Source organism: Talpa occidentalis, unplaced genomic scaffold, assembly GCF_014898055.3.
Source record: "Talpa occidentalis isolate TD23 unplaced genomic scaffold, MPIMG_talOcc4v2.1 talOcc4.13, whole genome shotgun sequence".
Lineage (NCBI taxonomy): Eukaryota > Metazoa > Chordata > Mammalia > Eulipotyphla > Talpidae > Talpa > Talpa occidentalis.
In genome coordinates, this window is record NW_023601322.1 from 21,363,909 (window position 1) to 21,435,617 (window position 71,709).

Here is a 71,709-nt window from a genome sequence, read left to right on the forward strand (position 1 = left end):
CAATTTGCTTTGCAGGTGAGGATCTGGAGATGCTTAGAACAGCTGAGGGGGTCTGCTAGTGGTCGCTGGCCAGCCTGGCACACACGTGGAGTGTTTCCTGCTCTCAATAAAACCAGATTAGAACACTTTGGTGGAAAATGCATGCAAAGTGGTATTTTAATAGTTCCATGTCATCACTTAGAGGTGCAGGGCTGCTGAGTGAGCTGTGAGCATAAGCAGCCTCCTGGTGAAATTCCTGGACGCTTACGCTTCAGCGTGTCGTAACTGCACGGTCATTAACATGCAGCCTGAGACCTTCTCGGCCTCCAGGTGTGAGCACAGACTCCAAGGGGACCCCTGGGATGTGACTCATCCTGCTTTGGTACGTGGGGCCTCTTGTTTCCAGGGAGAAGTGTTCCGTTTTTCTGGAGAAGTTACACGCTCTGCAAGAGAAAGAGGCAGCCCAGTGCTCTTGGGCTGGTAGGAGATAGTCGGGCTCCCAAGGGTGATGGAGAAAAAAATATATAAATGTATATATTTATTAAAACCAGCTTTTTCTAAATGATGGATTTGGGGTTCAATATAATTCTTTCCTCAAAGCTGCATTTATAGAGGGGCTGCCCCTCCACCCCTATGTCTCCTTCCCCATCTTGTGTCCTCATCCCATGAAGCTAACCCAGGAGTCTGTGAGATGGGGGTCCCACTCAGGGACTATGGTTCTATAAGAAGCTCACCCCCTCCTCTGGGGTGGGATGAGGAGACGGGCCACATGGCTTCCCACAATGCGGTCCTGGGTTTAAGAGCTCAGTGCTCCAACGAGCATGCTTAAATGACAAGAGTTACTGGCCATTCAAGAGGTGCTGGATTTGTACTTTTGGGGTACAAAACTAAAAGGCTACCCCCTAAAAAGTGAGATGGGTTATTAACAACCTGAATTTCAATTCAAACAGAAAATAAGGACCATAGTCATTTTTGTGTAATTCTTTTTGTAAGTCAATCAAACCCTCTTCCGATCCCTTTAACTCACATCCTCATTTCTCTTAAAACTCATGCTCAGCTGTGGAAAACCCCTTCCCTGAGCAAGGCATGAACAATGCAGGTGAGCCCCATTTTCAGAACACCTGGATACCAGCATGCAAACTTAACAGTTTAATGAGACTATGTTTACGAATATTAAAAATGGAAACAGTGGTTGAACATATGATTCGAAAGTTGAAAAATATCAGATTTCGTAAGATATCAAAGATTTCTTAGGATATTTCCAGAAATATTTCTGCTATATAACTGTAGGAACCTTGGCATTTCCATGGAATTTAGCCTCCTGACCTCAGGTTGGAGGCCACCTTCCCACGGCTCAAAGGTAAACCTCCATGGAACATCACCATTTTCTGCCTCTGCTCCAGGTAACCCCTCTGTGTTTTAGCTAACTAAAATAATGACTTGTTGGTATGCTGATGTCGTCAGTTTATAGGAGAGAAAGAAGAATCAACATTTCTGATGCAGAGGGGCCCACAGAATCCCTTCCTGTCATGGAACCAACAAGACGAGGCTGAGTGTGGGGCTGGAGGGGGTGGGAGGTCACCAGCAGAGCCAGGCTGGGTCAACCTCCAGTCTGGTGCATTTCCTGACATGACGCTTGCTCTGAGTTGAATGACCACGTCACCAATCTCTGTTCCCTTCCTGGTGAGTTCTCTTCAGGGTGGTGGCTTATTTTGCAGAAGTTTCCTTAAAGGAAGTTTTTACGGAGTGAGCTACGGGAATAAAGTCTGAACTATCAAATAATTGTATCTGTGCTAAGTGTGTATCTCAGAACAGAGAGGCTCCTAAATTGTGACTACACACATATTTCCCTGTGCTTTGGAATGAGGGGGTGTAGGCTTGCTTGGGGGGGTAGAATCACAGAGAGGACAGAAGCTGGGGTGGAGTGACCTTCAGCCTGGGCACCTGGACAGTCTGCTGAAGACTGAGTTTATAGTGGCGTGTTTTGGAAAAGACAACTTAGGAGACATCGTAAGCCTGGTACTTTGTTAGAATCGACGCTCTTCTGTTTTTCTCCTGGGACAGGTAGTAGACACGGTTGGCCTCCGGGTAGGTGACTTTGCTGAGTGGGAGCCTGTAGATGGCGGGGTTGTTGGTCGACAGGAGCAGGAAGGTGAGAGCCGAGAGGCAGAAGGGCCAGGTGCAGGGAGGCAGTCCGAACTGAGGAGAGGGCATACAAGAAAAGCCTTGGTTACATGGGACACACGTGCTTGTTTCGCCAGCCCCTGCCATCACCTCCAGCGGGGGTGGGTAGAGAGGGCAGACTACGTGCGCGTTGATTAGATTACTAACTGATGACCCACGAGAGGGAATCACACCGCGGTGTCAATCTGCCTTGTAACAGGTGACGCGCCTTCTTCGGAAGGCAGCTGTGGGAACCTTACATAACATGCCTTTATCTCGAAACCACCTTTGTCTTGGGGTGTCTGGCCAGGCTATTCCTCTAATTTTAGCAATCCCAGCCTTCTCCCACAGCCCTGGAGAAAGAATGGCTTTGGCAGCCATTTTGTAGCTCCAGACCCCTTTTCTGTCTGGTCAGCCAAGACGGACTAGGGATGGGCACCTGACTCAAAAGCAGTTGACCTGGGACTAGACTCGCTCCCTTGAGAATCTGAACTAAGGGGCAGAGACGGTGTCCGGAGGCCCCTGGCCTGAAAGGACCAGGGCGGCAGCCAGTGCCGGGTGACCCTATGGCGGCTGTGTGCGCCCGAAGAAACCCCCAGACAGACTCAGGGACACAGGGCAGACGCGGAGAGAGGAGACGAGACATTCGGTCCAGGGATCTGGAGCGGGGTGTAGCTTCCTCTCTTCTCAAGGGCAATCCGAGCCCCACCTCCTCTCTCACAATGCTCACTGGTTTTTATTCCTGTAGATGTCCTGAGACCGTTGAACACCCCTTCCCACCCGTCCTTTGAGGTAAACTGAGTGGGTGTTTCACTAACAAAGACTCAGCAAACCCAGCTATGAGGCAGACCGAATCACACCTCCTCTCCCGTCATCATTCTATCACAAGCAGTAAAATAACCCCAGGTGACAGCACAGCGGGAGCAGTGCCCGCAGGAAGAGTCATCTTGCAAACCCTAGGAGCAGGAGCAAAGTCTCATGTTGCTCCCCTTCGCAGTACCGTATCTGAGGAAGGCATGTGGCCCATATTTATTTGCTGAACAGTTGGGTGAAAGCCTGTGGGCTTCAAAGGTGGCTCTGTGGGCTGGGCCTGGGGCTGTGAGAGCTGTGGCTGGTGATGAATACAATGTGCTCACTGTGTATTCTGGGAAGCCACCCCTCCGAGTCCCAAAGTGGGGAGGATGTGGGGCGGGAGCTCCACAAACCCAGGCCCAGGGCTCAGCTCACATCTCCCTGTCATGGTCCTGTCATCTTCCCAAGACCTGTTTTCTCGATAGTGAAATGGAGACAATGATGTTTATGCAGAGAGCTGGTGCCTTGCGCTACGTCCTCAATACATGGTCCTCAGTATGTGATGTTGCCGTCAGGCAGAGGGTGGCATTCCCGAGGACCTGGCACTGCACACATGCCCGTGACAAAGTGGCCCCTTCATGCTCTCTTCTGTGGACAATGGTCTCGTAGGTGTCAATCAGCATTTTTATATCGCGTCCCTTGAGAAGATTGGAAGTTCCTTTGGAGTAAGTTAATGACCTGCGCTTTTTGTATCCCTGAGAGTAGTGAGTGCTGTGTCTTAAATGAAGCAGGCATGCAGCAAGTAAACTTGTTTTTGTTTTGAAAAATGTCTGACCTGTAACTTCTCTGTGCATGGAGGACAGGCCAGTCACCTTGCAAATCCTAGGAGCAGGAACCAGTCTCATGTTACACCCCTTCCCAGCACCGTGTCTGAGGAAGGCTTGTGGCCGGTATTCATTTGCTGGACAGCTGGACGAAAGGTGGGTGCCAGCAGAGATGGGAGAGCACGGTCAGGCAGGTGCTCAGAGGGTATGCCCTCTGTCCACATGTGTGATCGTGGCTATTGTGCCCCATGTACGGAAACCCTTAATATCCCCCAGGGTGGGGTTTCCCTGCCTTAGGGTTTCATTCATTCAGTATTTTTTGAGCACCTGCTATGTGATGGACACTGGAATAATTTAAAAACATAACCCACATCCTGTTCTGAAGGAGCCCAGGAGATGAAGGTGGTAGAGGACCTGATGTGTCACTGCACATCAACTGTAGCAGATGCACGTAATAGGGAAGGCTCATTTCATTGCTTAGAAAATTCCTGCCTATGTTTAGTCCATACCACCCCATTTCACTACGGGTGAAGGAGGCAGTTATCCAGGTGTGAGTAAAATGCCCACCCCCAGCTCTACCTGCAGGAACAGGTTTTTTCTGTTTACCTATGTGAGATGCGTCCTGGACCCCTTAACTAAGAAGGGGAGACGTGGGCTGCAGGCTGAGTCCTCTGAAAAGGGTTTGGGCCCCTCCCAGTGGGGGCTGGCCTGGCCACACAGCACCTTCTGACCTCAAATGCCACCATACACTGGGGCTCAGACAAGGAAGGGGCCTCAGACTGCCACTGCACCCACTGCCACAAGCTCAGTCTTCTTTTGGGCTTGGCACGGCCTCCAGTCCCCTTCTTCCCAGCAGCCTCCCCTGTGAGCCTGACTCTGTGCTTGTTGCTATGTGAGCAACAACACTGGCCCACAAGCTAGTGGGGCAGACAGCCGTCAACATACAAAAATGAAATAATACAGATTTAAAACATTCCTAGATGATGATACAGCAGAAGGGATTTGTTTACAAGATAATGCTCGTCCAATTGTCCTCCAAGGAACTCCATTAGCCCACTGACACTGGGATCCAATTCACTAGCGGCTGATATTTCAGCTTTTGAGGTCTAGCACTTCTGTCTAGAGTTGTGTGGCTTGAGGGAAGAGGGGTGAATCAGGGAAGGCTTCCTGGAGGAGGGGATTACACTGGTTTGGGGAACCATGACAACAATGGTTGGTGGGCGTTTCAGCTCACGTTCACTCACCACAGAGAACATGTTAGCCAGGGCAGCACCCAGGTAGGCCGAGAACAGTGCTGGAAAAGAAACAAGTGAAAGTCCAATGGCTAACAGAGCCTGAGCTTAGTCGATATACCCTCTCCCCAGACATTTTATGCCTCAAATGCCACCTCTCAGATGAAAACAAAACCACTTGAGTTATGTTTCCACTGCTTGGCAGCTTTGAAAAGTGTTAAATTCCATGCAAATGCCGGCACGGCTAAGACTGCAGATGAACTTTGTTAAGAGGGCCAGGAATGAGCTGTTAGGGGTCCCTGGGGTCCCGCCACCTTGCATTCTAGCAAAGGAACATTTAGCAGTATAAACCATAAATGAAAATTTTACTGTACAGCTACGGTGAGTGAGCCTCAGAACCCACAGCAAGTTATTAATATAATATGGGTTTCCAGGGAAGAGCAGCACCCTGAAAGCTCCAGGGAGATCAAGTCTGACCACTGCCTCACCACCCCCCAGGCTCTGTGTGCGGAGGACTTGGCGGGGCTGGCCGCCAGGAAGAGCCAGGTGCTGGCAGAAGGTGAGGCCCTGGGAAAATGGGCTTTGCTTCTGAATTCTGATTTTCCACAAGAAGCATCCTGGGGTCCCTAGGAGAGTTACTGGGGGCCCAGCAGGTAGCAATCCTGCCCGCCTCGCCTCCTTCAGCATTCCTACATCGGGGCTATTCCTTTCTCCTTTCACAGATGAGGAAGCTGAGGCCCGGGGAGGGTGAACCCCAAGCGGTTGTGTCTTTCAGCGGGATAATCCCTAGTGTTTGGGGTAGGCCCTCAGGTGGGAGGGTGGAGGAGACGAAGGTGTGATTACCTGAAGAGGGGTGTGGGCACACAATCTTACTGTGTCACCCCAGATGGCTAAATTCTCTGGGGGGGAGGACAGAACTTACTGGTGCTCCCCACGTGTGAGATGCCACTTCTTAACAGGCTTGAGACAAACTGAAGGGGGTGCTCCCGCCCAGGGCCATAGAACTATGTCAAGGTTATCACATACATTTTTAGTTTAAAAAAAAAAAAACTAAAAAGGAATAAGTTTGTATAGATAATGTATACAGAGTCTAAGATGCTGGAATGAAAACTCTGTCAAATCTCCTGGTTGAAGGAGTTTTATTTGACGCCCTGTCCATATAACATTAAGAAATAAGTTTTCAAGGATGAGAATATATGTATATATACACATACATATATTGTATTGTAACAAGTTGTTACACTCATCTTATTTATTGGGGTTCTCAACAGATCTCCAACCAAGGTCTTACTGAAGGTACTTAAGGTTAATTACTGTAACTGATGCAAATCACCCCATTCTCATTAGCATTAGAGTCTCTGGGTTGATTAGCTCCAATCACCCTTCAGGGAAAGCGGCACCCACAGGAGACAGCCAGGGACAAAGAGCAAATAACCACCTGAGAAATCTGTCTCCAGGTGGTTCTGCACTGTGCTCAGTTAAAACAGTTTCAAATGTATAAAACAACCAGGCAACGCAATTTTAAAGACAAATTCTCTTAGTAAACCAGCTTCCCATTTATCTGCGGAGGAAGGCGGAATGATCAGAGACAGACACAGGCCTCTTCTGGGGTGGGAGGAGCTCCTTGGGGTACCTACCGCAGGCCATGGCGAGCAGGTGCGTCTGCCAGTTGATGACGTAGAACATGCCTCCGATGGCGATGCAGGCCAGCGCGCTGTTGTAGCCACACAGCCCCAAGTAGATGGAGTGAAAGGGCGTGGCGATGGTGAGCGCTGGGAGAGAAGGCAGACGGCAGGGCTGAGTTTCGGGTCTCACAGGACTCACCAGTTGGTCTGAAACCCACCACAGTCCTCAAAGTCCTCTTAGGTCTTTTTTATTTTTAAGAAGTGGGGTACCAGCCGGAGTCACAGGGGGTGAGAAGATTCACCAGAGAGCGGGGAGCAGAACAGGCAGATGTAAGAAATATACTGTTGAAGGGAGCAGCGGGCGAGACAAGAGAGGTCTGCCACACCATGTGGGTATCTCCCTGGCTGGCCGAGAATGGAACTCCTGCTGCAAAGTCTGCGGACAGCCTCACAGCACGTGCTCAACACCCTGCGCCACTAGGGAGGCCCATCCTCTTAGGTGTTTATAAAAAAAGAACTGATTTTATTCAGTGACAAAAAATCTAAAGGCAACAAATGGGCATGAGCCACTTGACTATTAGAGGTTTAACAGTCATGGGCAGGAGAGACTGACTATGGACTCTGGGACAGGGGAAAGGTGGGTGGATTAGGACAGAAGTGACAATTGTATGCGATAGGATAGAACTGGACTTTCAGAGGTGAACTTAATGTAGTATGGACACCTTGATTTTTTTTAAAAAAGATTTATTTATTTATACAAGCACTGGGTACAGTCAGAAGCGCAGGAGGGTGAGAGAATTCACCAGAGCCAGAGTGGGGAGCAGAGCAGGCAGAAGGACCGAAGTACACTGCTGAGGGGAGCAGCGGGCGGCAGGAGAGGTCTGCGCACCATGTGGGACCCTCCTCTGGTGGCCGGGGAGCAGCCGGGGATCGAACTGGTGCTGCAGAGGCTGCGGGCAGCTTCACAACCCAGCGCTCAACCGCTGCGCCACCAGGGGAAGCCCGACACTTTCATTTTTTGATGATGCACACATGGAACTTAAATGTTACAATGCACTGTTACTTTAATAATAATAACAATAACAATAATAATAATAATAATAATAATAAAGTCCAGAGAAGGTCCTTTCACTACTACAAAAGGGAACTCTCCTTCTTCATTGAAATCTTAATGTTCCCTAATGGAGAACAAATTCTTATCATGAGAAATAAGACTTAAAAAGAAACTCTTCTCTGGGCCTCCCTGGTGGCGCAGCGGGTTGAGTGCAGAGCTGCGAAGCTGTCCACAGCCTCTGCAGCATTGGTTAGATTCCTGGCCGGCCAGGGAGAATCCTACATTGCGAGGCAGACCTCTCCTGCCACGTCCACTGCTCTCCTCAGCAGTGTATTTCATCAGTCTGCATGTTCTGTTCCCTGCTCTGGCTCTGGTGAATTCTCTCACCCTCCCGCGCTTCTGACTGTACCCAGTGCTTGTATAAATAAATAAATACATTTTTTTTTTTTTAAAAAACCCTCTTCTCAAACTCTAAATTCATACTAAGGTGTAAATGACTAACACTAAAGCCTTTCTTGAGGCCAGTTTTTTGCTCAGGGGCGCATAAGGACACTGGCACCAAAAATGGAAAAACATGATACAATGGAAGGAGGAGATGTTTACAGGGACAAGCATGTGGAACATTGAAGAACAGGTCATCATTTCCTTTGGAGCTGGCCCCAGGCACTAACTTCCTTATGATCCATCAATCAGGGGAAAGGGAGGACACCAACCTGCGAGCATGCCTATGGTGGATCCAATCACAGCGTGCAAGCAAATAAGAGGTGAAGAAACGAACAAAGCTATGATGAAGATGCCGCCAGTCCAGGGATTATCACAGCCAAACACTTGGCCAATGCCGACAGGGATGGCTCTCAAAAGCTGTGGGGGCAACAGGTCACAGGCCATTATAGCAGTCCCCTCTGAAAGTTTGCTTTCTGTGGTTTCTGTTACCCACAGATACTGGTCAGAAAAGATTTTGTACAATAAGATAGGAGCAGGCAGAGGGAGAGACCACAGTCACGTAACATTCTTATAGTATGTAGTTGTAATTGTTCCATTTTATAATTGTTATTGTTAATCTCTTACTGTGTCTAAATTTATAAATTAAATTTTATCTTTGGTGTGCATGTGCAGGAAAAAAAAACAGTATATATAGGCTTTGATCCTATCCTGGGTTCCAGGCATCCACTGGTGGGGGGGTCTTCAGACTTATCCCCTGAGGATAAGGGTGTCTAATGCCCTTAGTCGGCTAAGCAGGGCCACTTGAAGCTTGGCTAGAAATGTTTGGGTGCCAAATCCTTCACATTAGCATTTTGCAGGGGGTTTCCAATGTAGCTTTACTCAAATTTTAAGCTGACTCTAAAGAACACTCATTTTTTGGTTTAATCTTAGAAAACTAAGGGGTTAGGATGAGTTTCTTTTAAGCAGAAAAATGAGTGTAAGGTACTAAATCCCCAGAGAAGAGAAACTGAGATCTTTTCAAATGAGGGTAGTATTCATTAGAAAATAATAAATATCTAGAGGGCTTGTCGGTCTAGCGGGTTGACCCTTGGGCTGGGTCTCCTGTCACCCCAGCACAGGGTGCAGGACTCAACTACCACCAGGGGCTGTTTTCTACAGAGGCGGTGGCCTGGACAGTCTCATGCCCCACTGGCCACACTCTCTGGGGGGCTCTCCAGTGACCACGAGAGCAGAGAAGCCTGTGGGGACTCAACATTATCAGAGTTTAAACCCTTTCTCCGTCATGTTTCCCCTAAACTCAGGGCTCTAACTACAATGGTCAAAGATAAGATACACGAGTCATTGCCACCCCCCATTCAGCCTGCCGGAAGCTATTCCTTAAAAACCACCCAAATTGGAGTCTTCTTTCCTGAAACTCTGAGATTTTAAAGTATTTGTACAGGAGTCTCCAATCCTTTCCTTCACTTTTACAAACCCCCTAGACATCTTTTCAATGGAAAAGGTGGCATGGCGAATACAAAATACCTTAAACTGGCCTTCATCTCCCTTAGCCTAAGCTCCACCACGAGAGCAGCAGGAGAGGACAGCTGTGGAGCCGGGTTGCCAACAGGGGGCCCTTTCTGACCTCTGGCCCGTGGAGCTCCTGCCATGCACCCAAGAGCCCCTCAGGGAAGGGGCCCGCACGGGTTTCTCTCCCTAAGCGGGATGCGCCCGGGGCCAGAGCGGAGCTCTTCCTCCTGTGGCGGCTGCTGCTGACCTCGAGTTGCTGCTGAGAGAAACCAGGAGGCATTATTTCTTGCTGAGCCCAAGAGCTTTGTGGTTAGATGATGACTTGCCCATAACGAAGTTTCTGTGATTAACCTGTGGCATCATCTGGTGTAACGGAAAACAGGAGGGCCTGGGCGAAACGTGTGCACGGAGATAAGGGGGCTGGCGGGCACCCCTCCAAGCTGGCTCCACTCTAAGCTGTTGTTGATGATCTTGGCAGGCCTCCAGAGGCCAGCAACGCACACAGAATATTTGTAAAAAGCCCAAAAAGCTCTGTTACACGTATTTCTAGTGGAGGAACACCATGCTCTCAGGTGTGAGCTTGCCCCCAAGAATAAACTGGGGGAGCGAAGGGACAGGGAGTCACGTTCATTCATTCAATACATGTGATTTCAGCCTATAGCTGGATGTCTTCAATGACTCCATGACATTGAATGAGAGAGGACACAACAGAAATGGGATTAAAACTGGAACAAAGCATCAAAAACACTATAAAAGATAGAACCCAGGCCTAGAAGTCAGACAATGAAGTTTTGGTCTTGCCTTTGCTCTCCACAGTGTGTGTCCTCAGGTGGGTCTCTAACCTGGCCAGGTTCTGCCTCTGTGCTGTGACAGGTGGGACCCGAAATGACCCTTTCAGCTCTTAGAAGAGCAAAGAAGGTACCGTGTATGAGTGCCCCCACTGCGTAACTGCTACTAGCTATTCCTGGTGGGCCTTTCTGATGTTCAAAATAAGCATGCGCCATGGCAGCCGGGCCTCGGACAGACGCTGCCCCTCTGCCTTCCATGACACCTACCAAGGGCACCTGGACCTCAGACCAGGTGATATTGGGCACGGAGGCGGCAGGCTGCAGCAGTGTCGTGGGGAAGAAGAGGTTGTAGTGGCCTGTGGCTGCCAGGTACAGGGTCACGGCGATGTTGAAGGGTAGCGTGAAGACGGGGAGGTCCCACTTGCTGAAGATGGTGCCCAGAGCACTGGAGAGGATGGGGCTGATGGCAGAAGCACAAGAGAACCGTGCCAGCAGCCTCCTGACCCGACACTGCAGTGAGCAGGAGGAGGGAGCAACCTACGCGTTCTCGTCTGCTGGGAACCAAGTCTTCCCTGGGGCTCTTCCCTGTGCCTTGCATAGCGGCAAGGGGATGCCAGATTCAGCTGCAGGGGCAGGGCACTCTGGGGCAAGTCTACAGCAGGGGGTCACAGAATGACCTTGAAGGGTCACACAGCTCCATTCCCGAGCAAAGAACAGGCTGGGTGAGTGATGGGACAGGGAGACACGTTCATTCATTCAATACATGTTTGTCAAGTAACTGAGAGCACAGAAACTTCAAGATTTCTGAGATTTCTGACAGCGCCCTACAAATTTTTGGAGGTGCAGGAGGACCTGGGCCGGGCTCTCTGGGGCCTCTGCCTGGTGGGGGGCCCTTCCTCTCCACCAGCGGCTGCGTCAGTCTGGCAGGTCCCAAGGACAGCGACAGCCCGGAGTGAAGGAGGGAAAAGGACTGGAAAAGTTTCTGGAAAAGTTTCCAGAAACTGAGAGGACCCATGGTGCAGCTCTTAACCCAGGTTAAGAGGGTTAACCCAGGGTTAACCCTGGTGCAGCTCTTAACCCAGGTGGGCTCCATTTCTTACTCTGTGCCCTGGCAAGGGAGGACCAGGAATCCTTTCAAATTGGGGAAAGAGAAGAAGGAAGCGGAGGAAGGAAGGGCGGTTAGGTGCTGAGGTACTGGACTGTAGGGCACTTACAAGGTGCTGTCACTGCCTGAGGGGAGTAACTGTTTCCAGGGGGCGACTCTTATGTGCCAACTAAGAGAAAGCCACTTTAAGTCTGTCACTGAGTAGGGTAAAATGGTTGGTGGCATTGATCAGCCACGGCCTCGAAGCAAACTTACCAGGACGTGGACATAATGATCACAGGGAGCAAAAGCCACCAGTAATAGTCACCCTTGTCCGAGAACACGGCCAGCAGCAGCCCCACCAGCACCCCGTTGTACCCGTGGAGTCCTGCAGCGATGGCCGACCTGGGGAGGAGAGGCAGGTAAGTGGAGGATCCCTGTGTCCTCACGGGTGTGGGGCTGCCTTCTTGATTCGCCTTCTGAGTCCATCTGTCTCAACCGGGGCCTGACCACACGCGCATTTACATGCAGGCCCCTCTGGGACTGGGTGGGAAGACAGCACCCCTGCGCGCTCCAGGACAATAGGTACTATGACAAGGCAGTCAGGGTGGTGGTCTGCAGTTATTAGGGTCCTTATTCTGAGGGGTTTCTCAGCAAGGAGTTAAGAAGCAAGGGGTGGAAAGCCGGGCAGGGGTCCCGCCCAAGTCTCCTCTTGGCCACACGCGGGCCCCTGGGCTTCCTGGAACTTACCTGTCCTGACTCAGGACGAGGGCTGTCAAAGTGGACACCACGGTGCCCACGCAGCCCAAGAGGGCCCACCAGGGGTTCTGAATGAAGAGGCCGATGACCATGAGGAGACCGCTGAGGGGGTTGTTCACAAACATCACCTGAGATGTGCCCCGCAGCACCCAGTCCAGGAACTGAAACACTGGGGACTTGTCTGAAATGTAACCAGGACAGGAAGCCAGTTAATGTTAGGCGTGGCGGCTCTGGGTGAGGCCCTAGTGGGCAGGTGGACAGTATGAGGGCAGAGGACATGAGGGCCTCTCTGCCTCCAAAGCAGGCTGCAGGAGACCAGTGCCTGCTGGCACCTCCACAGTTGGGGGTAAACAAGGGAACTAAGAGGACCTTTGATGGCCCCCAACACTCTTTAGGCCCAGGCCAGCTGGAAAACTTGGAAAACATCATTAGGCAGTTTTCCAGGGAGCAGGACGGGATTCCCGAGCTGTCTGTGCCCAGAAGAGAGGCATGCATGTTCCAGAAGACACCCATGAAGAAAACACTCTCGTTTCATTGAGGGTCAAGCCCACTGAGGGCCTGAACTTTGGGGAGACTGCTCAAGAGAACCCTGATGCTCCATTTTCCTATGAACCGCGGAGAGACCAACATTTTCCTGGAATGCTGGCTCCAGAACCCCAGGGTTAAAAGGCCTGACTGCTGTGCTCTGATGGGTTGTTCTGCTTTGTTCAGACACACATTATATACTGTCATCCTGAGAGACGTCATGTCTCGTCTAATGACCCCCTTCTAGAAGACCAGAACTCAGTGTGGACCAGAACCAGGGAAATGCGTATCTGGGGGAGGGGCAGAGGGGACCGTTGGGGTGTGGGATAGCAGAGCCTTTACCTTTAAGCCCCTCTCCACACGCCTTCATCTCTCCTGTGATGTAGCTAAGGGCTTGGCTGACTCTTTTGCCACTGGCGGCCATGGAACTCTGAATCCAGGAAGTCTTGCTCTCTGTGCTCTCCTCCATGATGTCCAGATCCTGTCCAGGGACGAGAGGCGGCCAAGGAGCTCCCACATTTGGGGTCCTTCCTACTAGCAGTGACACTTGCGCTCGCTCTGGGATCAAGCTAAGATTCTCATTTTGGTATTTAGTGAAATTGCTATTTAAACATCTGACTCTGTAAACCAGACTCTTTTGCTTGTTTTGGCAAGTCACCTCATTTAGAATGGGCAACAACCTTGTCGTTCAGGACCATATCTTTCTCCTCACGCTGGGGAGGAAGGCTCAGGCATGGAGAGGGTCCATTTGCAGAGGTCAAGGTCAAATGGTAGACATGAGATTTAACTACAGATCTTTAGATTCTTTTTTTTAGACCATTACTTCTACTCTACGAAACTCTTTCCAAAAGAAATTATTTCTCCCTCAGCGTGCCTTTAAAATTAACTGTCCATAAAATTAAACATATGAAGATTCTGGTTTTGAAAATTGGTACCAGCAAATGTTCTAAATGTTTGCATGCTGGATTTAGAGGAAGACAGGTAATAAATAATTCAAATGAAAAGAATGTGAAACTTGATAAACTGTGAAAAATAAACATTTCTAATCCCAGGTAATTATGTTTCTGAAAATGTGAATTCAAGTGAAATTCGCCTGAATCAGAGAAGGTCTTTTCTGGACCTCAGCTCCCCGATCTGTTTCTGGCAGCGGGCGAGGGCGCTGCTCCTGAGTGGGGTCCTCCCCTTACTCACCAGTAACTCGACTGTGGGCTTCCGGTATTGATAGGGAAGCGAGTCTTTGGCTGGTCTTTCCTGGTGTTCGCTTCTTCCAAAGACTGGAGTTGGAAGGAGAAAACACCATCAATTAGGACACGTCTACCTGGTGCCTCAGCATCACCTCTCTTGCACGACTCAAGATAGAATATTCGGTGCATCCTGTCTCAGCTCAGCAAGCCTGGAGGCTAGCAGACCTTTCTTTTACTGGTCATGGATCCTTTGGGGCGCTCTCTCTGGGAAAAAGCTCACGTCCTCCTATAAATAGGACATTTTATGGGAACTTAGGGAGATCAGAGACTCAAGTGACCTTAGTTAAGAAGCTTCATTCAACTTCTATATTTTTTAGTTGTAGCAACAGTGACTAGGCCCTGGTCCCTGACTTCAGAGTTCTGTCTCCTGCAGTACTCAAGAGAGCTGGCAAATGTATGAAGAGAGGGCCTTGGAGTTCAAGAGCATAATACTCGATCTCTCCTACATCGTACTCAGTATTTGTAAAGTAGAAGCTCCCTGAGCCATGCAAGACCTGTATTTGAATTAGACCGTGACCATCCCCAACTGGAGGAGCTCAGACTATTCTGTCTTTTTCTGATGCATGTTTCTGACTTACAGGTATTTTAGCAACAACTGCTGGTTGGACCTCATATTCGTATTGTTATTTGAAACAGATTTTAGTATATCTTTGTAATTCTAAAGATCTAATGTATACATATTTTCCATTATTATTATTTTCAAAGATGACCGACTTAGTAGGGTGTTTATGCATTGTCAAAGCTAGGCTGCACGGGTTTCAGTCTTGATACTCTGGCTCCCTCTCGTGGTCAAGTGGGAGAATGGCAGGCTGGGTTCTGAAGGCCTGATATTTTCAGTCCGCCAGTTCCCAGTCTAAGCACTAGAAGGAATGCATCATCACTTCTCTGCCTTTTGGCTGAGCGCAAGTGTAGAAGGAATGCATCAAGAGGCCTTGTTTCCATTTTTGAAGGATCAGGGGTTGTAAATGCCAGTGTGGTTGGGAAGTTATACTATGCAGGGGAAATTTCCAAACTGACTTTGGAAGCTGTGAATAGAAGCTAAGAGAATTCCTCTATAAGGCCAGCGTGGGTGATATCCTGACAGCCCTCTGCTTCTGTCTGAAGCTCCCCTCTGCTTGCACTGTCCAGCAATTGCCATTAACCTCCACCTCTCAGGTTCCTTTGCATCGTCCTCTCTACTAAGTCCTCCCACCTGGCCCCCAACCACTATTGTAAGAGGATGTTTGGAGGGAGACTCAATCTTTTGAGGCAAACCATGTTCTCTTGCACCCCATGCACAGGGGCTCCTGTTGGAGACATCACCCCTGGGCTAGAGGCCCCTCTCCTCCTCGTTAGGTGTCTTTTCTCTGGGCTGGCCACTTTGCATATGAGGCAGTGGTGTTCAGATGGAAGAATAGAGTCACTAAGGCACCTTCCGGGAAGGCAGGTGATATCCCAAAGAGACAACAACCTGGACTCATCTGACCCCATAGTGCCTCTCGTCGCTTGTGTGACTGTGGGCAAGTCGGCTCCTCTCTCTGGGGCTGGCGTGTGTTTACGGGGGCAGAATACCATGACCCCTCTGACCTGTTTTTCAAGCCAACCCTCCAGCTGGTGGGACAGATACCCCTCACCCCTCCCTTTGAGGGCTCAGCTTCCAAATCCAAGTTTCTGACTTCCTACCTGCTCAGCTCTGACTGCCCCTGGTCCTCCTCTTAGCCTTTGGAACCCCCTCCCCTCTATGGATCTTACCTCTATTCTCTTGGCTTTGCCATCTACTCTTACTGCAGGCAAGAGCTTTTCATCTGCAGCCTCCTAGACCAGTGGTTTGTAGAACATTAGAAACTCACAGGGAAATTTCAAGACCCTTATGCCCTGCCGGGCCACTCTCCAGATGTCAGATGAGAGGCTCTGGGGGTGGTGGTGGTGCAGGTGATCCCGATGTGCAGCCAAGAAGTCTGGGACCTCCCAGCCTAACCTCACAGTGTCTGCATCCTGTCCTGGCTCCCTCCTACCCCCATTCTCTTGGGGAGAATCTAGACCACAGGACCTGTGACTGTGGCCTGAGGTCAGGTGTGATGAGACTGAACCTGACCCTTGTGGGTCTCCCCACCATGCCCATTTTAGAGATAAGCAAATCCAGGACCCAAGAGCATGGGGAGGAAGCGCACACCTTTGCTCCTCCTCCGAATGGATGACCACTCGATGTGGAACACGCTTCTGGGCTTGGGGAGCACGGCCTCTGAGCCTTCATCAGCCTTGGGGCTCACTGTGGTCGGCTGCTGTCCACCGCCTTCTATCCAGGGGCAAAAGGAGACAGGTCAGTGTCCCACCCTGGTCTGCACCCCGTGAGCACCAAGCAGAGAGCTCCAGAAAAGTCATGCAGAAGCTGGAAAGGACAGAGTGAGGACCCGAGGCTGGAGTGGGAGTCGGCGTCTGCGTTGGCACAAACAGCTTCCTTATTCCTCCCGCTCCAGGGTCCACGCCCCTTCCCTACGGCAACCTAAGTCCTGTCAGTGTCATGAGATGGTGAGTCACCGGCCTTCTTTCTTCAGCTACTCTAAGACCCACAGCCCTGGCCTGGACTGGCCTGGACAGTGGAAGAGCTGCCTGTCCACTTTTTTCTTCAGCCAGCGCCTGGGTCTCCACCTGTGGCAGGGAGTGTGTGTGGGGCCTTTGGCACTGATGCACACGAGCCTCACTCAGGCACTTCGACAAAATGCCTGAGCCCAACCCTAGAGCAACTTTAAAACTTAAAGTTTTTAATGCCCATAACATTCAAAGAATGGCGCTATTGTGCAGCTTGGACTGAGAAGACAAATCCAGGTTCTTGCTACTCAAAGTGTGGTCCCCAGACCAGCAGCATCGGCACCATCTGGATGCTGACTAGAAATGCAGATTCTCAGGTTCCACCCTGATTGACGGAGTCAGCATCTGTACTTCACCAGGATTTCCTAGGTGATTTCTGGGCACATTAAAGTTTGCAAGTTCTGGTCTAGAGGCGGGTGGGGGTGAGTCCTGAATCTGTGATTTGCTTCCAGAAATTCTCTGCAGCACCATGAAACACGACCAATCCCAGCAAAGCAGAATGCTCCCATCTCTTGGGACGAATTGTGCAGTGTGGACCGAGAACTGTCTCCGGCTTCTAAGATGCATGCTCCTAGGGGTGAATCGGGGCATTTGGTAGCCCCTGAGGCCTGCATTTTAATGTTCCAGTGGGGCCCCAGAGCACCCATGTGGAGCGTGGCTGTTGAAAAGTGGAGCACCCACACTGCTGCACATGACACACTTCTCAGCCAACTCCCTTGGCCCTTTCAAGGGCACCCTGAAGCTGCTGGGTGGGCACTGTTCTCTCCCAGGGTGGAACAAGGAGCCAAGGGGTTTTGTGTACCAGGTCACACGTCCCACCAGTTCCCTTCCCTTCACCTCAGGGTGGGGAAGATGCTCCCGAGCCAGCCTCCTGCTTGCGGGTCCGGGTAGAGCCTGAATGGCCAAGTCTGGAGCTGCCCGCTAGGCCCTGAGCTTCAGAGACACCTGGCAAGTTAGCCTGCCCCGGGGCACCTCTGCAGACTGTGCTTGTGCCGGGGATGAGGCCGAGGAGGGCCCATTCTATGACCGGACAGACCAGGGGATGAGGCCGAGGAGGGCCCATTCTATGACCGGACAGACCAGGGGATGAGGCCGAGGAGGGCCCATTCTATCACCGGACAGACAACTGGAAAGCCCGTCCGCGGGTCTGTTCTCTCCCTCCCTCAGCTGCAGGCGCCGGCTGCCCCAGGCTGGAGTAATGTTGTGACCGCATCAGAGGCTGAGCTGCGCAGGGCTACAAGAGCCCTGTCTGCCTCCAGGCCTGGAGAAATCAACTTGCCCACGTCACCCAGCTCCTGGGTCACGGCAAAGCCAGGGTCGACCCCCATCTCCTGACCCCCCATCTGCTGCTCTCAGCGTGGCTGCGGGGATCCTTCCCAAGCCCCGGTCCTTCATGTTGTGCACCTCAGATCAGCTCCTGCTCAGGGCCCAGGAAAGTGGGGCAGGGTCTCCACGCAGGACTACGCATTCCCAGAGTTGGCATCCCAGCCTCAAGAACTAAAACCACAAAGCACCTTTCTTTCCCTTGCTCTGTCCTGCTTCAGCTGAGTTGGGGAGGTGCCATCAAGCCCTGTGTTGGTTCTGGGTCTCACGTGATACGGGAGTGCTGGCTGCAGACCCCAGGGAGGGCAGGAGCCCCCGGGACGCACTGGTCAGAGCTGGGAGTGAGAGTGGGAACAGCCCTACAGCGAAGACTGGAGGGAAAGAGCCGTGCAAGCACTTTAGCTCAGGTGGCCGCCGTGCGCGCCCTCTCTGGGATGGAATCTTAGGACGCCCACAACAGATAACAGCAATTTCAAGAGTATCGTGAACACATCTACTGAAAGTTCTAGAAATAAATGTTCCATTGGTGTAATAGAGGGGGAAAGAAAGGAAGAACAAAAAAAAAAAAGCCCAGCAGCTGACCGGCTGAGAACCTCGGCACTGATTTCTGCACAGTGCTGCAAGCTGCCCATCTTGTGGACAGTGCCCCATAGTCGCACAGCTCCAGAAAGAAATAGAACTCGTGGGTTGGACCTCTCCAACCCCAGCTGCAGGAGGAAGAGAGATCTTTTGGAGGGAAACCTCCTATTTATTTCCCATGTTATAAGCATGAGAACATGCTGGCAAAATGCCCTGGAAAATACTTTTGCCCTGCTCAGATGGCAGAAGCCCTCGGGAAGTCACTTCCCTCGATGGCACGAGTCCCTGTGCTCAAGGCAGGTGGCTCCTTATTTCTGCACATGCCTGGCACTGTACACCTGCCTGCATTGACTCTTAGCTTTCCAGGCATCAGTGATCCATTTTGTCTGTTACCTGCATAGGATGGTGGGGTCCCAGACTGTCAGGGTTATACTGAGTCCCCTGGGCACCCCAGCACCTGCCGGCAGGAGCCTGGTAGACTGTGGGAGCTTGGAAGTGCTTTTTGAGCCAATCAATAAGGGCTCATTCTATTATGTCTTAAGATTTCTGAGCGGCATGATGAACAATCATTGGCTCTTTCAGGCTATGCAGCATTTTAAAAAATAATATATCTCATTGTCAGTGTTAAATGCTTGATAAATATTGAAATAAAGGTGAGGTCTTTCATAGGTTAACAAGGGCAACAGCTGAATTGGGTTTTGGAAGTTGCAGGGTAAGCGCTGATTATTTCCAGTGTTGCTTGGATAAAAGAAGGGACATTTATAGTTCACAATAAAATGGTTGGCCGGGAACCCAGCAATCCTGCAGGAGTGGCTGGGTGAGCTCAGTGAGTGACAGGGAAGAAAGGCAGTCACTGAAGATGAGATCTTTCTTGAAGGGATTTGTTTTGGTTGTCAAGACAGTACAGGTTGGTTCTGTGTGGTGTCTCAGAGGTGAGCTGGGTTTCCTGAATCCCCAGACCAATGTTGTTCACAGTAACTTACTCTTTTTGGTTCTTTCTGACTCATTTGCCTGCCTCACATGATACTGTGTGCCCAGGTGCAGTGAGCACCCCACCTGGCTGCTTGGAGTGTTGCTACCTGTGCTGTGGCTCACAGGGAGGGGGCAGCTCTGTCCTGAAGCCTGTGGGGGAACCTCACAACTCCTCAGCATACCCCCCACCCCCATGAAGGAGCCCCCCACCTCCTTCTATAACAATCCTTATTCAGAACCCCAAGTCATAGAGCTCCACACGGGGCCGGGTGGCCTCCAGGACCATTTCGGGGGCACAGCCCCTGCCTTTGAGGATTGCTACCATCTGTGTTTTAACAGCCCAGACTCCAGCAAAGCCTTCCCCACCTTGACTCAGAGACGGCACAGCTGTGGAACATCCTGATTTGTTCAGAAACACTTTCTAGAGTTGTATCCTGTAGTACTCAAGCCTCTGCTGACATCGAACAGACAGAACATGCTGACCGTTCACATATCAGGGGTAAAAAGAATTTGTAGAAGAGGCCACCTGTCAGATCCAGTGTTGGTGCTCATTGCGGTTTCTTAGAGGGGAATAAAACAAATCCAAACCAATTCTGACATTGCTCAGAAGAGGGGAAAATATCAGCCTGTACTCAAAACAGGTCCATTCCCGCACACTTGTTGCTGGTTGTTGCTCCCAGGTTTTGAATAGCTTTGCTGGCTCTGGCAGGTGGAGACGCTTCCACACCTCACCAGCAATAGCCACCCAGGGAGCATCTGGGACCTACCATCAAGGCCCATTTGTCACCCTCCCAGTTCCCTGGGTCTCTTATTCCTCCAGGTGTTCATGACACCCCCACACATTGCAAGGCATCGTGCTAGCTACTATGTCCGAATGAATTTTTTAAAGTGATACATCATATATGTGATCTGAATTTTTCCTACATCCAGTTCCCCATGACTCTGGCCCCAATTTGGGCACATGTTTCCTTATGAGGAAGCTGAGCTTGCAGTATGACTTGTAATTTTTAGCACTAGTCTGTGAATGTTTGTGTGTGTGTGTGTGTGTGTGTGTGTGTGAGAGAGAGAGAGAGAGAGAGAGAGAGAGAGAGAGAGAGAGAGAGAGAGAGAGAGAGATTTGGTATCTTTTTCTGGGAAGTTGTGTTTAGCCAATCTTTTCAAACATCATTCTATAGGCGATCAAAGGCAACGGCTGTTAGAATTCAAAAAGGGTTTTGAGATTATCGAGTCTAGCCCTCTCATTTAACAGTTGGGGAAACTAGGTGTAGAGAAATGTAGTCATTGACCGGAGGCCACACAGCTATTGGCAAAGGCAGGAGTGAATATCACATAGGTCTATTCTGTCTCTTGCCTTCTAGTCTAAGATTTATTTCCCTAAAAAGTACTTCCTACTAGGGATTTATTTTTGGTCTGTCAATTCAACTCTGTTTTTGAATATAATGGCCTAGTTAGGTATTCTAGAATCCATTTCTCTTTACCCTGTGGCTCCCTTTTCTTCAGAGATTTAAGAAAAACCCAGAAGTCATTCTGAGGTTTCCCAATATAGCTGGACCGGGGGCAGGTTGTGTGAGAACTGGACGGTGTAAAGGTGGGGGCTGGGTCCATGGGAACTTGGGGGTCAGTAGTTGGATGTCCCAACTTTTTAATTAAATCAATCTTTTAAAATGCCAAGATGTGAGTCACTATGACCCTGAGATAAATCCTCATAGCATTTAATCTTGCCTCTTCCCCCACAGCTCACTTGCTGGCCAATGAACTCACCTGGATTTTGTTCTGTTTTGCTTAGTTTTTGTCTTTGGCTTGCTCCATGGAGAAGATATTAATAAGCTTTGATGAGTTGATGTCTCATTTATCATCAGGATGTCTCATGATAACTCACAGATGAGGTTAAATAGACTGCAAGAGTCGAAGCAGCCCATCTGTAGCTGGGGTCACCTCTCACCGAACTCCCACTGCAATGACTTTGCTCATTTTCTCCCCCGTTCTCATCCCAGCCCACAGCCTCATAGTTGCATGTCTATTTTGTCATCTCTCTGATTTTGATCTTTCCCCTTTCAATCCATTCTGTGCTTCAACTGCTAGACTATTGGCCACTCACTTGTTCGACAATATACATGGCTCCCTACTGCCAAGTGTGCCAGCTCAAGCTCCCCTTCCAGGCTTTGCACATGTTCTACAATGTGGCTCATTGCACCTTTCCTCTTCCCAACACACATCCTGCTTTGGTCTCTGACCTCATCACTGGCCATCTGTGCTTTCTTCCTCTTTTTGAATAACTCCTATCCACTACTCAAGGTCTGGTTTATGTTCTACTTCCTCCATGAAGTCCTGCTTGGCTTATTCGGCCACATGGATCACTCCATTTTGAATTCCCTTTGCATTTGCAGAAGGTACCCAGCCTACATCTTGTGAAGGAGGGGCCACCTTGGATTTTTATATTGACAATTACAATGTATATGAAAAGAGCTCAGTAAATACTTCCAATCCAATGAAACCACGGAGAATTCCAAATCCTTGATAACCAAGTGACCTTTGAGTCTAGGCATTGGCTGAAGGAAACTGAGGTCCAGAGAGAAGAGGCCTATCTGAGGTCACACAGCAGTTACAGAAACAGGCTTTTCTTCTTTACTCCTGCAATGTAGGTGTCACAGTTGAAGATTTCCCAAATGATACCAATGGATTTGTGACTTTCTTATTCTTAAATATTACAAATTATTCCACATCCCAAACAAAATGTACCAACCTCTCCTCTCCAAAAATAACCCCCCTAAGATGCGTTGGTATAGTGGTGAGCATAGCTGCCTTCCAAAAATAACCCCCAAGCACCCAATTGTATATTACATTTGTGACACCTACTGAAAGACCAAAGAAAGTTCTGGAACACTGTATACTAGCTACTTCTCTTGTGGCAACATCTCCATACTCCTTTTCCCCTCATCCTCTTCCCTGCCACTCCTTCACCCAATCATCTATGGCAAACAGCTAATTGATCACAGCATTCTTTTTCCAATAAGTTCCAATACATCCACAGAATCTTTCTTAACACAATGGTTCAGAACACTAATACCAACAACATTTGAGAGTAAACTTACTTCCCTCCATTCTAACCCTAAAAGAAGGTGGGGATCTGCAGACATTTGAGAGAAAGCATATATTAAGACCAGGGTATTGATAATAGGCATGTATACTTCCTGGCCATGTATATTTCCAAACCTCATAATACACCCTTTCCCCAGCAAGTCCACCAAGGTCAAGTCCTTTGGTGCCACCTACCTTACAAGATTGTCTATTCTCTCATCAGATAACTTGAGCATCCTGGAATGCTGTTCCTTATGACATGATTATCATCTTCCAGAAACATCCTCTTACTGTAGCTACACAGAATATATCTATTGTAATCTAAGAGGGCTATTTAGGAGAGAGGCAGAAAGGAGACAAGTTGTTAAGCTGGGATGGTAAGCTGTCTGGATATGAGGTGGTCTGGTTCTGATGGCAAGTCTGGGACCTGAGGAGAGAGGTCAAGATGCCTGGTCCAGGTGCCTTCACCCTGGATTTGGCTGTAATGAGTCCTGAAAGAAGGTGTTCAAATCCACCTCTTCAGCATCCCATGGCTCAACTCAACTTGGTGCTGACCTGAGAAACCTAGTGAGTTACAGTGTGGTGGAAAGAGGACTAATAATGTGAAGGCTCATTACTAGCAGGCAGTTAGGGTGCTAAAGGGTTTTGGGGTTGATGGGTTAGCCTGGGACCATAACCAGGTGAGCAGAAAGAGTGAGGGCTGTGAGTCAGGACACCTGGGTTTTTGTCCAGGCTCTTTGATCCCTGGCCAGGTCTCTGGACAAGCCATGGTTTCCTCATCTATAATCAGGGGTGTGAATTATCGCTATGAAAGAGTTCTTCCAGCTAGAGCCTCCAAACCTAAACTCTCTCTGGAGTCTTAGTAAGGTCCCCTCCCAGGACTGGCCCCCCTGCACACCAGAAGAAAGGAACAGAGACAGATGAGCATTTTTCTTTTTTTTTTTTTCCTCTCCTTTGAAAAATCAGATGACCCTGTTGGCTAGAAGGCCTACCTGGTTCATTTCTGTCCCTCAGAACCTCTTACCTGGCTCCTTTTGAGCTCCTGCAGGGGGCTGGAGGAGTCTAGACCAATGAGATCTGGAAAGAAGCTTCTTCCAGTTGGGCCGTGACTCTGGTCCTCAGCTCCGGGCACTGGACTTCTCCTTAGGCCGGAACGCCTTCACTTCCTGCAGCCTTCCAGCCTGACCTTTTGCTGACTTTCCATAAGTTCACTTTGCCTTCTCCAAACCTATGCCCACTGCATGGCCTCTGGGTGAGGAAAGGGACCACGAGGAGAAGGGAGAATCAAAGTTTCTTTCTGTGGCTTGCTTTCTGTAGACTCCTTCCCAAGCTCCCCAAGGAACACAGGCTGCCATGGTTCCCCTACCTGGTTTGAACAGGTCGGTTTCCTTTAAAGGGGCAGAGCTGGGACTGCCTTGCAGTAGCTGCCCAGTCTTCACTTGGGCATTACCTCCCAGTTACCAGTCTCATTAGAAGACCCAATGTAGTATTTGCCTTTTAAGCAATTGTCTAAGAATTGTCTCCTCAGGGGGCCAATTTGCTTTCCAACCTCAGTAACCCTCTTAATTCCCAGAGAAGGCACAGGTTGGGGAGCAGCAGTGACATCAGTGCCTCAATGGAAATTTCTGTAGAGCCTAACACTAGATGCTATCTTTCCGCTTTTGTGGAAATTTTCAGACTCCCCCCGCTGATTTCTGCTCACCAGGGCCTTCAGGGCTCACAATGGCATCCTCTCAGAGCAAGAAAGTGATGCCCAAACCTGGTCTCCAGAAGGCCGCTGGGGTTCTATATATTAGGAAGCCAGTCCTCCCATGAGGCCTTGGGGTCTGGAGGGAAGGAATTTGGGGAGGAGGCCCAATCCAAATGTGTTTTGTTTGGCTCTGTGGGTATAATGGGTCAAGCTTCAACCCTCCCCACCTGTCTCTCTGCATTTGTATGCTCCCTGTTGTCCCCCTACACACACACACACACACACACACACACACACACACACACACGCATATACACGCACATGCACGCACACATGCACACACACATACTCAGTGATGGGATGTGAGCCTACCCAGGTTCAGAAACAAAGCCTCACACTGAGGGAATTAGTTCCACCTGACGCCAAAGGCCCCCTTCCCACTGTGCCAGGTGTTTTGGAACTGCCACCAAGGGGTCCTGATCACGGAGGGCCTTCTGAGGGGAGAAAGTAAACAAAGGGAGGGAGGAAACTGGTGAGCACCGCATTCCAGGGAGAGGTGGTGAGCTGAGGCCAGGTCAGTTCCCTGCTCATGACCCTTCCCTTGGTTCAGGCCCCATGGCTGTCTGCTGATGACATGTCTCCTCATTCTCCAGCTGGCTGGTTTACTGGCTCAGCCCTGGAGGCTCATCCTTGCTTTCTTGCTCTGGCCTCCCCTGAGGGATGCTGAACTTCAGGTGGTGTGCACACGCCAGTCTTCTAAGGTCCATCCACACTTGAGGAAATAAGGAGAGCCAGCATGAACAACATGCAACCAACCTGAAGAGACCTCATTGCCAATGAGGAGTCATCCAGGAAGTGGACTGCCTTCCATGGACCAGAGGGAACTGTGGTGCTTAGAAGTGTTGTATCTCTCTCTCTCTCTCACACACACATACACACACACATACATGACTAGGGGCAGGGGAATCAAGTGCCATCTTGGAGAGTATAAGCCAAGATGGAATCTTGTCCCAGAGAGGTCCTACCTAGGATTGCAGCCTGAATACCGAAGGCTCCTGAAAGTTCTGTGTCGACAGACTCTTTCCTTGAAGGCTTGGACTATCACAATTCTTCTCAGTACTAACTTCTTCATGCCTCCCTCTAGCTCTTCATTTCCAGCCTCACAGAGGGAGAAGCACTGCACTGACCTCTGGGGCTAAGCTTGGGAAGGGCATGACCTTTGAGGGGAAAAAAAACCGAAGTTCACATGGCATACGCAAGCTGAGCCAGGAGCTCTCCTTAGGGACTCCCTTTACTTCTTTCTGTCCCAGCCACCCTTGCAGCCACAGGAGGGACTTCAGTTCATCCATTCATGGAGGTTAGGAAGAAAGCAATCTCCCTCCCCCACCTTCCTTGGGCTGTTGCAGTTCTGGTTTCACTAGGGACAGGACCTATGGAATTTTCGATCTTCTCCAAATGACAAGAGACAGAAAAAGCCAGCCAACTCGAAAAATATCATGTAAAAAAGTGAATGCCTTTAAATTTGCCCAATGAGACTGTGGTTTATTGACAAGAAATCACCCACACAGAAACTGCCAGTCCTGCCTAGCTTTAGATTATAGTTATCCCCAGTCTCTCACAACCATTTGGACCCCAGGAAACAAAGCTCTGACTCATACAGGAAGCACAAAGAAATTGGGGCACATGGGTTTACTGGAACCACAAATGCAGGCCATGAAAATTGAGATTCTCAGGGCCTCCCCGGTGGCGCAGTGGGTTGAGCACAGTGCTGTGAAGCTGCCTGCAGCCTCTGCAGCACGGGTTCGATTCCTGGCCGGCCTGGGAGATTCCCACATGGCGCAGCAGACCTCATCTGTCTCGCCCACTGCTCCCCTTAGCAGTGCTTTCAGTCCATCTGCCTGCTCTGCTCCCCACTGTCTCTGGTGAATCCTCTCACCCTCCCGTGCCTCTGGCCTGTACCCCAGCTATTGTATAAATAAAAAATAAATCTTAAAAAAAAAAGAAAATTGAGTTTCTCAATGGACAGATCTTAGAAGGGAGAGGGGAGACATGACAGGGGAAGAGTGGTGGGAGGAGAAGGTTAAGAACAGGGCACAGTTGAGTGACGTTATCTCCTCAGTTTGCATATACACGAGCAAACACGTTGAGCATTTTGGTAACCTGACTCAATGGCTAACTGGACAAACTCTAGGAAAAGCTGTAAGGCAACAATGGTATATTTTTAATACATTTCATCTCCATGCTCTTACCTATTTCCCACCTCAGTGATACCTCCCCTTTCATCCTCCAGAGAAACTCAGGGCCATATAGAAAATCTTGGAGTTGGAAAAGAAAGGTGGCAGTAGTCATGTGTTCCCCCATGACCAGTGGTCTGGTGTACCCTCACCCAACATAATCATCCCCAATAGGTCTCTAGCCCCTGCTCTTGCACAGAGCACAGAACTCAGGGTTCCACAGAGCAAGCATCTCGTGGGCAAATTCCATTGTTAAGCACCCCACTCCATTGATCAAAAGTCCACCTGCTTATCACCCATGACTTGTTGTATGCTCTGAAATCAGTAGAGTAAAGTAGACTTATATGTGTTACCCATACTGCAGTCAGGCAAGCCCCCTTCCTTTCTTTTCTTCTCCAAGCCAAGGAGACAAGGGTGCGCCAGACCTTGTTCACTCAGCTTGGCTTCAACTCAGCATACCCTCCCTTGCCAAAGGCCTTCTCAAACTATGCTGCCCATTGTTTTTCCTTGTATTCTCTCTTTTTCATTCAACCTATTCTCAGAAGTGGCTCCATCAACCTAAGATGCAAATGGCTGCTCATGCTTACTGTGTTATCTACCCAGGACTGTTTACATTTTAACAGGTTTAAAGCCTTAAACTAAAGGGATGCTGGGAATGTTTAGAGAGCAGGTAATGGCAAGATAGAGGACAAGAGGAGAAGCAGCACAGGAATTTTTCTGGAACTCTTCAAATCAGTGCTTGATACTTTTCCTGGACAACAGAAGACCAACTCAAATGGAAAATTCACTCAAATAATGAAACAGGTGCTGTGAACTACTATGCCACAGGAAGCCTGAGGTCTATCTTCACTTTCAGTGAGACTACTCACCTGGCCAGTAAAATCCCCATTAAATGAATTCCTTGAAGGCAGAAACTGATCTGATTCTTCCCTGGTTTGTTGTCAAGTGGAAACCTAAGTAACGTATTAATAGTTTTTCACATAACGTCTTCTGGATGAATGAGTGGATGAGGTCAGGCTGCAGGGCCAAGTTTCTAGGGGCTCAGCTCATGAAAGCTGGAAAATGGCCCTGGGTAAGCAACACAAGAGGCCCATTAGTCACAGAAGAAGGGGAATAGGCAGAAATTTGGAGCCAGAAGTTACAAAAATCTGTATCTGATTTCTGGAACTCGAGGAGGTAGACAAAAACGGAAGAATAATGTAAACACACTGAGATTCAATTTTGGCCCCCATCCCAAGGAAATTTTGAAACTAAACACATGATTTTTGAAGCAAAATACTTATCTGTTGAATTGAAGGAAAGAAAGGTTACTGTTGGGGTATCAATACATGGTCTGGAAGATCAAGGCAGAGCTCACATAAAAATGGTAATGATTATGAAGGACAAAAGCTATTGAGAGTAAAAATTGTGGAGGCCTAACATATGGATAATGGGTATTCCAGAGGGAGGAAGAGGGAGAAATGGAAGAAAAGTAATAATCAAACAATTGTTTGAAGAAAAGTCACTGAGCTGAAGAAAGACTTGAACTTGCAGATTGAAAGTCAGGATTGATGAGAAAAGACACCGAGGCTTAACTTCATAACATTCCTGAACTCCAAAGAGAAAGGGAAAAACTCACGACTTCTAGAAAGAAGGAATAAGTTATGTACAAGGAAAAAGAATGAGATTGGCATCAGAGTTCTCATGGAAGCCAGAAAATGAAGGGAAAACACCTATGAGAAATGAGGGAGAAGGCTGCAGCCCAGGGAGCTTACCCCTGGCCAAATGCCATTCACTTGTCAGGCAAAGGAGCTTATGGGCATGCAAACCTCAGAGAATACTTTACTTATTATCTCTCATATTTTGTTAGAAGAAAATACACAAAGAGTACTAAACAAATAATAAATGAGTCAGGATAAAGATCACAAAATAGAAGGTGAAGAATAGAGGAAACAGTGATGATAAGAAACAGGTTCCATGTAAAGGATCAAGTTCAGGTGCACAATGAAAGAATTACTGAGAATGTGTGCTATAGGGGTTAAGTAAGGATTCTTGCAAAAGGAAGAGGCATATTGCAAGGGAAAAAATTAAGAAGATAAGCCATCTCAGAAAAATCTAGGGGTGGAACATACTAGAGAAGGAAAAATGTTTTGAGGATGGGGGCAATGGAGAGCAGAATGATGAAATATTATTAAGGTTTTAGTCCCTTGTGGTGGGGAAGGAACATTCCAGAAATGTAGTATCTTTTCAGGGTAAACCATTTGGCATCTTACTTTTATATATAGTAGAGAAATGTACTTTTGATAATGATTGTTGGGAAAGTAGTAGATTTAAAAGAAAGTTAAGAGGAAATGATAATAGGTAAGACAATGGAATAAGAAAATACTAGAAAGTAGGTGTGGCAACATTCAAGTCAGATAAGTTGGAATGATGATAAAAGCACTAAAGAGGATAAAATGAGTAGTCTGTAACAGTAAAGACAGAATTTATGAAGAATCAATGATAGCTATAGTTAGTGGGTGTCAAACAATGTAGCAGCTAGACATAAGACTGTTTAAGCAATGCAGAATTTAGTAAAGTTATACATTTAAAATTGACTTTTAATAACTCCTTTTCAGAAGTAAGACCCCCATAGGCAAAAAATAAATATGCACGTAGAAGAATTAAATGATGAACTTAGTAGATCAATTTAATATGCATTCCTTCAAATAAAATAATTTACATTTTATGTGTTCAAAATCAATCAAGTTCTTGGCTACAAAGAAAAATTCATAAAATATTAAAATAGAAATTTTGCTAGTTATATTCTCTGCTCATAATCCAACAAAAGTAGATATAGAGAGTGTAAGAATATTAAAGATCCCAAAGGCTAGAATTTAAGAAACACATTCTTAAATAATCCCTAGATCAAGGAGAAATGAAAACTAAAATTACAAGCTATTTAAAAACTAATGAAAGTATTTTATTCCAAAACCTACAAGACATAGCTGGAGCTGTACTGAGGAGAATATTAATATCCTTAAATATCTTTGCTGTTAAAGGAGAAAGATCTAAAAGGAAAGAACTTCATATAATTTTTAAACATTCAGAGAAAAAGAAAATTGTTATATAAACCATGAGAAAACAGGCAAAATAAATCAATAGAATAGAAGATAAACCCAAACAATAGAAAGGACAAATAAATTCCAAGCTGCTTCTTTAAAAAAGTCAATAAGATAGATGAACCCCTCACAAACCTGATTAAGGGGAAGAGAGCAAAATTAGGTAAGATCAGAAATGAGAAAGTGGGCAAAACCACAGGTATAGAAGAGAGATGACTGTATGAGGGCATTATGAGGAACAGTATGGCTATACAGTTTTGCAGCTAAAGAAAACAGTTTATTTTCTAGCAAATTCTAGTTTGATTAAGAAGCAGAAAACTTGACTGTATCAATTATCATAGAGGTTAGAAAGATGATTCAAGATTGAGCATTAAGAAATGCAGCAGGACAAATTCTTTCTCCCTGACAGTGGAACTCTTCCATGTTGTAGGAAAGAAGATGAATAGAGAGGAAGTTGTGAGATCAGAGGGACAGGAGAAAAGACCTGGGGAGGTCCAGTGGGGACGTGGAGGGAGGGTGTGATGGGAAGAGCCAAAGGCAATGCCTCCTCTGGAGTCCCCTGCCCCCCACCCCGCCACACCCCTGCTCCTTAATGGCTGCTTCTCTATGTCCAGCCATAAATGCTTATGTTCTGCTAGCATTTGTACACTGGAGAGGGGCTGCAGCTAGTCTGGGGTAACAGGAAAAACAGCAGGGAGGTGTGACCTGATGCTCTTCTTCACTCCCTGTGGCCCATTCCCATGTAACCCCAGGTTGGTGGTGAAAACCTGTAAGTTTAGGCCTCTTGCCCCTACTCATTGAGTGGGTCACTGAGATGAGCAAGATCTGGGGAGGGCAGGACAAAGCCACCCCAGGGGGCTCTCTCATTCCATAAGACTATTTGGGCCGGGTCAGAGGACATCTGGACATCTGTGCACGCCTGTGGGCAGGTGACCTGTGCTGGGCAGACTCGCATAGAAGGTGGGGATTTGCACATCTGTCCACGGGAGACACAACATCTGTTCTCCAGCCTTGGCTTAGAGGTTTGTTCTGCCTCTGGGAGAGTTCATTTGACCACATTTGGGAAATATCATTGATTTTCTGCCTCTTAGCCCAAAGACGTTTTTTAAAAACTTCATCACTCTTGCGTGACTTCTCTTGGCAAGCTAATTCAGTGACTAACTTCACCTAGGCAGTTCTTTCTTAAATCAAACTAGTAGAGGATTGTTTTTCTATCCCCATCTATGTATCTGGCATCTCCATCACAGTGCATTAGAGAGTTGCTGGGGGCACTGTGGTTTTTCCAGATTCACTGAAAATACTCTTTTCCTTTTTTTCTTAGCCTTTATCTGTTTTTCTTCAAGCAAGCCTGGCAGATTGTAATAGAGTTAGCTTTTCATTTCTGTAAGGGCTAAAGTGGGAACTTAGGAGAAAAAAAATACAGATACCTGTGGCCAAAGTGGTACCTATAAATGGCAAACCATGAAGCGGGTGGGAAGAGAAGGAAGGGGAAGATAATCTGGTCCAACTGAGTGTAAGGCTTTTTCATATCCAAATAATTTTCATTCAAACCTGATTCCTCGTGTGCTTTTTGAAATGTCTGCCCAAGATTCTTCATTGCTATTATTATTTTCAAATCAAATGTTATTGATTTACCACTGGTGTACAACACTGTAATTTGGGAGTGCAGCTGCACACCTCAATGTATGTACATCTCAACCCACCTACCACCAATGTTCTAGTGCCACCACCGTATACCTTCGCCACCTCTGCCCACTCCTCTCACCCTCTCTGCCCGCCCCCTCTGGTAACCTCCATATTTTCCACAATCTAAGATTATGCTGCTGTAAGTCAGAAAGTGAGAGATAATGATTCAAAGGTTTTGCTCATACGTGGAATAAAATTAACCAAAGCTAGGGAATTGGCAAAACACAGCAGATCTGATTCTTTGGATGGAGATGCTCAAGGGCTGAGAGGAGAGGCGAGGGGCTTTCTTAGGGCAATTAGCCCACAATGAATGAATGGATAGGGTTTCTGGTTGTGTTGTCTATTGTTAGAATACCTTGGGGGTCTCCTCTCCATTCTGGGGAATTGAAGGCCTTCTGAAACTTTGCAGGGATAGGAAGCCCCATCCTCCATCTGGAGGGGTTTCTGAATCATAGATGGCAGGAACACATCCCCTGAATCCTTCCAGTCCTGAGATTCTATGCATCTCCCTGTGAGCTAGAAACTCTTGTACCCAAGTCTCTTAGTTTCTCTTACTTCCATGCTGGCAGACAGGGCAACAGAGTGAAAGGGTGAATGAGAGGCAGGTGAGTCTAGGAGTGGACCCCAGACATTTCTGTGAAAGGTTAATAACTGGTTTATAACTGGTTTATAACTAACCCCCTAGGGCACATCACTAGGTTTGTCCAATCGCTGAAGGAGTCTCAGAGTAGATAGTCCTGTTTCCGGTCACAAAACCCTATTATCATGTCAATCACCCGTTTGGCTTGCTATTGTATTGATCATCTATATAAGGGACAGGCAAACTGTGGCTTGTCGGCCAAATCTAGCTGGCTGGCTGTTAAAGTCTTACTGGAACACGACCAGGCTCATTCATTTACATGTGTCTAAGGCTGTTCTTTGCTACAATGACAGAATTCAGTACATATAAAAGACTATGGCTTCCAGAGGCAAAAATATTTACTATTTTATGCTTTCCAGAAAAAACTTGCCAGACCTGATCTATATAAATCGATACACAATGATTGAATGCAAGTTAATGACTATAATTGGGAAGCCAGATGATGAAATTCATGGATAACAGTGAGTTTTTCTATGTTCAGGGCTACCCATTTGTGCTAAGTATCACAGACCTCCTGAAACCTCTAACACCCACAAGCAAAAAGGAAAATGAAATAAATTTCCCCAGCTTTTCACATACTGAGCTCAGTTACTTTCAGCAACTGAAATCTCTGCTTAAAGTTACAGCTTGACCTACGCTGAGAAGTGCTTATCCTTCATAATAATAGTCCTATCTAGGATTCGAAATCATTAATTCCTTCCTGCTATGGAATGTTGTCTTGCCCTTACCTTGACCACCGAATATTCAAATTCCCCATTCAGAGAATGTCAGCACCCTAAACCCTGTCCCTACTTTGACTTTGAAACCATCAGTGTGAAATTCCTCCTGTTTCTGTAAAGCCTCCAGCACCTCGGCCGCTGGCTCTGTGCGCTGCGGCACCTGCAGTTCCTTCACGTGTCTCCCGAATTTCCACCCACTTTGTGTCTGCCGAGCAAGCTCAGCATCTCCAGCTTAGTTAAACATGCCAAGAAGATCATTTCTTAATCACCTTCCCGAAAGACTAAATATAAATGTGCTTGTTTTAAGTCAATGACATTTAAAACACATGCCTCCCTGCTCTCTCCAGCATGCTCATCACCAGACTTCTCTGATGTTGCCCCATGGATAGTTTGAGCAGAAAGAGAAAATCAGCAACAGGGAAGGGTAGTTACAGGCGTTTGGTGCAAGCAGAAGCGAGGAAGGTGAACGCTGCAGTGGATTGACCCAGAATTGAGACCCCAGGGGACAGACGCCAGGGCCGGGCTAAGCGCTCTTCTGCCGGGAGCGTGGCTAGTCACCGCTGGGGGACTTCTCCTCTTCACCGCTTTTCACCGTCAGGTAGTAGACACGGTTGGCCTCTGGGTAGGTGATTTTGCTGAGTGGGAGCTTGTAGATGGCAGGGTTGTTGGTCGTCAGGAGCAGGAAGATGAGAGTAGAGAGGCAGAAGGGCCAGGTTCCTGGTGGCACACCGACCTGGACATACAAGCCCTGGGCTGAAAATGATTCAGGAACCCCGGGAAGAAGGATGTGGCAGGGTTTGAGGAAGAAGATCCTCCCCAGGGATGGCACTGTTTTCTGGATTTATGACGTCAGAGTAGTGATCATGGAATTTGAGGTGCTGGTACCTTTGGGCACAATCAGAATCCTTTAACCAGGCATGAGGATGTAGCGGGCAGGGCTTTCTGGACAAACCCTGGAGAAACCTTGGCATGGGCTTTGTGTGGAGCAGTAGCCACCCTCACCCACTCAGGATGTGTCCATCAAACTCCAAGGAGCCTGATGTCTGGCAGGGGAAGGGTACTTTTGGGTAGAGTTGAGGAGAATCCAACTTACCACTGACATTATGTTGGAGAGGGCGGCTCCCATGTATGCACAGAATAGGGCTGTGGGGGAACAAGGATGATTGAGAATCAGCCTCCCAGATTCCCTCCAGCCCACCCCAAGACAGGGTCCCACACTGTCTCCATGGCCTCTAGTACCCCGACATCTGGCATGTCTGCCTGGCATCCTTTGTCATCTTTGTGGGTGCAGCCCATCTCCCATAAGACTGTGTCTTCTCTGAGGGACACATATCCATTTAAACTCCTCATTTCCTTCTCCACTTCCAAGGTAACCTTGCCTAGAGTCAGAGGTCAACAAGCACCTTTTGAGGGGGGCGGAGCAACATGGCGGCGAGGAGACGCTGCGAGTAAGATCTCCCATTAAAAAAAGTTAATAGGGAGGAAAAGCGGCAGGTCCCAGTGAGAACTGGGACACGGAAGATAAACGGGTGACGCCAGCAAACTACCCGAAGAAGAAGAAAGTGGCCATAAAAGAGGACTAGAAGGGAGGGAAGCGCAGAACCCTGCTCCCCTCCCCCGCCCACAGAGGCGGCACTCTCCGACCGGCAGAGAGGAGGAAAACAACAAACCAAAACGACCCACAAGAAGAAACGACGCAGCAAGCGGGACTGTGAGTGGAAAGGAACTATTGCAGCCACCACACCCCGTGAACGGGAGCTGAGGAGGTGAGCGAACGGCTCCGGGCACCATTGAAGAGAGGCCCCGCCCCCGGGGAGGAGACCAGCACCAGCACACAGCCCCGGGCCGCCCGGTAAGCTTGCACGGAAAGGCGGTGCGCTGGAAAAGCAGGCGCGGAGCGCGGACAGGATTGCGCGGAACAGCGGCGCGCTGGAAAACCAAGGGCGGATCGGAATCGGGATCGCGCGCGGAAAAGCAGTGCAGTTGAAAAGCAAACGCGGATCCAGACCGCAACTGCCCAGGTCCCTGCGCCTGCGACCTAGGCTCGAGGGGAGACGCGCGGAGGCCCTCACTGAGTGAGCAGGCCCAGGCGCCCAGGCACGGGAGCGGGATTCAAAAGGCGCCATTCCCGCGCCACTGAACTGGGCTACAGCCTGAGTCCTGGAACTGAGGGCTTTGGAACTGACACCCGGGGCACGAAACTAGGGGCGTGGGTTCCCCACGATGGTGGGGCACAAGGCAGACACAGCACCCCAAAGCCGTTGAGGTTTACCCTACCATTCCCGCTCTATTCCCTGTCCCACGGGGTGGAAAATCAGCTCCCCAAGGGCTCCAGGAGAGATCTCTGGCGCCACCTAGCGACTTGAAGCCAGCAGAGGCGCCTAGAGGAGCCAGTGGCCAGCTGGGGAGTTAGCCCACGCCGGGCCCCTTCCGACCAGTAGTCTGAGCCCACAGGGGGAGCGAGCACCCACAGCCGGGGCAGACCAGGCGCGCAGAAGAGTGTGCCTGAGACCGGACGCACAGGGAGTGTGTCCCACATTACCATCTTAGAACAGGGACATTTCTTCAGTAAAGACTACCTGCAGAAGGCTTCCTCAGGAGCCAGAGGTGAGCGGGGGAAGTTCGCCCACGCCAGACACCCTCTGGCCTGCAGTCCAAGCCCAGAGGGGGAACAGGAACCCACCGCCGGGGCAGACCAGGTGCACAGGGGAGTGTGTCCCCACATCGGCATTTTAGAACAGGGACCTTTCTCCAGTAAAGACTGCTTGAAACTGACAGATGACTCCTGGAGGAACCAGAGGAGAGCAGAGGAGCTCACCCAAGATGCCGGCCAGTCCCAACAACACAGTGTCCCAACGCATACGGCAAATTAGAAAACAGACAGTAGGGAGGAGAAGAACCACACACAACCTAGCAACTCCCCAGGGAAAAAGCACACCACAAAAAGAAAAGCAGCCCCCAGATTGCAACGACAGTAACTTGGAAGAACTTCTGAGCCTTCCAGAAAGAGAATTTAAAATTGCCGTGATTAAAAAACTGACAGAAGTCATAAAGGAAAACAATGATAAGGGAAAAATAATCAACGATCAGAAGAATGCAATTGAGTCCCTAGAGAGGGAAAACAATGGTCAGAAGAATGAAATTGAGTCCCTAAAGAGGGAAGTAAAAGAAATGCAGGAGATCAAAGAATTAATGGAAGAACTAAAGAATTCTGGGAAAAGCAATGAAAGCAGAATAGATGAAATGGAAGAACGAATAAGTAATCTTGAAGACACAGAAATAAAAAGAACCAAAACAGAAAAGGAAAGAGAAGTATGAAGGAAAAAGAACGAAGAAAGACTTCGGGAACTATCTGACTCCATGAGGAAAGGAAATATAAGAGTTATAGGAATACCAGAAGGAGAGGAGAGAGATGTAGGAACAGAGAAAATATTCAAAGAGATAATTGAAGAGAACTTCCCAAATGTGAAGAAGGAGCTGAAAATTGATATACAAGAAGCAAGAAGAACACCAAACTTCCACGACGAAAGGAAAAATACAGCAAGACACATAATAGTAAAGCTCCCAAGAATCCAGGACAAGGAAAAAATAATGAAGCTGGCAAGAGGGAAGAAACAGATAACATTCAAAGGAAAGCCAATCAGGCTGACATCAGACTTCTCCGAAGAAACACTACGGGCAAGGAGAGAATGGAGGGACATAGTCAACAGACTCCAAGAAAACAGATGCCAACCAAGAATTCTCTATCCCGCAAAGCTCTCCTTTCTCTTTGAAGAAAGAATATGGACCTTCCCAGACAAACAGAAACTCCGGAATTTCATTGCAACTAAACCCCCACTCCAAAAAATACTACAAGGAGTCCTAAAGCCAGAACCTCAGAGGGACGAATAACAATGAAAGAAGGCCAAAAAAAAAAAAGTTATTAAAAGAATAAATAAATAAAATCAAAGGAAAGACAAACACAATGGCAAATACAGATGCTAACATATCAATATTAACTCTAAATGTAAATGGACTAAACTCTTCAATAAAAAGACACAGAGTTGCAGCCTGGATTAAGAAACAAAACCCAACCTTTTACTGTCTCCAGGAAACACATTTAGCTACAAAAGATAAAAATAGGCTCAAAGTTAAAGGATGGAAAACAATCCTACAAGCAAATGGACCAAAAAAGAAAGCAGGAACAGCTATACTTATATCAGATAAAACAGATTTCAAACTCAAAAAGATAAAAAGAGACCCCAATGGTCACTACATTATGATCAAGGGGACAATACTTCAAGAAGAAATAACACTCATTAACATATACTCACCAAACGAAGGAGCACCAAAATATATCAGACAACTGTTATCCTCTCTGAAAACAGACATCAGAGAAAACACATACGTAGTGGGAGACTTCAACACACCACTATCAACAATGGATAGATCAACAAGACAAAAAATAAGTAAAGAAACCAAAGCTCTAAATAAGGACCTAGAGCAATTGGGCTTAACAGACATCTATAGAACACTAAACCCCAAAAAAACGGAGTACACATTTTTCTCAAGCGCACACGGATCATTCTCCAGGATCGATCACATACTGGGGCACAAGACAAACATCAACAGATACACCAAGATTGAAATCATATCAACCATCTTTTCTGACCATGAAGGCATCAAACTAGAAATAAACCATAAAAAGAAGGCAAGGAACTTTCCTACCTCATGGAGATTAAAAACCACACTACTGGAAGACCACTGGACTAATGAGGAGATCAAAGAAGAAATTAAAAAATTCTTTGAATTGAACGACAAGGAGGACACCAATATCCTAAATGTATGGGATGCAGCAAAAGCAGTAATAAGAGGAAAATATATAGCAATAGAAGCTCACATCAAGAAACAAGAAAGAACTCAAAGAAACAACCTAATCTCGAAGCTCAAAGATCTAGAAAAAGAACAACAAAAAAACCCCAAAACCAGTAGAAGAAAAGAAATAATAAAAACAAAAGCAGAAATAAATGAAATTGAAACTAAAAAAACAATCCAAAAGATCAATGAAACCAAGAGCTGGTTCTTTGAAAAAATCAATAAAATAGACAAACCCCTAGCCAGGCTCACAAAGGAAAAAAGGGAGAAAGCACAAATAAACAGGATCATCAATGAAAGAGGAGAAATCACAACAGACACAGCAGAAATCAAAAGAATAATCAGTAACTACTATGAACAGTTATATGGAAACAAGTTTAACAATCTAGAGGAGATGGACAAATTCCTACAACTCTACAATCACCCAAAGCTAGATAAAGAAGAAATAGAACACCTAAACAGACCAATTACAAGCAGCGAAATTGAAATGGTAATCAAAAACCTCCCCAAAAACAAAAGCCCGGGACCTGATGGATTTACAAATGAATTCTACCAAACATTCAGAGATGAATTAGTGCCTATCCTTCACAAACTCTTCCAAAAAATTGAGAAGGAAGGGACAATACCAAACACGTTCTATGAAGCCAACATTACACTAATACCAAAACCAAACAAGGACAACACAAAAAAGGAAAACTACAGGCCAATCTCCCTAATGAACACTGATGCAAAAATCCTCAATAAAATTTTAGCTATCAGAATCCAACAATGCATCCATAAGATAATTCACCACGACCAAGTAGGATTCATTCCAGGGACACAAGGATGGTTTAACATCCGAAAATCAATCAACGTTATCCAACACATCAACAAAAAGAAATATAAAAACCATATGATAATATCAATAGATGCTGAGAAAGCTTTCGACAAAGTGCAACACCCATTCATGATAAAAGCCCTTGAAATTCTTGGGATACAAGGAACATACCTCAACATCATAAAGGCCATCTATGACAAGCCAACAGCCAGTATCATTCTCAATGGTGAAAAGCTGAAAGCAATTCCATTAAGATCTGGAACAAGACAAGGATGTCCACTCTCACCACTGCTTTTCAATATAATACTGGAAGTCCTAGCCAGAGCAATAAGACAAGAGAAAGACATCCAAGGAATCCAAATAGGAAAAGAAGAAGTCAAACTATCACTATTTGCAGATGATATGATAATATACATAGAGAACCCCAAAAAGTCCACAGAAAAACTAATTCAACTCATCAATCAGTTCAGTAAAGTGGCAGGATACAAAATCAACACGCAAAAGTCAGTAGCCTTCCTATACACAATCAATAAATCTGAAGAAGAAGAAATCAAAAAAACCATCCCTTTTTTTATTGAAACAAAAAAAATCAAATATTTGGGAATAAATCTAACAAAAGAGGTAAAGGACCTATACAAAGAAAACTATAAAACACTGTTAAAAGAAATAGAAGAAGACACAAAGAAATGGAAAGACATCCCCTGCTCATGGATTGGAAGAATAAACATTATTAAAATGGCCATCCTTCCAAAAGCAATATACAGATTCAATGCTATTCCAATCAAAATTTCAATGTCATTCTTCAAAGAAATAGAACAATTATTGATGAAATTCATATGGAATCACAAAAAACCCCGAATAGCCAAAGCTCTCCTAAAAAAAAAAGAAGGGAATGGAGGCATCACACTCCCAGACTTCAAACTCTACTACAAAGCCATAATCATCAAAACTGCATGGTATTGGAACAAGAACAGACATACAGACCAATGGAATCGAATAGAAAATCCAGAAATAAACCCACAGATTTATGGTCAACTAATCTTTGACAAAGGAGCAAAGACTATGCATTGGAGCAAAGAAAGTTTGTTCAGTAAATGGTGCTGGGAAAACTGGGTCGCTACATGCAAAAGAATGAAGCTTGACCACTACCTCACACCATACACAAAAATCAACTCAAAATGGATTAAAGAACTAGACATAAGACCTGAAACCATAAAATATATAGAAGGAAATATAGGCGAAACACTACGTGATTTGCACATCAAAGACATCTTTACAGACACATCACCCAAAGCAATGATAGTGAAGGCGAAGATAAACAGCTGGGACTACATCAAATTAAAGAGCTTCTGCACAGGAAAAGAGACAATAACAAAAACAAAGAGAAACCCCACCAACTGGGAGAACATTTTTGCACCCAACACTAATGATAAAGGACTGATCACAAAAATCTGCAAAGAGCTGATGAGACTTAACAACAACAAAGAAAAGAATCCAGTCAAAAAATGGGCAGAAGAGCTAAAAAGAAACTTCTCTGAAGAGGAAATGCAAATGGCCAATAGGCATATGAAAAAATGTTCAACATCACTTGTCATCAGGGAAATGCAAATCAAAACTACCATGAGATACCATCTTACACCAGTGAGAATGGCACATATTAAAAAAACTAGCAACAACAAATGTTGGCGAGGGTGTGGAGAAAAAGGAACTCTTCTGCACTGTTGGTGGGAGTGCAAACTGGTCCAACCACTATGGAGAGCTGTGTGGAGATTTCTGGACCTACTAAACATAGAGCTTCCATATGATCCAGCAATTCCACTCCTAGGTATTTACCCAAAGGACACAGAAACATCAATTCCAAAGAACACCTGTACCCCTATGTTTATAGCAGCACTGTTTACAATAGCTAAGCTTTGGAAACAACCCAAATGCCCAAAAATAGATGACTGGATCAAGAAGATGTGGTCCATATATACCATGGAATATTACTCAGCATTCAAAAAAGATAAACACATGCAATTTGCAGCAACATGGATGGCACTGGAAGGGATCATGCTCAGCGAAATAAGCCAAAAAGAAAAAGAAAAATACCGGATGGTCTCACTCATAGCAGGAATCTAGAAAACTTAAATAAGGGAACAGGAAAACGAATAACTATAAGAAAGTGAAAATCAAAATCAACAAAAAACTACGAACCAGAGACACTTTTAGGGGGCGGGGGTGGGAGGGGAGGGATTGGGGTCAGAATGGGGGGGCTGCAATTGTATGGGGATTATAAAAATAAAATTTATTATTAAAAAAAAAAAAAAAAAACAAGCACCTTTTGCTTGTCCACACTGACCTTGGGGATGGTCTAGCCCTGGCTGGATGTCTGTCTTTCTGGAGGGTAAGTGGTCAGAGTATATGAACTCCCAATAGGGTACCTCCCGTCCAAGACTCCCTGTGGCCATGATGCTGCTGGAACTGTACCGAGTCCCACTGGAGTCGGCCCTGACTGGGTTCCTGAGCTAGTCCCTAGGAGCCAAGCAGCTGGACAGTTAGGGGAGCCATCCATACCTCTGGTTCCTCTGGACTACCTCCTTCTGCATCTGTGCTTTTTTTGCTCTTTCTGTTTCTCTGTCCAGTACACCTTCTCTCCACTCATTTCCTATCCAAATCCCACACCAAAAGTATTGAGATAAGCTCCTGCCTTCCCCTGAAGCCTTCCCAGATGGTCCCAGCCACAGGAATCTGCCAATTCTCTGCTGGCTAAAGGCAGTTATATTCTGAACCTCAAAATATCTGGCACTTTTTGACTTGACAAATATTTACTGATCCCACTGCCTCCGCAGCCACTCTCAGGCTGGCTGTTGAGGGGGATACAGGGACATGGAAGTCATTTGCAGTCTCCATATAGTGCAAAACAAAACAAAACAAAAACAAAAATAAAAGATCTTTTGGATGCTATTCTTCCCTTTGTCTCTAGTTTTGCTTATGAAAGTCCTGTTGTTTCCAGAGAAAGTAACCTCAGGACAGGAAGGCTGGTGCAAAGAAGAGACTTCTGCCACTGACATCACTTCTGTCATTGACATCTGTGTCCCAGGGCAAGTTCATTAACCCTTCCAAGGCTCATTTCCTCCCCTGTAGAATGGGGCTGACATCCCATGTCTGGCAGTGATCTTGGGAGGACTAAGTGAGTTCAGAATGCAGCATGGAGTGCGGTGCTGGGGAGTGACTCTGGTAAGGTCTAGTGGACAGTCCCTTCTCCAAGCTCCCACAGTGCTGCATAATGCTTTTCTTTTTTTTTTTTTTTTAAAGATTTATTTTATTTATTTATACAAGCACTGGGTACAGTCAGAAGCACGGGAGGGTGAGAGAATTCACCAGAGCCAGAGCGGGGAGCAGAGCAGGCAGAAGGACCGAAGTACACTGCTGAGGGGAGCAACGGGCAGCAGGAGAGGTCTGCGCGCCATGTGGGACCCTCCTCCGGTGGCCGGGGAGCAGCCGGGGATCGAACCGGCGCTGCAGAGGCAGCGGGCAGCTTCGCAACCCAGGGCCCAACCGCTGCGCCACCGGGGAGGCCCTGCATAATGCTTTTCTGAGACCTCAAAGCTCCCAGGTGTATGATCCCATTGGAATTTTCCAACAATCCTTTTAGACATTACAGTCTTAATAATTATTTACGTAATTATTTCTCATCTGCCAGACTATTGCTTCATGAGGATGTGGTCACCACTGTATCTTCCATGACTAGTGTAGGCCTTGGTGCTTAGTAAATGGCTCTATAAATGCTGCTGAATGAAGAGTTACTGAGAGCAGAAGTGCTGCCACTAGCATGTGCAGAAATATCTGTACACCGCACAATGCCGGGTAAATACAATAGAAGTACTAGTGCTTGTGCCTCCATTTGACAAGAGCAGCCTCTGCCATGGCTCAGCTGATAAGGACCCCAGCATGAACTCCCCCAGCATTAGGACCTGGCCACAGGTTCTTCTATCACTGCCTCTCAGTTCTAACTAGGTCACAAGGTGATTGAATCATGGAGGGGAAGGAGTAGCAGGGTGACTTGGTTGTCAGCCTTTTGGAATACCCACCACAGACGAGAGCCAGAAGGTGGGTCTGCCAGGTGAGGGCGTAGAACATGCCCCCAATGGCAATGCAGGACAGGACGCAGTTGTAGCTCCAGAGGCCCATGTAGATGTTCTCGAAGGGTGTGGCCACCGTCAGGGCTGTGGGACAAAGTGAGGCATTTCTGGCTGGTTCTAAGTCACATTACAAAGGACATTCATATCTGGGGCCAGGTCTCAGGGTGACCTCATGCCTGCCATTCCCCCCAAACCACAACCCCTTCTCTACTCAGCAAAGAAGCCTCTACAAATGGCATCTCATCTTAGCGAAGCAAGAATGAGAAGAGACCAGGGATTTCCAAACTGTTTTTCAAAGATTTCACACAGAGGGTGATTACTTCCAGGTGACAGGAGGCTGAGGAGGTAGACACCAGGCCTCTCCACTTCTTTGACTGGAGAGCAGCATTTTCAGGAAGAAGGGTTTCAGTTGAAAAGTTCTGCTTTAGGTGATTAAGAAAAATGATCTATGTACATATAGAGATAGATGTAGCGAAGTGAGACACCAAAGGGAACAATAGGTGAATCTGGGTAAAGAATTTATGGGGCTTCATGTACTATTTTTATTTTTTGTAATTTGATAAAGTTTGCAATTATTTCTAAATTTTTTTTTGGATTCCTGTCTCCATGATGTTTTTGAAAAATATCAGAGTAAGTCAAATGTTCCCATTTCTGAGAGTTGTTTGCATATACACATTAAATGTGTGCACATGCATGTTCACACATGTCTATACATGTGGACATATTTGTCAAATGGCAATTCTCAAATTCAGTTTTTGAGAAAGTTTTTTCTCAAGTTTTTTCTTTTACTTACTCCAAACTGAATCTGCTACTGCTGCTCCCTACTTGCTCTGCAACCTGCTTGCTCTGGCTTGCTCTGCAACCTGCTTCCTTTGAAGACTCAAGAAAGGAACAAATAAGTCCCTGTCACTGACAGTGTTCAAGGGTGCCAGTGAAGATAGCAAGTCTAGAATATTGCCACTTGTAGGAGAGAAGTGATCTCAGGAAAATTCTGCACTCCCTGCAGAGAGGGGCCCTGTCCTACCTGCCAGCATCCCCACAATGGAGCCAATGGCCGCATGCAAGCAGATGAGTGGTGAGCAGATGAACAGAGCCACCAGGAACACGCCACCTGTCCAGGGATTGTTACAGCCATACACCTGGCTGACTCCGACGGGGATGGCCTGTAGCAGCTGCAAAAGTCAACAGAATCCAGGTCACTGGAGTATGGGCCCATAATGAGCAGGCCTTGGGGCCAGGATTGAGCCATTCCTGGGGGGCTAATGGGCTGGAACTGAAGCTGGCTGTGCCTCCATTGTGAGAGAACATGTGAGCTCCAGGGCTGGAATAAACAGTTCCTTACTCCACCACCTAGCGGGCATCTGAGCATTTCTCATGCAAAGCGGGTAGGGCCCTCAATACAGGGTTTGCACACGATGGACATGCTGCTCCTGAGGGATACAGGACTTCTGCTCTGAGAAGAGCTTTTGTAACAGGGTGGTCCCCAGGAAAGGGGGAGTTTCCCTGCCCCACCCAAGGGAGGGTGGAGCTGAGCAGGAAGAGGAGAAGCGGCAGAAGGGACTGAGGAAGGAAGGAGCAGGATGGAGCCAGGAGACCTGGAGGAGGCGCATGGAGCCTAGAGACACGTGAAGAAACTGCGCTTGTCTTTTGGTCGTGGACTGGGTGACACAGATGTAGGTGAGACCCGTGGGGAGGTGACAATGGCAGCTTTTATCTTGATGTTGATTTTGCTCTTTTCCTTCCGGGTTTGTCTGGTTGTTTCTGACCCTTTTCTGTGGGTCCCCACTGGAAGGTGCTTTAGACTTGTCGCAGGCTTTGGGGCCTTGCTCTGGGCCGATCCCATATGGATGGACTTTTACCCACGAGGGGATGGGTAACTTTGGGTGCTTCATTTAGAAACTAGACTCTTTGCCTTACCTGTATTGTTTCCTAGTTTTATTAAAGTTCCTTCCCATTAAAGTCTCCTATGTTTTGTGTTGATGCGGCGGATGGCAGAACCCATTTAGAATAGGCAGGTTTGCGGGGTTTGGGCTGCCCCTCTCCCTGTCCTATAGCAGATTTTGTTAGGGGGAAATGATGTTCGGGGTTGCCCGATAACACTTTGAGAGGAGCAGAGGACACCTCTACCTGAGATTGTCATTGGGGTTTCTGGCCATGATGGGATTTCCTTTAGATGCTCTGAAATCCTACAAATAGTCCAGGAATAGTGGAGATAGGTTAGGTTAGATAGAGTTTGATAGATGAATTGACCCATGTCCACCCAGCTCACTGATGGCCAAGCCTAGGCTAGAGTCTCTGAATCTGACCACTCCTCTGTCAGTTGCTGCTGCACCTTCAGTGGTTCTCTGGGGATTATGGGAACTAGGAAGCAGCAGGAGGAGGTACCTCCCCTGCTCTTGAGCACCTGGCTTTACAGAGAGGTGTTTTGTGTGGAGGTGGAGCATCTGGAGAACAAAATGAGGCCCAAATATTCCTGAGCTTGTGAATCATTGGATGGTGCTGGAATTGGAGATGAGTCATTTGGCAGTGATGTCAGGTGGCCTCTTTCTGTCCTGGAAAAGTTGGGGGCAGGTGGATGTGGGAATTACCTCAGCATCCTGCATTCCTCAAATTTTGGGAAGACATGGAATATTTATTGAGGAGATTTCTCCCAATTTTCCACACTTAAGCCAAATTCCCTGGACAGAGAGTTTTCAGGCTTCTTTGAAAAAAGACCGGGCCTCACCCTGTGATTCCTTGCAGAAGTCTATGGGCTCTGATCCAAAAGGTGTTAGGCTATCAGAGACAAGGGTAAGCAAGACATAGGAACTCTCGGGGACACCTCAAACACTATCCTCTAAAAAAATCAGACAGATTCCAGAATTAAATCGAGTTGTTAAAAATTACAAATTTCATCTAAAGGGAGAAATGCAATTAACTCCCAACATTTTTATAGCAAATTACCCATAACTAATGCATTGGCCGCTAAACTCTGTTGTGTAATAGACTCCCCTGTCACCCCTTCCCAACTTATCAGAATGTCTGGGGAGGGGCCTTCATATCCCCCCCTTTTTTTAAAAAAATAAAAATCTCTAGGTGATTCCAATGTACAGTCAAGTTTGGAAACCACTAAGCTAATCATTACATATTTCTTGAGCACCTACTATGCATCCAGCCACAAAGAAGCCCTGTCTTGAAAGCAGTCATATGTCCAGGTAGTAGAGAAGGAGTCTGCAGAATTCAGAACTGCTAAGGCAGCCTCCTTCTGTTACAGAGGAGAACCCCAGAGCCTGGAGTGGGGGAGCTGACACACCCACAGTCACACAGTGAGCTTGTGCAGAGCCCCCAGAAGCTGCAACCCTCAATTCCAGGCAGCACTCTACCTGGCTACCAATCTCCCTTCTTAGCATTTTCCCTTCAGAGGACTTTGGGAATCCAGATAATTCAGCTTGGACAGAAAAGTCACCTGACATCACTGACAAATGAACCATCTCCAATTCCAGCACCACCAGTGACCCTCAAGCTCAGGCTATTTGGGCTTCGTTCTGTTCAAGAGATGCTCTACACACTTCCCCTTAAAACTTGGGTTTTAAGCCCAAGCAATAAGAATGAGAGAATGAGGGAACAAGTTGCCTTGGAAAGAAGCCTCCTCCCTGGCATCCTGTAGTTTAGCTGGTGAACTATGACCCCAGGGCAACCTCTCCCCTCCACACTGTTCTCCAGGCCACAGCTTAGACCCTGGTGTGAAGGGCAGTCAGGTGTGGATGGAAATTTACTGAGCACCAGCCTCCTGAGTACTCCAAACAATCGTGTGACATCAACAAACCTGGGTAAACAAAAGGAAGTCACTCCCTCCATTGTCTTAAAGAGGAAGAGGGAAATGGCATTGATTCTTCAAAACTAGGTGTGGATGGTGTGGAAGAAAAGGAGCCATTGTCACAGCAGTGGTGGGTGAGGAGGTCAGGGCTGTGCTTGGGCTCTGGATATCTAAATTTGGGTCCTATGACTTATTAAATGAATGAGAAGCATCTCCTGATTCTGGCCTTCTCCACTCAGGTCCTCACTGGCAGTGTGGGTGCAGTGTGGGTACAGTGTGGGTGCAGTGTGGGTGGGGTGGGGACTCATGGGCTTGTCTCTCTGGCAGTTCCTCAAGCCCCTGCACCATCCCTGGGACTGTGCCTCTTGGGGAGGCTCAGGCACAGTGGGTCTATGCCCCAGGGCAGTGTGCCTCACTGCCAGAGGAGGGACTATTAAGGAGTCTATCAAAGCTTGTTTGTCCTGCTTCCTGCCCCAGCATTTTCCACTTGAGAGGGTGGCTTTCCCTTCCTTGCAAGGCTCTCTCTGCCTTTCCCATTTTCTTGGATTTAGACCCTACACCATCCTCAGCTGCAGACAAAAAAAGACAACCTAAAAAGAGTTTGGTGGACCTCCCTGGTGGCACAGGTGGTTGGGTGCAGCACTGTGAAGCTGTTCACAGCCTCTGCAGTGCTGGTTCTATCCCCACTGGCCACAGAGCAACCCACATGGCGTGGCAGACCTCTCCTGTCTTGCCCACTGCTCCCCTCAGCAGTGTATTTCGTCAGTCTGCCTGTTCTGTTCCCTGTTTTGTCTTTGGTGAATTCTCTTACCCTCCCACACATCTGGCCTGTACCCTGGCTCTTGTATAAATAAATAAATCTTAAAAAAAAAGTTTGGTGCTTAGTAGCAGTGTCTGTCACTGGGGTCTCATAGGTTTAGGGCCTGGTGTGGTTCTCACTGGAGGATCTACTGTCCACCCCTCTACCCAAGTGGTGGACATCCCTGGAGCTGAGCACCCTTCCACAGGGTCATGAGAGATTTTTGCACATCTAGACGATGGACACGGCTGGGTGGTGAAGGCTCAGGATTCAGCTCTACAAATAATATTTGAAGAACAGGTTATGTTTCCAAATATTTAAATGACAATCAAGGAACCAATAATGGGAATGACTCTAGAAAGCAGACCTGGAACCAAAGGGAGATGGACTGCTGAGGAATGTGAAGAACACTCCACCATTTAAATACTAAGGATGAGCAGCCTGCACTACGAAGCAAAGGCTCTCAGCGCCCTGAGATTGCTCCACGCAGTGCCTGTCCAGCCTTGGCCTCACCGGGTGGTGGTTCAAAGCTGGGCTGCCTGGGTGTTAAGCTCACGCTCTAGCTGCAGTTTGACCTTGGCCACTAGCCTTCTTTCTGCCTTAGTTTTCTCTTCTATGAAATGAAATTAATGAAAGTACTTATAAAATTGGATTATTATGAGAGTGTGTTAATAAGTTAAGGGTTTGGAACAACTTTCTGATCTGGACTATGCTTATCTTAGTGTTAGCCACTTTAATGTTCACAAATATGACCAAAATTTTGCAATTCTACAGTACAGTTTTACAATCTATATATTTTACGTTAGATTTTTATTATATTCTGTTATTCTCCGATGTCTAGAGATCAGTCTAGTGCATGGTATGTACACTTGCATAATAGGATATAAAGAAAGGTTTTCATTGACATTTTGGACTGGGTAATTCTTTGTTTATAGAGAGGGGTCTGGGATGTTTAGTGTTATCTCTACTCACTAGATGCCAGTAGCACACCCCTTGGCTCCTTGGTCTTGACAATTAAAAAATGTTTTCAGGCTTATGTTCCCAGGAGAGGCAAAATTATTCCTGTTTCAGAACCACTGAAATGGCATAGTACATAAACTTTCACCCCTGTGTTCTACTGACAATTTTTAAAAATCCTAATTTAAAACATTTACTTTAGCATCTTGTCCCTTTGCCCAACTTCCGTCTTATTTAATATTTCCCCCTTAATCCACCCATTCTGTCTGTCTCTGTCCTCCTGTTTATGATCTGTTGCCCTGTGCAGAGTGCAGGCTTCACAAAGCCAGGGATATTGTTCCCTTATTCCCTGTGTATTCCCATGTCTGAAGAAGAGCTGGCACATATTAGGTCTTCAGTAAAGGTTTGTTGAAAGAATATATGGAGATGACAGTGACCTTTTCCTGTCCTTGTCCCTACTAAGACCCACCATCTGGTGGAAATCATCTAGATAAACTGAGAGCCTGGGTAATCCACAAATCCAGAAAGCAAGGTCTGAGGCGGAATCAGGGGTCTCAATTCATGCCATTGGGTAACTTACCAAGGGCATTTCAATCTCTGTCCAGGTGATATTGGGTACTGAGGACACGGGCTCCACTAGTGTTGTGGGGAAGAAGAGGTTGTAGTGGCCTGTGGCTGCCAGGTATAGGGTCACGGCGATGTTGAAGGGTAACGTGAAGACAGGGAGGTCCCACTTGCTGAAGATGGAATTCAAGGCACTAGAAAGAACCGGGCTGAAGATGGAATAGATAAAGGGTCAATCACTGAGATCATCCCTGGGGCTACACCAATCGTCAGCTCTGGTCACTATGCTGACCCACCATCCCCTCTCCTTGGTACAGCCATCCCTGATTCCCATGAGACTCTAGTAGCCCACCAGTCTGGGATTGGGAATAAGGTGTTCAACTTAAGACTACTCCTATGAGAAACTGATTTTAAAAGTATTGTAATCTGTTTTGAATAGAAAACTTTATAAAATAAATACTTCTGTGTTTCTTACATCTTACTAAGCAAAATGTAATCCTTACATGTCATTCATTAACTTTGGATCATTAAGATGTAGATGGCTGCCGTCATGGGCTGTGATAACCTTTTAGAAATCTCACCTGCTAGGAGGAGGTTGCTATGGCAAGTAGTATATGCAGGCTTGGATTCAGCTAAGATGAGCTACTTGGGGAACTGCCATGTGTCCTCTCTATTCTTTGGAAAGGACATAAGACAGATGTAGCTGGGTGCAAATCTTAACTCTTACTCATACATTAGGTAACTATTCTCCCCTAGATTCAGTTTTTCCTGGAAGGGGCCAGCTACACTAGACATCAAACACTCTATGTTCACTATACTCAATGAGCTCTAGGGAAAAAATAGGAAATCACATGATCTGGCTAACTGGTCTACCTTTAATTAATGACCACTCATCTCAAGTGGCCATTTAAGACTACATGAAACCTCACTGCACATTCCAAACCAATTAACACTCCAGCTTGCTGAGACAACTATTTCGCATTTTCTGCTCAAATCTTTACTGTGTGCTTCCCTTTAGTTTCAGCTAACCACCTTGCTTTACTTCATTAGGAAAACAGAAATTGCAAGATGGGAAATACTTCTTCTAATATGAGATCCGCATTCTGACTACCTGCATTCCCACATACTCAGCCTCTCTGCCGTTTTTTTGTTAATGTGATAGAAATGTCCCCATTCCTTTTCAGCTCTTTCCATTTCCCCCAAACCCCCATACTTCAGGCTGCAATCTGTCTCAATGTCTTTACCCCTCCCCGCCCCTCCCCTTCCTCTGCGCACCCCTTCCCCCCAACCCCCCCTGCCAGCTTCAGTCTTTCCTCTGGATCATTCTTAGAAGCATACAATGTGCTACAGAATCTTCTTTTTTTTTAAAGATTTATTTTTTATTTATACAAGAGCTGGGGTACAGGCCAGAGGCGTGGGAGGATTCACCAGAGACAGAGTGGGGAGCAGAACAGGCAGACGGACCGAAAGCACTGCTGAGGGGAGCAGTGGGCACGACAGGAGAGGTCTGCTACACCATGTGGGAATCATCCTGGCCGGCCAGGAATCGAACCCACGCTGCAGCAGTTGCGGACAGCTTCACGGCGCTGTTCTTAACCCGCTGCACCACCGGGGAGGCCCGCTCCAGAATCTTCTAACTTTAAAAGTCCTGCCCCTTTAACCTGATGCCCCTTCCAGCTATTGCCTTATTTCTCTGTCCCCTTCATAGCAATACTCCTCAAAATTATTGTCTCTCCTTGCTATCCCAATTTTTCTACGTCCATTCTTTCCTAATCCTATTCCAAGCAGACACATGTTCTCACCACACCACAGAAATTATTCTTGTCCAGTTCACTGGTGACATCTATCTTGTCAAATCCACAGTCATTCCCTGCCTCCCTCATTTGTTGGCTGGGTTCTCTAATTGGATTGAAACACTCTGTCTGGCTACTTCACTTTCTTCCCGCTTTTCCAGCCGCTTCTCAAGTGTCCATCAGTGATTCTTTCCTCTTCGGCCAGACATCTAAGCAGAGCCTGTGGCTGTTTTGGATCTTTCCTCTCTCTTAATCTTATCTTTCTGTTACTCTTATCTGTTAATCTCATGAACAAAATATCTTCTACATGCTTCTGTCTTCCAAGCCCTGACTACATCACTAACTTGCAGATTTGTACATCCAGTTACCTTTCCACATCTCTTTTTGGAAGGCCAAAGTTTAATGTGCTCAGAGAGCATTCTGGAGTCATATCTGTATCTCCCCACCAACCTTTTTTTCTCTTTGTCATTTTCACCAAGTCAGGTGCCCAGGCAAATTACAGTAGTGCACCGAACCTTTTATCCTTTACCTCATAATTCACAGTCTCTCACAAGTCCTGCTGTCTCTACCTTCTTCCCCCAAGCAAAACCACCTTTCACCACCCTCATGGCCTCATTACTCCCATTCCCCTGCGGGTTACTGTGGCAGACTCCTAACTATGCTGTCAGCATCCAGTCTTGCTCTAGTTAAAATCCATTTTCCATACTGCAAGCGGAGTTTTTTGTTTAAAGTAAACCATATCCTATCACTCCTCTGCTTACAATCCTTTAGCTGCCTGCCATCACAGATGTAGTGGAATCAAAGGGCTTACTGGATCCATGGTATATGGGGTCTTGCCCACCTTCTGCCCTCACCTCCTGCCACCCTCCTTTGTTTAGGTCTTCGTTCCCACTGGTCTTGTCTCCTGAACACATTACTCTGCTCTGCTCAGGGGTCTTTGCAGAGGCTGCCGCTGCCTGCAGTGTCTTCACTCAGCTCCTCAGTGATCAGATCCTCATTTACCTATGACAGCTTGAATGTTCCCTCTGCAAAGTGGCTTTCCCTGACCACCCACATCTGGAACCACTCTCTGTCTCATTTGTCCTGTTTTCTGTTCCTAAAAGCACTTATCACATCTTGAAATGATCTTTCCTAATAATTAGTTTAGGAGTTTCTTTCCATCTTTGCCAAGAAGAATGTAAGCTCCAAGAGCATGAGACTGTCTCTTGTTCACAACTACCCCACATCGGGACGGTGCCTGCACATAGCACCAGGCACACAGCAAAAATGTGCTTGTTGGATAAATCTGGCAAACAGCACCTCTAATACCCTCCCTCTGGACTGGATGTCAAGAGTATATAAGAGGATTGCTGAGCTGCTGGAGGAGTGGTGCAGAGCTCAGCCTAGAGAGGTGCCAAGGTGCTCTGTCTTCTATAGTGTAAACGGGGTGGGGAGCGCTGCAGACAAACCACCCAGTGTGCTGGGCTAAGGAGCTGTGTTGGAAGCTTCATTCTGTGCAGCTATAAATTAAATGTAAGCAAATGAAGATGAGCTTCCCACTCCTCACACGGGGCCTTGTGGGTCCGTTAAGGAAATCCCCACAGAAATGTCTCTTATGCTCTTTGTTTTAATGGATTAAGAATGACAGAAGCCCTGAGAAGAAATATAAATCGCCCAGAATGCTTAATATAGTAATCTATTTTAAGCACTACTAAAAATGAATGGGACCGTACTTAAACCAAACTAATTTGTTTTCAGTTTTATCTGGTGTTAGTAACTCCAGACTTGAAATCAAAGAAAGACATTTACTTCTTAGAGATGTCAGAAATCAGCCAGTGCATCTGGGAATGTGGGGGACACGGGTTCACCCCAGGCTACCTGCCCCTGTCCCACAGTGGGCACGCCCTTGGCACCCCATAACACTGCAGAGGGCTGCAGATTCCAGTGAACTGAGGACCACGCATGTCTTTTCCAAGCACACCCCTTACTCAATGGATTCTTGTTCTTCACATCTTTTTTATTTCCTTGCAAAGGTCTCAACTGATGCATCTCATACAAAGGTTCTCTGTTTTAAATGTAGACGTTTTGTTCCAGCACAGTTCTCTGATTCTATACCAGCTGTGTTTTCTGCCTCTGTATCTTGGTTAGGCCACAAGGTAGATGAGCTCCATGTAGCTTGGGGTGAGTTCAGAACCCCAGTGTCAACAACTTTGGCCGAGCCTCACCTGGGGTAAGTCACTTAACCTCTTGCCTTGGTCTTCTCTTGTGTAAATCGGGCACAATGATAACCCTACCTAGCACTGTGCCTGATGTGTAGGAAACAGTAAATGTTAACCTTTATTTTAAGCCTATCATTCAAGGAATCTTATCAGCATAATTAAAAAAGGTGGTTTTATGCTGCTTTATAGGGTCCCTGTTATTCTAAGTTCAAAACATACCTTTTGTGCGACAGCTGAACTCACAGGTTTTCATGGTGTCTTGGGAGACAGACTGGCCTGACTATAAAGACACTGGGCCCCAGACGGTGCCTATTCCTGTTTTGTGTGAGACACAAGCAGCTGGGGCCCCTAGGGGCTGAGAGCAGAGAACGAGATGCCTCACCAGGCCATGGCTGTAAAGGTCACCGGAAACAGAAGCCACCAGTAGTAGTCTAGCTTCTTGGAGAACGCGGCCAGCAGCAGCCCCACCAGCATCCCGTTGTACCCGTGGAGTCCTGCAGCGATGGCTGACCTGCGGGCAACACAGTCCTTGGCTTTGGGGTTGGGGGTACTTACCAGGCCCCTTCTTCCTGGCACTCACAGAAAAAGTCAGCTGACTCAATGACGACTGGGTCAGACACACACACACACACACACACACACTCATGTGCACACACTTGATTATCTGTGCTGATCTAGTATTAAACTATGTACATTGTCTCCTGGGTGTCTAAGCCCTCGGCCGCTTGGGGGATCTCACACTGTCAGGTGCAGAGTGTCACGTGTCCTAGCACTGCCAGCCCTGGCTGGTGGCCTGTTAGGTGAGTGCTTTCCATACCCGAGGCTCCCTTCTCTCACTAGCAAAATGTGGACTCCATTACCTGCACTGTCAGCCTTGTGAAGTGGTGACAAAAATCACACGTGTCACGGCACGGTGGAGCTTTTCAAACTTTTTGACAGTAATCCACAGTTGGAAGGAATGTATTTTACAGTATGACCTAGCTCATTCTCTCTCTCTCTCTCTCATGCATGCACACACACCCCAACATGAATGTAACAAAAATTTCACAAATTATTTTACTTTTACTACATATGGATTATTATAATTACTCTATTAAAATTTAGAAAATTAATTTTATTTTTTTTTTACATTCAGGTAGTGTTGGTTTAGAACACTGCATGAGACTTAGAGGTATAGGATCACAGCTCCAGGTGTGTGTTACCCCACACCTAGCACAGTCGGCAATTGCTGTTGGCAGTTAATTCATGATCCACATATGGCTGATGATCCCAAAGTTGAAAAAACACTAAGAATATGAGCATTCCCAAACTTCTCTGACCCCCAGAACCACCTAAGATTCTGACCACAAACACCCTCAGATCCACTGACTGGAACTCTCTGGAAGGGAGGAGGAGAGCTTGAGCTGAGAAGCCACATTTCTTAATCTTCACCCACCCCTGTGCCCCATGATTGATGCTGGCCCTGAGGAAAGTCTGGGAGCCATTGGAATAACATCCAACAAAGTCTGAGGAAATGGCATGGTGCTAGAAAATGCTGGTATTTATTGCTGCTTGAACTTCGCAGTTACCAGAGCATCATCTCCAGTAGGAAGGCGCCTGCCTCGCACCGCCCAGTGCTTCTGTTTGTTCCCCTTCTCCATTCACCTCCACTCCAACTCTCCCCTGCCTCTCCTCCCTCCTGCATCCAGTGTTCCTAATGCAAAGGCTGCTACTTTAATCTCCCAACACCTAGTGCCGTCTGCCTCTCTGAATGCTTCATCATACGCTGTACCCTGAGACGTTTCTTGCCATTAGCCTTGTCTTCCTCCACTAGCTAGTAGGCTCCACCAGGGAAAAGCACCTGCCTCAGGGGAGTGTTTCCAGAAATCTCTACAGTGAAATGGAGCCTGGTGCCATCACTTGCTGTGACACAGAAGGAATTTAATTCCCAAAGGGTTCTAGTGACTTGGTCAAAGTTGGTACTTAGGAGACTTTGGGCTGGTGGGTAGAATAGGGCTGGTTGATCATTCAAGGAAACGTCTCTCCACCTGTTTGCCCCAAGACCCCAAGACCCCCTAGAGAAGGACCCACCTGTCCTGGCTCAGGGCGAGGGCAGTTAAGGTGGAGACCACTGCCCCCAGTGCCCCGGCGATAGTCCACCAGGGATTCTGGATCAGGAGGCCGATGAAGATGACAAGCCCGCTCAGAGGGTTGTTGACGAACATCACCTGAGCTGTCCCCCGCAGGACCCAGTCGGTCAGCTGGAGGGCCAGCGGCTTGTCTGAAAGAGACGGCAGAGCCTCAGCCTGCACCTCTGGCTGCACCACTGGCTGGCGTGGCAACCAAGGCAACAGGGACGTGGGGCAGGACATTTCTCCTCATTCAGCCTGGCACCAGCCTGGGTCTCCCAGCAGTCTGTCTGCAGAGGAGTCTTCCCTTTTACATACAGCCTGAGACCAACCTAGCACCCTTCCAGCCATTGGCCTGGTTGGCAAGGAATCCCCAGGTACATTCCAAGGGAAATTTCTGGGTCCAAGGGAAGGGGTGGGGTGGACGGAAACTCTTTTTGTATCGAGCTCTATGACTCAGTGGAGGGCTGGTGTCCGAGAAGAAAAGAAAGTATCTGGAGAAAGGAAACTGGGAAAGAATTGGTTTTTGCTCAGCTGTGACCCTCAGCATTGAGTCAGGACCCAGGAGAGCTGGGTCTAAAGAGGGGACATTTGATTCCCAGAACAACCTACACAGGTCAGGGTGAGTGGAGCTGCAAGGGGAAGGACATTGTTGTAGCATTTAGTTTGGGGAAACTCGGATAAGGAAGACATGGAAAGGAAAGAACCCTGGAACAAGCGGGAGGGTGATTCGCCTATCTCCTAGGCATGCAATGCATGACTGTGGAATAAGGAAGACGGTTCAGCTTATTCAGGAAATGGCTCCTGGCGGCTAACGCGGCTGTCCTGTACCGGTTCCATGCAAGAATGAAGAATTTGCAAACAGCCAAAATCAGTGCAATACATTTCATTCCAAAACTGGGAATTCCAGGTTGAGAGGGTAGATTCTATCCACCCAGGGTCAAGGCAGAGCTGGAGCACCCCAACTATGGGAGCCACGGGTGAGTGAGGGGGTGACTTCTTCAGTTCAAGCCAGAAAGTGAACTGAGCCCCTGACAGGGGCCAGCTGCTCCTTCACCCACATTTGCCTACCTTTCAGCCAGTTCCTGCACTCCTTCATCTCGCCCGTGAGGTAGCCCACTGCCTGGAAGAGGCTGATGCCTCCCCGGCGGGCTGAGCCCCGACGGGCCACCTCACTTCCTCTCCTTTTACTCCGGTCACTGGATTTTTCAATTTTCACAATGTGGCTGTCTTCACTGGGTGGCCGGAGATCCTTCCAGGAGAAGCCATGACAAGACATCAGGTAATGTATTATAGTTTGTTGCGAACAGGGGTGTTGGGGGGAGGGGAAGGTTGTCAGGTTTTTGACAAAGATTCAAGACCACAGGCCCAGGGGCAAGACACATGCCCCTGCCCGAGGCTGTCCAGGCCTGCTCCGCCCAGGATACCACACTTTCTCTAGAGCTGGGCTTCTAACTTATGTGCCATGGATCCTGTTTGGCAGTTTGGTGAAGCCTGTGGATTTCTCCCCAGGATAATGTTTATGTTTGTAAAAATAAAAATGACAAAGGAAATGAGTTATAACAACATGCAATTATCACAATATTTAAAAAATTGTGATTCACACACAGCTGTGGCAGATCCCGTGCACATTATGATTTCAAAGTGGTGGTGAGTGACTATGTGGGGCCTCCTCATCCAAATTCAGGACTATTATCTAGGCCATCCCCATCAACAGGGAGAGCGGAGGCCTTGATGGGATGGTCCTGCAGGCTTTACCCTCCCCTGCACGAATGGGTCCCAAGGACACATCCCAGATCTCCATCCTCACAAATCTCCATCTCAAAGTTCACTTCCTGGGGAACCAAATGTGTGACAATGACAAAAATCTCAGGCACTACTAACACGACTGGTGTTCATTGCTTATAATCACAATTGCAATAAATGCTGAAATTCATTGGAGGTTATTGAGAATAAAGAGGCATTATTTTCCTCATTCAAGTTCATGTCCCCTCATTTCTATCCCTGGAGTCCCACTCAGGGCTTCTTGCTCTAAAGCTACATCGTCCAAATAGCAGCCAACAGGACAGGCAGCAACGGAGGACTTGAAATGTGGCTGGTCTGGACTGAGATGCGCGCGAAGTGGAATTGGAGACTTAGTATGAAAAGACAATTTAAATATCTCAGTAGTACTTTATATTGGTTACATACTGAAATAACAATAATATATACATAATTGATTTCTCTGTAATAAACCAAATAAAATATATTATTAAAATTAATTTCAGTTGCTTTTAAAAACTTTTAGTAACATGATCAACAGAAAATTTAAACTTACCTATGCAGCTCACATTGTATTTCTACTGTACACTGCTACGCTATAGATTCCTCCCACCTCCACCCTGTAGAAAAACTTAAGTGTCTCGAGGACAGTGAAAACAGCTAATCCAAACCACAATGAGAGGCTGCTTGAGGTGCGCCTAGGCTATCGTAGGAAACACAGACAACAAGAGTTTTCACGAGGCTGTGGAAATGCCTAGTAGGCAGCCATTTTGGAAAACAAGTTGGCACTTACATTAAACACAGAGTTACCAATGATCTAGCAATTCCACGTCTAGGTATATACCCGAGAGAAATAAGAACATATGTCCACCCAAAACCTTACACAAATGTTCCTAGTAGCATTATTTATAATAGCCATAAGGTGGAAACAACCTCAAGTCCTCAACTAACAAATAGATAAAATAAGGCATATCAATACAGTGAATTATTATTTGGCCATAAAAAAGAACAATGCGTTGACTCAAGCTATGGGTGAACCTGAACACATAACAAATGACAGAAGCCAGTCACAAAAGGCCACATATGGTAGGATTCCACTCATAGGAAATATATGGGACAGGTGAATCCATGGGGGCAGAAAGTCATAGGTAGTTGCCAGGCTCTGGGGGGAGGGAGTGACTGCTAGTAAGTTTGGGGTTTCTTTTTGAGGGGCTGAAATACAGAATTAAGGAGTGATGATATCTGTATGACTTGTTAATATGCTAATCCCACTGGAATATACACTTGTAGCAGGTGAGTTTTGTGCTATTATATGAATTATATCTCATTTAAAAAACCCGAGCAGTCCTGTGTCCCTCTCCAATGTGTCAATAGCACCAGCCAGGCTACCTCTGTGCCACTGTGGGCAGGGAATGCTAAAAGCCCACATGAACCAGGGCCTTCCTTTTGGATACTATAGAGCAATTCAGGGGAGCAGGTCTAATGGATAAGAGCTGGGAGACTGGATCGAAGACTGTTGTGTGTGTGAGTGTGTGCGTTCCCCACTTACCCTTAAATCACACCATCCCCAGAGTCACATTTTCTTTCTAAGGCCAATGGGGGTCCATCGGGAGTATATGCTGTGAATGGAGTGGGGGTGCATCTCCCCAGACAGTGGCCCTTCGGTGGCTTTAGGTAACAGGTGCATTGGGAAGTGGGGAAAGCAGCATCTTGCATCACCATCTCTCCCCAGTCCTCACCCGCCACCCCTACCTGGGAAACACCTGGGGGGAACATTCCTCACCTTTTCTTCAGGCATTTCCAGGAGGGGCAGAGCGGGGTGCGTGTCCTGGGGGCTGGAGGGCCAGCTGGGGCTGGTGAGCTCTGACTCCTTGTAGAGTTTGTATCTGCTGGGAAGAGGCTCCGCCAGCAGAGGGCTGCTGTGAGTGGTGAGCATCTCCTTGGCAGGGCGGGCGCTCATCTGTGGTACCAGGGAAGGGAAAGAGCAAGTGAGTCAGAACTGGGCCCAGAGGGACCGGGCTGCAGTCCGGTGATGCCACAGAAGGCTGGGTCTGTCCCAACACACAGGACCTGCGGTCCCAGTGGCTCATGTAGATTGAGGGGCCCAGGGCCATTCCCCCCACAGGGAAGCTTTACCTTCCCACATACCCCCCATTTCTCCAAGTCCAAAAGAAAGTCCATTTCTGTTGTGAAGAGTTCCCTGACCACCCGATGAGAACAGATTCCTCCTATTTCCCCCCCGATCACTGAAATACTTTTTCTCAGCCTTTCTAATTGTGGGAGTTAATTGTACAACCTTTCCCCCTTGATACATACACACAGATGACCCAGAGCTTCCAATTGAGTCGGGGGGCATCTAAGAAAAACTCATCTTCGCTGCTGTGGAGCCTACCTACGTGGTTCACAGTTGACCTCTAACTCCCCTCTCCTCCTAGCTGCTGCTTCAGAAATGTCATGGTTCAAACATTACTTTCACCTCCATTCTCCATATCCAGTAATTCTCTCTCATGTCCACAGTCTTCAGTTAGCTGCCACCGTCTCTTAATTTCTCCAAAAATTCACAATTGAATATCTCCACTTCTCAGATTTTCCTCCAGACCATGCTCCAAAGGGATCAGAGTTGTCAGATTAACACTCAAATTCGATCGAGTTGAGTCCCTGCTTAATTTTTTTAGTGGCCACAGATGCAAAAGATGTCTTTAACATGCGTGTGTCCCAGTTCACACCTATGCTGTAGTCTGTCCCTGTACCTCCCTCTCTCTCCTGGCTGGACTTCACCACAGCCTCCTTTTAGCCCTAGAAGGTGTTAAGCACTTTCCCACCTCAGGGCCTCTGCAAATGCTGGTGTGTCTGCCTGGAGGCCTCTTGGCCTTCTTTTCGTGGGAAGTTTCTATTCTTCCTTCAGGCTTTGTCTCAATCGTCATTTGTTAGAGAAACCTTCCCAGATCCCCCCAACCATGGTCTCCTGTCACATTCTCCATGGGACCCATATTTATCCTCATAACATTTTTTTTTTTGCAAGCAGTGACAGACTTGTGTATTTATTTGTACTGTATCTATCTCCCGACCTGGACTTAAGATTCAGGAGGACATGACCATCTCTGTCCTGTTTTCTGCTGTATTAGCAGGCCCAGCACTGGCTGACAGTCAGTAGGTGTTCAATAAACAAATAGGTGGAAGGAGAGAGGAGAGAGGCAAGAAGGCAGGCAGCCTACGGGGAGTGGGAACACTTCTTCGGAGAACTTTACAAATCTTCATGGGTCTCATGAATCTTGAATGGTTTGAGGAGGGTGTGGGGCTACCCATCAGCCCTCATTTTTGAAACAAAACTCTGCCAGGTCTAATCCTTGTCCCCATGCCAAGGAGGAGCGCCTCTAAACCATGACTGATCTTTAGGGTGGATCGGCAAGCCTCATTCAGATTCAACTAATTCCTCTTTCTGATGCTGCCAGGCCCTGGAAGGGGGCCTTTTTCCTGATTTTGACCCTGTAGGTAGCATTTCAGACTGCCCTGGAGGGGGCATGCCAGGAGAGAGGGAAAGTGATAAGCAGAAGCTGCTCCTTTCCAGTGCGCTTTCTCCCTCTGGTGGCCAACAGGTGAAACAGCACCCCGGCCTGTTGGTAGAGGATTCCTCCCAAGTCATCCAGATGAAAAGTGGGGGGCAATCAGGTATTTAGACACTTGAGCTGTGTGACACCAGACATCTGGATGAGCTAGAAATGTTCTGGAAAGACTTTGTGGTAAATTTAGTGGCCACTAAAAATCTAGTCGGAAGAGGATAATTTTTTTTCTGAATGTTTATCATTGAACCTAGGATGTTATTAAATTTTTATTTATTTATTTATTCATTATTATTGTTATTTTTTAAAGATTTATTTATTTATTTATACAAGCACTGGGTACAGTCAGAAGTGCAGGAGGGTGAGAGAATTCACCAGAGCCAGAGGGGAGAACAGAACAGGCAGATGGACCGAAATACACTGCTGAGGGGAGCAGCTGGTGCGGCAGGAGAGGTCTGCTGCACCATGTGGGACCCTCGCCGGCGGCCTGGGATCGAACCGGTGCTGCAGAGGCTGCGGGCAGCCTCGCAGCCCAGCGCTCAACCGCTGTGCCACCAGCGGAGATCCCTAGGATGTTATTAACTAAGAAATATTGTTGATTTGTATCACACCAAGAGAGAAGAAAATGCTGCCCATCAACACTGTAAGATTTATCCTGACTTCAGAAATGTTAAATGACAACAATACATGTCATACAATCAAGGAAACAGGGAGTTTTGTTAGCAATAGGGTTCAAGTGTGCAGGTGGGGTATCTTCAGGAATTATTTTCTCACCATGAGATTTTCTTCTTTTTTTTTTTTAAAGATTTATTTATTTATTTATTTATTTATTTATTCATTCATTCATTCATTCAAGCACTGGGTACAGTCAGAAGCACGGGAGGGTGAGAGAATCCACCAGAGCCAGAGCAGGGAGCAGAGCAGGCAGAAGGACCGAAGTACACTGCTGAGGGGAGCAGCGGGCGGCAGGAGAGGTCTGCGCGCCATGTGGGACCCTCCTCCGGTGGCCGGGGAGCAGCCGGGGATCGAACTGGCGCCGCAGAGGCTGCGGGCAGCTTCGCAACCCAGCGCTCAACCGCTGCGCCACTGGGGAGGCCCTCACCATGAGATTTTCAAACATTGTATTTCATTTGATAAAAAATATGTGCATGCATTGTGAACCTTTAAGAACAGAGCACATGGGCCTCCCTGGTGGCACAAGGGGTTAAGATGCAACCTATGAAGCTATCTGCAGCCACTGCAGCATGACTTTTATCCCTGGCCAGAGAGCTACCCACATGGTGCAGCAGACCTCTCCTGACTTGCCCGCTGCTCCCCTCAGCAGTGTATTTCAGTCAATCTGCCTGTTCTGTTCCCCACTCTTTCTCTGGTGGATCTCCCAACCCCCACACCTGTGGTCTGTACCCCAGTTCTTGCATGCATAAATAAATACATCTTTAAAAAAAGAGAGAGAACAGAGCACATGTCATGGTGGATTTCTGTATTTGTGCTGCCCAGCACAAAACGAGACACATATTATACCCTTGATATATATATTTAATGACTTATGGGACGAATGTAAATAGGCTTGCCAAGGGAAGTGCTGTCTGGAGTCATCTCCAAAAAGGTACCTGCTTCTCTATCTTTAGGTCCCTCTTCCATGCAGACAATATTTCCAGTGACAGATGCAGAATCAAGGCCCAGCAAAGCAAAGCAGGCAGCATTTCTCACATGGCTTTAACTCTGCACTTTCTGAGGCAGGCTTACTCCCGTGATGGCCACAGGCAGCAGAAGCCCTGGAAAACCAGAGCTTGCTGCAGAGTCCAGCTAGGCCCACTCCCCACAACTTGGACTCCTTCTGTTACTCTGACTGCCCAGTGGGTGCACTCCTTGGGGAACATGGCTGGGGTGTCTGCCCCTGAGCTCAGGTCCAGGCCCTCAGCCCATGTTCTAGTTTATAACCCAAGTAGCCTCTACAGGAACTACGTGATCACAGCTCCTCTGGGGAACACAGTGTTCTTTTGCCCTGGGAATGTTTATCTTGTTCAAATGGGGGAATTTTGGCTTTGGAGTAGGGATGAGACACACAGCAAAAATGGCCTTGTAAAGAGAAGGTCACTGTGTCTGGAAAGAGCACAGAATGGGAAGCTGAGAGGCCAAGCTTCATACTTTTCTCTTTCCAGAGGGGCTGCGTGGATCTCCATCCCCCCTTTCACAGACTATTAGGACAGCGAAATCGTTGACTTGGCTTTTGGCACATAGTAGGCATGCACTGAGTTTTATTTTCCTTCTTTCTTATGCTTCCAAATTGAAGGGAAAGATGGCTAGGCCAATCAGCTCAAGTACAAGCTGACTGCTCTGAAACAGGGGCCTTCAAAAGTTTCCATAAGGCGTCAGCCATTTGTTAGAGCTGGACAGTGAAACCCCAGCTCCAGCCACGTCCCATCAAAAGGCGGCAGGCTTCAGAGTCCTGTCCCAGCTCTGCAATGAGCCAGTCTATTAAACCTGCTTCCAAGAACACGTAATTATCTTCCTGGTGTGCAAATGCTCTCCTTGTCTGCCCACACCTCTTCTTCTCCCTCAGAAATATAGACAGAAAGGGCTGTTGGGATCAGCCTCACATCTCTCCAAAAAGTCAGGCTTCAAATGTTCCAGCAAAGGAGCTCCCTAAACAGACTGGCTTCTCTACCCTGTTTGTAAACTGCTCTTTGTTGAGTCCCTACTGTATGCCCGTGGGCTGCCCTGAAAGGAACCAAGATACTAGGCAGAGCACACATTTGAGGGTAGGGAGGTAAGGAGTGAACAGACCTTGGGGAGGGGGGAATAAGGTTCAGTGGCAGAGGGGAGTCAGGGGTGTGAAGGAGCTCAGAGCAGCTCCTTAACCTCCCAGCCCAGGCTTTCATGTTAGGACCTGACCAAGAAGGCAAGTGTCTAGAACACTCTCTGGGCCAAGGAAATGCCTAAGAAAATCGTGCCAGTAATTCCCAGTTGTGGATCCAACTGGTGCATGGGGAGGGGTGTCAGCTCAGCAGGCAATAAAAGGTGAAGAGGAAGGTGGGGGTATGGGTCAGAGCCAGACAGTGAAGCATCGTGAGTCCCCATATTTGGACCAAGCTATTCCCTCTGCTAGGAAACAAGAATCTCCCTCTATTGTACCTCTCTGAGATTCTTCCCCTGGCTCATTTCTCTGCAAGACAAGCCATTCCTGGCAGAAAAGCAAGAGCAGGGCTGTCCTCTGGGCAGAGACTGTGCCTCATGGAGCCATCCTGCTGTCCTGGGGAGAGGGGCCGTGCCTGGAGGGCTTTCCTGAGGAGTGTTGTGAGTCAGGGTCACTTCAAAGCTCTCTCCCTCCTTCTGGGCTTTGGGTTTTAGGATGCCAGGGAAATGGTCCTCCGGGGGTGTATCTAAAGTGACCTCATTTATGTCATCTTCCAGCCAACCAAGTTCCTGAGATCTCAGTAGCTCTGGAGAAGGAGAAGCGATTATTAGATTTTCCAGAGTGTTGATTAACTTTGCTTAGGACTATGCAATTGATGCAGTTATGGAGAAGGACAGTTGCATAAGTTTCATTCACCTTAAAAAGGGAGATTCTTTGCATTTTCTCAAATGGCACAGGAATCCATTTTTCAGGGACTCTGACTGCTGGCTGGGCTCCCATGACCCCCAAGCAGGCTGTTCTCTCTGTGAACAGCACTGACTACCTCAAATCTGTGGGGCCAACATCAAGTCCCTGGGACTTATATACACTGCTGGTTCCAGATCTTTCCATCATGTCTGCACAGGACTCAGAGACTTCCTTTTCTGCTTGGGAGCGCTTTAGAGATGGATCCGAACTAAGCCATTTGTTTTCTGGTGAAGACCTTGATTTTCCTTTAGGCTGGCTCACCAGACAAGATCCCCCAGACTCTCTGCCTTCTTGCCACGGGCTCACACAAAGCAGAACAAAAGGCAGAGACATCACTTGGACAGGACCTTGTGGTGTCAGGCTGGGTCCCTGGACCAGGGCTCTGCTGGTCCCTGACAGCTGCTGAAAAGGAGGAATCAGCTGTGCAGGCTAAATGGATGCTGGAATAGGGTCAGAAAAGGCCCACGGGCTAGATGATCATACCCCAGGGAGAGGAGGAGGCCAGGAGAGGCCTGGTCACTTGACAGCCAGGGCAGGGAAACAGCGGAAGGCAGCCAGGCCAGCAGCTGGGCTAAGGTGAGAAGTGTCTTTCTCGGAGTTGTGTTGTATAAGAGTTTGGCCTCTTATTAGGGGGGTGGCTCGGAGATTTTCTTGGCAGCTTCAGCTCAGCAAGTCTGATGGCAGCTGAGGAGCCTGACTCACTGGGCCCAGAGGTCAGGCCGGGAGTCAGGAGGCAGCGCCACTTCCTCAGGCCATCTGCATGCTGTCTGGGACAGGGCGGTGAATGCACCTGGGCTGTATCCTCTGGGTTCTCCTGGAGGCCCAGGGCTGGGGCCTGCAGCTGGGACTCCAACCAGGGATAGTGGGAGTTTTGGCCCTCAGCTGAGAGGCTCTTGAGTCTACTGCGGTGGGGGTTAGGGACAGGCTTCCTTTGGTCTCTGCCTTGGAGATTAGCTTATGTTTGGAAGGTGGGCAGAGGGCTCGCCACACCCTTTCAGCCGACACTTTTAAAGTGGGTGAGCCTTCTGTGTGCTGTGCACTGAGCTCCTGTTTTAGCTCATCCCAACAGATGAGCCCTCATGCTTTCCTAAAGAACCTTTGTACGGATCAGTCTTTTCTCTCTCTGGGCCTGCCCTCCCCCCACAACTCCCCAGCCCATTCAGGTCAGCTCCTAGTAAGTCTCCCTGACTTCAGGCTCCTCAGTTCATCAACATTTCGCCCCGGGGGTGGATGAACCACCTTTGAGTCAGATCACAGATCATAAAGCTCCCAAGGAGCTCCTGGGCAGAGTGCTTATCACAGGTTCCTTACTCCTGGGCATGAGCCTGGTGTGGTCAAGGCCCCCAGCACAGTGAAGCACAGAGTTCTGGAAAGCTGATTGTACTTGATGGGAAGTGACACAGACATTGGTTGTAGATGTAGGCAAACCTACCAGCGTAGAAAGTAAATTTTTTAAATTTTAAGACAGAAATTTCTAGGAAAATACTTTGAGTCTCTGGGCAGCTGCTTTAGAGTGTCCCCAGACTACTGGGGGTGATGTGTGATGTCACCCCACCATTTGGGGCTATCTGGGGGAGAATTTGAGCAGCCCTGAGTATAATGATTGTTGCTTCTACAGTTCTGCCTGGGTTGGGGCACTCCACCTGGGTCTGACCTTAATCTTTGTGTGTCTGTTCATGCTGCACACATCTTGCCCCCTGGCTTCTGGAAGAGGGTTGCAGAGCAGGTTTTTGAAGGCAAGTTCTTCGCCCCACCCCAGAAGCAGAATCTGCTTTTGAACAAGAGCTCCAGGGGGTGCTTGTTCTCTTCCAGGTCTGAGAAGCACAGGGGTTAGGGCAGGGGGTCTGATGAGACAGGCCTGGAAAAAGTCTTCATTCATTGCAGGACCTTCGCAAATGGTCAAAGCATTCAGTAAACAATCACAGCCAGAGTAGATTTTGCAACGGCAAAACAAAAACGAAACAAAAGCTAGATTTATGACTTTAATTAAATATCGTTTACATCCTCTATCTCCAGATGAAGGGAAGCGGCAAATGCCCCAGTGCTTTCCAGACTGTGTCTTGATCTGCACAATTTAAATCCCTGCTTCCCACACAATCTGCTCAGGGTCATAGTTCCCGAGGAAGCTGTCTGTAGGGAGGACACCATCCCAGAAATAAAAATTATCTTCTATGAGAATGGAGGCTCATTCAGTTGTTGAAATATTTAAATTGAATGGTCACCTTTGCCTTGGGAGCCCCTTCAAGACCATAAAGAGTGCAGAACTGCCCAGGAGGACCAAAGGTGAGGGTAGGGAGAGAAGGGGCAAAGAGCCCAATGGACTCTGGGGGAGGGCTCGGGGTGTCTTGGTGTGGGTGTGGACATACTTTTGAAGACGTGTGGACCTGGACCCCCGATCATATACAGTGTAGTAAACCAATGTGAGCACAATGAGATATAATACCATTAAAAAAAAAAAACATAAAGAGGGGCCACAGATGGGCTGTTGATTGGCCTCCCCCAGAGAGGACGGAAGCGTGGACCTACATGGGGTGAGTCAAAGTGCGGCGGCTCTGGTTAGGGTGCCCTTGTGGAAAGCTGGGTGCCCTTGTGCAGTCTTGGTGCTCTGGTTAGGGTGCCCTTGTGCAGTCTTGGAGGAACCTCACTCGGGAACGTGGGCAAGAAGGCAGTCACTGGTCCAACCCATCAGTAATCACAATGCTAAGTTCGTGTGATATCAAAGAACAGAGAACCTGGAGCCCAAGGGACATTTTATAGAGGTAGAGAGAAGGGAAGTATAGTGGGGATTGGCACGAAGGAGAGAAAAACTGAAGGACTGGGGAATTCCAGATAAGCGTCAAGAGAAGGGGAACAGGAGTAGAGGATGAGAGGGGAGAAGAGGCAACGAAGGGTCACAGGGCAGCAGGGCAGGTGCTGGCACAGGGTGGGCTGAGAAGGTCACATGCCAGGCTACCGTCTCGCCACTGGTTCCTTCAAGCTGCTCAACTCTGTGGTGAGGCTTCCCCCAACTCCCCTCTTCCAAGAATCCTGTGAAGGATGGAGCAACATCCTCCATCGCCTCTTCCCTGATGAGAGCTTTTGGGGAGTCTTTTCAATGCCGTTTGTAGCTCCTGGCAAGTCATATGGATTTAGAAATGGACAGCCCTGGATCAGCTAGGGGGTGCGAGGCGTGGAGATGGGAAGTTATCATTTTCATCTCTGGGCCACCCTGCTCCTCCCTCATGCCTAGCCAGACTTACAAACAGGCTTTCTTTGGATCCCCAGAGAAGTTGCTTGGACTTGCATCAGTTGAGCATTAAGAAATGTCTGCATTTTGGAAGTAGCTGCAGACATTTGCCAAGATGCTTGTCCTCTGACCCCGCCCCGCTCCGCAGCTTGACTGAGGTAATGGGAGAGATAAGTTAACTATATTTAAACAGCCAAGACTCTGAAGAGATGGAATTTGTTTGGCTACCACTGGAAAAAATTTGAGCTTGTTGTGAAACAGCTAAAGATATGTTTTCTTGAGAGCATCTGAAAAGAGGGTGAGAGTTGATGAGCAAACCCCCACTGGGGTGGTCACAGCGGGTATCACAAAAAGAAAATGCACTTGGGAGTCCAAGCAAGTCCTGCCGCTTCTGAGGTGCTGTTGGCCACAGGATCTTCCTCCGTGAGGCAGGACGTGACCACTCCGTCAAGGCAGCAAGCACAGGCCGAGCACACAGCCTGGCAGTATCAACAAGTGTGAGCCCCCATCTGGGGCTGTTCACAAGCTCTGAAGGCTCCAATCACCAGGGATATAACAAGAGGGGTTTTGCTTACATAAATATTTAGAAATGTTAATCTTCCTAAATATCTCCATAGGAAATCCTGTATCTGATATTGTTCATTTATTCACAAGTGCTTGTTGATCACCTACTATATGCCAGTCACTGAGATTCAACAGAGATCAAGAGAAAAGCTTGTCTTATCCTAACAGAAACCAGAAAGTAAACTGTACATGCCCCAGGATGGGACTTTTCTGGCTCCCACTGGAGTGTGGGCTCTGAAACGAGAAGGGGAGGAGCGCAGCATCTTTTTGTCTCTAGGTGGAGAGGCACTACTAGTATTGACTGGGGGAAGGCTAGGGAGACGACACACCCTACAATAAACAGGACAAGGGATATGATAAGAGATTGCTCCACTCAGGTGCTCAGTGGTAGCACATGGGTGGAAAATAGTCATGAAAACCCCAAACTTGACTGTTGGTAGAAAGATCTTTAATATCATTTTCCTAAGATGAACTGTTAAGAGATCTTTGAACTGGGTGCTAAGGGGTCCTGTTACTTTCTGTTTTGCACCCTTTCCTGGCACATCCCTCTTCTCCAACACAATGATTATGTTGCCTTTTCTCCTGATTCTTAGGTGCACAAGGCTGATGCACCTGACCATGAACTGGGAAGTGGGATTTGATCGGGATTCCTGGCATGAGTCATGAATCAATGACTTCATCAGTTTTTTTCTTTACGAGGGGTCCAGCTCTGGTTAGGGGTAGAGGTTGAGAACACAGATTTGGGAGAAGACACATGGCTCATTTGGGGATCTGGACCCACTGTCATTAGCTGCATCAAGTCCACACTCCAACCCACTGGTACAAGAGGCAGATAAAGCACAGCTCTCAAAATTGACAGTCCACATGTAACATCTTCAAAGGCTTCTGATACCCTAAGATATAAAATTTTTTTGGGGGGGGAGATGGCAGTACAGTCCACCAAATAACCATATTTAAAAAATTTTAAGCCCCTCATTACCATGTTTATAAAAGTGTACATATTCATTGAGAGTACAAGGAAGAGAGTAAAACCTTAATGCTTTTTCCCAAATGCCATCATAAATACTGGAAATTTTCCTTTTAGATATCTCTCTGCTCATATTCACAGCAGCAAGAGAAATGGGTAGACAAAAATAATTTTCTGGAAACAGGATCATGACTTAAGAGCTATTTTTTAAAAAAGCATTTAATTTTTGTGGCTTTAACAAAAGAAAAATGCATTACATTGAAACTAAAGAAACTATTAAACTTCACATAAATGTTTATTCATCACAGGAAATATTTTTAGTTTTTATAACCCTTGAAGGCTAAGAAAACAGAAGAACTATTTGTAAAAAATCAGAACTTAGTTATCTTCTAAAAAAGTCTAGATTTAATATTTGGCTAGTATTGATTGCCTTCTCACTAAGAGAAACAAGAAAACTGATTTTCTTATGCTTTTATCAATTTTTATTAATTTCATTCCTTAAGAATAAAATTTTATTGATTTTATCATTCTTTTTCATTGTCAAGGTTATACCTATTTTTTATTTGTAGTCACAGTTGTCAGATAGATAGGTAGATAGATTCTACATTTAAAGGAATTCTGTGATTCTCTGTAGTTCTTTTATCATGGGTTATATATTCCTAAGTTCTTTATTTAATTTTATATGTGTGTGACATGTTATCACACATACACATAACACATATATGATTCACACATAACTGTATACATAAGCTAAAAGATTATATATATCTTTATATACATAAAAGTTCCATAGATATTCTCTCTCTTCACTTGCTCCGTGTTTGTAGGAATGTGTACATATGGTTTAAAATACAAGTTTTTTCATTCTTTACATGTTTCCTGAATGTCTAATGAGTGTATTCCAGAGTAAAAAGGTTGACAAAGGTTAAAATATCTTTCAACATCTGAAAAAATTGTATTGAGACATTCAAATTTCCTCCAAAATCACAATTACAGTAACTGGAAGAGGTACTATGTTAGGTGATTATTGGGTGTGGCAGGCAGCCTCCAAGCAACCCTCAAGACCCTGCCTCTGGCACTCACAGAACTGAGCAACCAGTAGGATGTTGTCGCAATGATGAATTGTGACTTCTGAGAATAGCTTATAAAAGAACTTGTCACTTCATCCTTCATTCTTGGTCTTTTGGGTCACCTGCTCTGGGAAAACTGCTGACATGTCACCATGGACACTTAAGTAGTCCTAGGTGTCCCTCATAGAGAGGAACTGAAACTTTTTGCCAACAACTGCATTAATTTGCCAGCTGTTGGGTGAGCTCCTTTGAGAATCCTCCAGCCCCAGTTAAGCCTTAGATGATTGTGGCCCCAGCTGACTACCTCATTAGAAATCTTAAGCCAGAACCACCCAGCTATGCTGCTTCTGGGTTCTTGGTCACAACATTGTGAGGATAATAAATGTTTATTGCTGTTTTAAGTTACTACACATCAACAGATAACTAATACATTGCATATCTATTGTTTTATATTAATAGTACCTAATACAATAGCCACTAATGCCTCTTGAAGGATTTGATTAGCCACTCTCTTAGCAGGAACCCAGAAAAGCATATTTCTTTCTTTCTTTTTTTTTAAAGATTTATTTATTTTTATACAAGAGCTGGGGTACAGGCCAGAGGCATGGGAGCGTGAGAGGATGCACCAGAGAAAGCCGGGAGCAGAACAGGCAGATGACAGAAATACACTGCTGAGGGGAGCAGCGGGCGAGACAGGAGAGGTCTTCTGTGCCATGTGGGATTCTCACCTGCCGGCCGGGATCAAAACCACACTGCAAAGACTGCAGACATCTTCACAGCGTGGTGCTCAACCCACTGCGCCACTGGGGAGGCCCCAGAAAAGATATTTCTAATGGAGGAGAAGATTCTTGGGGGATAGGAATGAACCAATGTCTATTGAACACTTACTACGTGGTAGGTACTGTTATGCTATCTTATTGGATCCCCATGGCAACATGTAGAACAGTGTAGTAGAAGTGCTGCCAACATGGAATGACAGGGCATAAAAGAAAGATTTGTTTGCTTCATACACTTGCCGGAAATTAGGTTACTGTTAATTGTGCTTTGTGGGGCGGAAACGTCTCTGATGGAAAAAACTCTGTTGGAGGATTATACTGAAAAACAATCTACCTACTAATTGAGAAATGCACATACCTAGACCTGTAGCTTACTTTGTAGGGACATATTTAAGAAGTACAAGCCACTACTGCCCTAAAGGAAGTTTAATGCAGAGACAACAATTAAGTGCAGGAACAAAATCAGAAAACAAAGTAAGAAAATACTGCAACAGGTAAAGTTCTCCATCATTTAATTATTTCCCTGGCCTTAGAAAGGACAGCTTGTTTGCCAACCTGTAGCCTTGAAGGATGTGAAATACATGATTCCTGTCCTCCAGGAATAGGGGGTGTAGACACATAAAAATGGGGTAGAATGTATTATTTGGAAACTTCCAATGGTGGGACCTGAAGCTTCACTCATTTAGTCCTTTTTCTAGGGTATCTTATTATATATCCCAGAGGCTGGAAAATTCAAAGTCAAAATTTCAGCATCTTTTCCAGCTAAGGTTTTAGAATAAAATCAGGCCTTGCCTGATTTTGGCATTTAGGCAAAATCTAGAAGGTGGAAGTGAAGCAGAAGACCTCCTGTTTTTTCAGCTATAATGGGATGAAAGTAAAGTCAGGGGCATATGATGCTTTCTGCCACCTACCAGCTTGTTTGGAAGGCAGTAGCTACAGTGACTTCTGATTCCTGGAATATAATGTTGGGTTCTTGAACTTAATAGTTTCAGTAGTGGCCCAAGAAGTAGTAGCTCCTATGGAGAGAAGTTTTCTAGTGTCCAGGAGTAATTTCTAGCCCAACCTAGAGTGTTCTCTTCCACAACTCTGCCCTGCATTTTGTAGGTCCCTAAATCCCTGTATTAAATCCCTTCTGCTGAAAATGCCTGTGGTGGTTTCTGTTTTCTATACTGAACTCTGACTGATAGATGCCTTAGGAAAAGAACCGGTGTGAGGAGTTTGGGGTAGGGAAGGGGTAATTAGAAAGGAATTTTTGGAGGAGACTGTTCAGCATAAAGGTTTAAGGACTCAAAAAAACTCACAGGAGAGATGAGGACTCCTAGTAGGAGCGATTACAACAGTTTGTTTCTTTTTTCCCCAAATTGGAACCTCCCTGTCATCTTCTACCCTTCAGCTGGTTGGGTTATGGTTTTCATTAAGGCCTGGACTTCAATGAATAATTACTTGGCATTTCTGTTTGGTGTCATTGCCTATGTGCTGGGAAGTGTGTTATTTCAATATGGGGTTCAATACTCAGAAAACAGATTTTCATGGAGCCTACTCACAGATCCTGCAAAGATAAATACATCTGGAGCAGGCAA

General features: G+C 47.1%; 1 protein-coding gene across 1 annotated transcript; it reads right to left on the reverse strand.

Moving 5' to 3' along the window:
• Nucleotides 1–1,222: 1,222 nt before the first annotated feature.
• SLC14A2 (solute carrier family 14 member 2) lies at nt 1,223–58,298 on the reverse strand. Its single transcript, XM_037509709.1, has 19 exons — nt 58,146–58,298; nt 55,673–55,853; nt 54,564–54,753; nt 52,876–53,004; nt 48,519–48,711; nt 43,411–43,558; nt 42,336–42,470; nt 33,685–33,734; nt 33,150–33,324; nt 16,175–16,297; nt 13,970–14,052; nt 13,121–13,259; nt 12,245–12,434; nt 11,771–11,899; nt 10,678–10,870; nt 8,383–8,530; nt 6,628–6,762; nt 5,003–5,052; nt 1,223–2,178 (listed from the first exon to the last, which is right to left on the reverse strand). The coding sequence occupies exons 1-19, from the start codon at nt 58,296–58,298 to the stop codon at nt 1,978–1,980; spliced, it is 2,745 nt and encodes a 914-aa protein (XP_037365606.1). The 3' UTR covers nt 1,223–1,977.
• Nucleotides 58,299–71,709: the final 13,411 nt, after the last annotated feature.

Bases quoted from the DNA above. Each gene is read 5' to 3' on its own strand.
- SLC14A2 (XM_037509709.1), bottom strand. From the start codon at position 58,298: ATGCTCACCACTCACAGCAGCCCTCTGCTGGCGGAGCCTCTTCCCAGC. The intron at 43,559-48,518 runs GTAAGTTACCCA...TGACTTTTGCAG, and splicing joins CAGAGATTGAAATGCCCTTG to CTGCTACAGGCCATCCCCGT. The intron at 6,763-8,382 runs GTTGGTGTCCTC...CTTCTCTCCCAG, and splicing joins CACCATAGGCATGCTCGCAG to CGCTCACCATCGCCACGCCC.